The sequence below is a fragment of the Macaca nemestrina genome, chromosome 12, assembly GCF_043159975.1.
Source record: "Macaca nemestrina isolate mMacNem1 chromosome 12, mMacNem.hap1, whole genome shotgun sequence".
NCBI lineage: Eukaryota > Metazoa > Chordata > Mammalia > Primates > Cercopithecidae > Macaca > Macaca nemestrina.
The window spans coordinates 69330438-69388333 of NC_092136.1; the positions used below are offsets into that span (position 1 = coordinate 69330438).

Sequence of the window (57896 nt, forward strand, 5' to 3'; positions counted from 1 at the left end):
ACTATGGATTGTCTTATTACTATATTAATTATGTCTTTTTAAAAAATTTAAAATTTTATTTTAGATACAAAGGGTCCCATTTCTGATATTTTGGGGTTTTTTTTTTTTGGCAATAGATTTCAGGGGCATACCCATAAATTATTTGCCAAGATCACTGTTGAGAAGGGTATTTGCTAGATTTTTTTTTTTCTAGGATTTTTATAGTTTGGAATCTTTCATTCAAATCTTTAATCTATCTTGAGTTAATTATGGGTAAATGTAGACGGCCAGTTTCATTCTTTCACATACGGCTAACCAGTTATCCCAGCACTATTTATTAAATGGAGAGTTCTTTCCCTAGTACTTGTTTTCCTCAACTTTGTTAAAGATCAGATGATTGTGGGTCTGCAGCTTTATTTCTGAGTTCTCTATTCTTTGGTCCATGTGTCATTTTGATACACTAATAACATTCAAGGTAAGAGTCAAATCAAGAACACAATCTCATTGATAACAGCCACAAAAATTTTAATACATAGTAATACAACCAACGAAGGAGGTGAAAGACCACCGGTATTTCTGTCAAACCTGCAACGTCTCTATTCACAGAAAAAGAAAAAAAAAACTATTCTAAAATTAATATGGAACCAGGAAAAAGCTTGAAAAGCCAAAACATTCTAACTAAAAAAAAACAAAACAAAAAACACAAAGCCAGAGGCATCACATTATCCAACTTCAAACTATATTATTAGGCTATCGTAATTAAAATAATACAGTACCAGTACAAAACCAAACACAGAACAATTATGTTTTGATGGTCCAAAGTTCATATTTGAATATAGTTCAACATAGCATTTTTTTCTTTTATGATTAGTGTCTTTTGTGTCCCATGTGAGAACTATCTGTACACTATAAGTTTTCTTATGTTTTCCCATAAAAACTTTATTTTTTTATTTTACTTTCTATGTTTGCATTAGCACTGCATATGGAACCAATTTAGCATACATTGTGGCAGAAGAATTCTGACTTTTACACACACAGATTCAGCAGACTCAGAAGTATTTATTAAATCAATCATCTTTTTTCCACTACAAAGCCCTGACAATTTTGTCAAAATTACTGTTAGTTATAAATGTGTAAATATATAGGAAATTAGTGAAACTAATACGTATTCAGTACACTGTAATTTAAAACATTAGAAACATTGAGATTTAAAATATTTTATTTCTTTGTAAAAGCACACTACTGAGAGTAGTTTAAACAGTGCTTGTCTTAGATGTCTTAGAGCAAGCATCTTTTCTATACGTTGGCAAATTGTTGTACTGTTAAGTTTGGATGATGTTCAACATTTATTATTGGCACTTGAATGTCATGAAATATCCCCGCGAATTCCTGAATCACAAAGGATTATCATTCAGAGATAAGGAGGCAATACTTTTTGACGTGGCACTGTCTACATGTGAAGTGAAGAACAGATGTACAGTAAGCCATTATGAAGGACTTTGAAATAAATGATGTGATTTGTCATGGATCATGCACATCTGTTATTTACACAGTATTTTGTAGATTGAAGAAGTAGCATCAAAGACCATGTATAATAAAATTGCTCACAGTTCATACAGCTTTATTACTGAAACTGGAAATATGTTTCTAGGGGTTAGTTGCTATATAACTCAAGTATGATCATTGAAATTCCTATATACTAGAGTCACGGAGAGTAAATAAAATTGAACACAATATAAGAAGAAAATGTTTCAGACAATGGGCAATATATATACTTATGCATGTAAAATACTATCCTTCCACAAAGAGAAACCCATGAAGTGACATTTACATTCTCACCAGAATTCTATTTGTAGTTTCCTAACGTAAAAAGAAGCAGAATACACACTGAGACCTTCAGTTGTGTTGGGTGAGGAAGAAAGGATTACAGTATAATGTAACTGTGGTAGCTAGAATCTTCAGGGCAAGGTACTGGAGAGGAAGAAAGTTGCCAGAAAAGAGTTAAGAAATCTGCATATAAATTCCCATAATCTGTAAACTGCACTTGTGCAAAACAAAAGTCTGGGAGAGTAAAGCAACTGGGATGGTGTGAGATACTTAGGGAAGCGAGGAATTACTCAGTGCCAGGAGATGTTAGAGTACTGACCAACTAGAGTGAAGAGATCTCTCTGAACATTGCCTGCAGTCAGTTGGAACTGACTATCCTAATGGTTAATCCTTAATAATTAAACCACATTAGCAGTAGATTAATGGCAACTCTAGAATTATGGTACGGAAACCTAAAAGGAAACTTGGAAAGAATCAAGGCAATCTTCTAGTATAATTAATTCTCTAGCAGGACAAAATACGAGTTTACCCATATCACAGACTTGCACATGTATGCCCAAACTTAAAATAGAAGTTAATAAATCATTTAAAAATGCAAATATTTCAAGAAGAATTAAAAAATACAAACTTTCATTATTGTAGCACTCATAATGTTAAGCATGAAAAAAATGCTAAGTAGGTAAAGAAAGAGACAAATGACTAACAGCAGATAAATAAATAAATAAATAAATAAATAAATAAATACATGCTTGCAGATATTACAGATATTTAGATGCTAAAATTATAACATAAATACTGGAATTCCAGCTGCATCCATGTCCCTACAAAGGACACAAACTCATCCTTTTTGATGGCTGCATAGTATTCCATGGTGTATATGTGCCACATTTTCTTAATCCAATCTGTCACTGATGGACATTTGGGTTGATTCCAACATTCTTAGCATACTATCACAAGAACAGAAAACCAAACACCGCATGTTCTCACTCATAGGTGGGAACTGAACAATGAGATCACTTGGACTCAGGAAGGGGAACATCACACACCGGGGCCTATCATGGGGAGGGGGGAGGGGGGAGGGATTGCACTGGTAGTTATACCTGATGTAAATGACGAGTTGATGGGTGCAGCACACCAACATGGCACAAGTATACATATGTAACAAACCTGCACGTTATGCACATGTACCCTACAACTTAAAGTATAATAATAATAAATAAATTTAAAAAAAAAATACTGGAATTAGCAGATATACTTTTATGAATACATAAAACACTAAAGAAAAAACTGATTATAATAAGCAAATAAATGGAGAACTGCCACAGATAAATAAGTATAACAAAGTACAAAATAATAACTATAGAAATAAAAATACAAATATGAAATAAATACTTTGCTTGGACTTCACTGCATATTATTAGATACTAAAAAAGATTAGAAAAATTAGAGGTATTAAAATTTTAAAAATTCCACCAAAAGTGAATGAAATAAAATATTTTTTAATGAACAAAGCGTTAGGAATCTCTGCAACAATACCAAGCTGTCTACAAAATAATTGGACAACCAGTAAAAGGAGAATAAGATTAAGCAATTGCCTATTTCTTTTTAGTTTTAGCAAAAATACTGACCCAGGTTCAAGAAATTCAGTAAATTACAGTGAGGATAAACATACAAAAGTGCCACACTTCCATATATGACAGTGAGATAGGTAATTGCTAAATATAATGAGACAGTGAAATAGGTAATGGCTAAAAATAATCTTAATGTACTCAGGGAAAAAAGGCAAATAATATTCCTGAATTAGTAATAAGGATTACTGATTATTTCCTATTAGAAACATTTCAAATCAGTAAACATAGTAATATATTTTTAAATTTTTAATAAAAATTTATTCTATTAGTCTATATGTTTAAAAGAAAAATGCTTCATAAATTAAGGTGAGTGAGGAATGACTTCTGAAAAAGCACTTATATCTTGGTAAATCTACTAATTTATAAAATAATTTAAAAATCACCAGTAACAATATTAAAACCAATATTTTCAGAATCTTGGAACTTAAGCAAAAACTAGCAAAAATTTGAGGACCATTTATTCAAAAGAAAACTGCTAAGCTTTAATAATAAGAGAAGTACTTGCAACATTTTAATTTGTCTTACTTCAATTCCTCTAAGAAATACTGCAATATTCTTGAAAACCATCACTTTCAGAAATATAGTAACTGTAAAAACTTGTAGGCATATGGTCAACAAAAGGGGCAGAGCAGTATTGGAACTCCACAAAAATTCTCCTCATCTCAAGCATTATTACTATTGGACCTCTGTTAGCTCCTCAAACAAACAAAAAAACACTCAGGTGCATTGTCCTTTGATCTGATTCTCAGCTCACTGTGTGCAAGAAAGCCTATTACCAATGCATTTACTAAGAACAATCAGAGGCAATTGCTTAACATCACAGTTGCCCGATTGTTTTGCATCACATTTGTCTGATGTTGTCTGATATTGTAATACTAGTTGGGGCAAACAAGAGTCTGGCTGAAAACTTAAAAGGAAGACTTTAGAAATGAGATCTCCATAGAAAATTTTGAAAAGCTCTGACATATTCCTTGTAGTTTACAAGGCAATGGGCATGTTCAGGGCTGTGCATATAGCCAGGAAAGACCTGCAAGTGTCTCCACCTCTCATGTCTGGGTCATCTTGAGGACATGCACAAGGGGACATGAAGTCTAAGATGAAGTTGTAAGCTGCCAAAATGTTGAAGGAGTGCTATACCACCATACAGGGATTCCCTTGGCAAAGAGTAGAAAAATTATTGGATCAAGATATTTAAGGAGATCTCTGAATAATTACTAGTGAATCACTGAGGTAGCAAAGAGAGAACTGTGAGTCCACACACTATGAGAAATAAATACTTTATGTAATTAATAGAATTAATCTAAGAAGGTCAATAACAGCAACAACAACAAAAAGTAGCAACAACAAAACAACTGAAACATTACTGAGGATAGAAAGGAAGCCAATTTTTACAACTGACACATTATATTATATAAAAATTTTCAGTATTCAAAAAATATACAAGACACACAGGGAAAAGGATAGTATAGTTTATATACAGAGGGGGAAAATTTCAACAGCAGCTTTCCTGAGGGGTAACAGATGTTTGACTAAAGAAGGAAATAAGTAGAACTTAGTCATTTTAAATATCAAGCAATAAAGGAAATGATAGTTGAAGAACCTTTATAAAAGCATGGCAACAATAACTCAAGAAAGAATTAAGTTAGTAAAAATATTTAAAAACTAGAGTTGTAAAAAACAACTAAAGTTAAAAATGATTACATAGGGGTCAACAGCAGATCTGGATATCAGAAGAAAGAAGCAGTAAATTTCATCATAGGTCAATTGAAATTATGCTCTCCGAGGAACAGAAAGAGAAAAGAATGAGAAAAATAATGCTTTAGAAAAAGAGCTTGAAACGTTTTTCTCTTAAATTTCAGATAGCTTGTCTACATTAAATTAATTTTCATTTATCAGTTTTCTTTTTGATTTTGAAAGTAAACTACATATTTTATTGGTATCCCTGGCATCTTATTTGACTGGCCACCATGGGACAGTCTCTGGAGACTATGGTCTTTATAGGAGAAACACAGGAACACTAAGCACATAGAAGCTCCAAGGAGTTTACAGTGTTAACATGGCTGTGCCAGAGGGATATGGCTACTGCTTTGTGTTTAGACTTTTCCCAGTTCCCTTTTTCTTTGATATTAAATCTCCTAAAGAACCTATCAGCCCTCCAGACTGGAGGGGCATGTTGAGCACTCAAATAGCCTGTTATAAAGCAACCATAACTGCCAACTTGACACAGAGAGCTTCCTGATTCAATGGCAAACACTATCATATTTTTTGTTTGTTTGTTTGTTTGTTTTGTTTTGTTTTGTTTTGTTTTGTTTTGTTTTGAGACAGAGTCTCGCTCTGTCGACCAGTCGCTCTGTCGCCCAGGCTGGAGTGCAGTGGCGCGATCTCGGCTCACTCCAGGCTCTGCCTCCTGGGTTCAGGCCATTCTCCAGCCTCAGCCTCCCTAGCAGCTGGGACTACAGGCGCCCGCCACCGTGCCCGGTGAATTTCTTTTTGTATTTTTAGTAGAGATGGGGTTTCACCATGTTAGCCAGGATGGTCTGGATCTCCTGACCTCGTGATCCACCCACCTCAGCCTCCCAAAGTGCTGGGATTACAGGCGTGAGCCACCGCGCCTGGCCAACACTATCATATTTTTAACCATTTCCACATGTGCACATTTTCCTGAAGGCTACAGTGAAAAATGATCATTTGAGGATTTATAGAGAGCAGTTATTTTTACTATAATCTGCAATATATTATGAATTGTAAAATAGTATCCAACATAAAGTAAGTGGAAATAAAGGAGAAAGATATGTAAACATGTAAATGATATTAAACATTTCTAAGAGACATGTGGGTATTTGAATTATAATACGACTTGGCAGTGGAGAAGAGTAATCAAATAATCCTGGAGGATACATACACACACATTCACACACACACACGCACATGCACATATGTACACAAACGTATGTATTCAACAACCTACCTTTTATGGAATAACCTTGTGAACTTACATTAAAAGTTGGTTTCTGGTTTTATAACTTATGCTAGAAACAATTTTTAAAAAACATATTCTAGCCAGGGGCGGTGGCTCACGCCTGTAATCCCAGCACTTTGGGAGGCCGAGGTGGGCGGATCACAAGGTCAGGAGATCCAGACCATGCTGGCTAACACGGTGAAACCCCGTCTCTACTAAAAATACAAAAAATTAGCCGGGCGTGGTGGTGGGCGCCTGTAGTCCCAGCTACTCAGGAGGCTGAGGCAGGAGAGTGGCATGAACCCGATCACGCCACTGCACTCCAGCCTGGGCGACAGAGCGAGACTCTGTCTCAAAAAAAAAAAAAAAAAAAAAGCATATTCTAAGAAGACAAAGTTAATTAAAAGTAGACACAAATATAAATAAATTGAATCTCTAGAGGGTCAGAAGTTTCAGTAACAAGATTACATCTCTATGAAATTCTTAAGAGGCTGGAGAAAACGTACAGGAACATCGGATCTCCCCTGGAAATTTATTGGGGGTTTACAGAAATTCTGTACCTTCCTTTTGGTACTCACAGTCTGATGAAGGAGACTAACATGAAAATAAACAAATACAAAGAATATGGTAAGAGTTCTAACAGAAATAAGAGACTTGATGACTGCTTGACTACTAGAGTTAAATAAAAAAAGTAAGGATAATTGTGAGATTTCTTACTTTAATGGCTGGGTGGCTGTTGTTTTTACCAAATAAAATACAGTCAGCTAGAGGAGAATGAAAGAACTCACTGAATTTATTTTGGGGTATCTTTATGTGTTGTTACTATAATGCATTAACATAAAATATGTAGTATATTCAAAAAAGTGCATAGAAAATACCATGATATTCAAATAGAGTCATCTACTCTGAAGTGGCAGATTACAGACATGAGTCTTTGTGAACTGACCCAAAAACAAGCAAGCAATCAAAGCCCAGGCTTCAGAAGGAATTAGGTATTTATCTGGTTCAGAAACAGATAGAATAATAGTGCCAACAGGTAGTTACTGGACTTACTAACCGATGGGTTTATATGTTGCAGCTTTAATCATTTGCTAAAATTAGGTAGTTACAGAGGTTTGGGCATATATTCCTACTGCCTTGGCCTACTGTCTGCTGAAGATCATGTCAAGAATGGCCTCATTGAAATAAATGGTGTCTCCAGAGTTTCATTCAAACTAAGCCTTAGAGAAAACAGAGAAGGCTTTCTAGAAGGGAGGGGTGACTGCACAAGCAGATCACACTTTGGGGGTATTCTCCATAAATTTCTTAGTGTCTCACTTCTGGCGCCCTAACAGAAAGCTTCTCTTGGTTATTGGGATCTCACTTAAATTCTTTTTTTTAGTATAGATAAGACATGCTGCCATCTCATTAGTAAATTTATTGGAAACTAAATGATAATTGTTAAATGTTTACATGTATTTACCAAGCACAATTATGCTTGTTTGTAAACTTAAGCAATATTTCTTAGCTAAAAACCTATGTGTACATTTCCACGTGGGTTAAGTTGCTCTTATACCACAACTCTGCTTAACGTTATGCCCTGTAATTTTCCACTGGCCTCTTGTGTGTTCAGTTGTCTCATAAACAGATATATGAATGGAACTGGGCAAACCACATTTCCAAATGAAAAACAATCACTGGAGAGGAGTTGCAAAGAACAAAAGTTTAATAAATACTTTAAAATCTTTTATGTTTTGTAAGTTAAATATGTGTTGATTTTGTCTTAAGTTCTTATCTCTAGGGTACAGGCTTCATCTGTTCTATGTCTCTATATTCTAATAAGAGTTGAAGCTCTAAATGTTTCTAATGTATTTTACGACACGTTCACATTTTTCAATTCCTTACTATGAAACACCTCAGACACTCACTCACATAAGCCCAGTGTGGCATATCTTTAATAGAAGAATGCAGATGCCATAAACAAGAAAAAATTATCCCGCACAGATATTATTTGGACATCCATACAGGGAAGCATTGCCTTAGGAATATTCATCAATATTTATAACAATATATGATAAATAAATATTTACCTTAATTATATTAATTAAAGATCTTAGATAATATATTTAATATAACATCTGATAATATGTATGAATATACTACATATTAATATTTAATATAAATATTATATTAAATAAATATCTTAAACTTTTATATCAGTGGGATTGAGAACCAGAAATTGTCATAATGGAAGCAAGTATAAAGAAATCATGTTACGAAGAGTGGAATGAATATTCTACAAACAATGTGAAGTAGACACTGGATTCCAGGAAGAAGGATAGAGAGCTTTTATCAAAATGAAAAGTTCTTATGACTCTAATTTTAGGCTCGTAAGAAACTACTCTTGCTGCAAAAGTCAAAAAGGCTGAATTATGGACGGTTTGGTATTCACTATCATTATGCAGAGGCCGGGCTGATTCTACAGATAAAAGTAATGGCTTTTCAGAAAACAGGCTGGACTTATTAACTAATGGGTTTATATGTTGCAGCTTTAATCATTTGCTAAAATTAGTAAATAAAATCTCCCATTAATTTTACATGGTAATGTTACTGTGTCCATCTTCTGATCTTCTTAAGGAGTTATTCTAAAATACATATTAATTTACTTTTGATGGATGTTAAAGCTTTTATTGTGTTTAATTTTAACTTTGTCATTACCTTTTATAGTCTTTAGCTTTCAAGTTTTTTATGCTTTAGCATTAGGAAATCTTATTCTGAATTCTTGATAAAGTTATGTTGCATGAGGTTAACAGTATTGTTTTAAAAGTGATAGCATGTTGAAATATCTGTTAATTATTGTGTGTGTGTGAGTGTGTGCATGTGTCTCCATATTTGATGCAAATTTCCTAGAAAATACAACTTAGTTTTTGTTCTAAGACTGTTTGTATCACAGAACTTAACACTGGCCTTGCACAAATATCAGGTAATTTTATTACTAACCGTTCCTCTTAGAGGAAATAAAAATCATGTAGTGGAATTAAATGAACTTTCCAAACTCAGAAAAAATAAAAAATAAATACATGAAATCTTTTCATTTACAGAAGAATATGTGGGAGCTCAGAATGGTGAAATGATTTACCAGGAAATGTATATTTATTGAGGAGAAAAGTCAACTTCTCAGGTAGCCTATTGCACAGTATGCCTGGATTCTCCCACATGCAGAATTATGCAAGAATCACTTCATAATCCTGCTTTAGAAGCCTGGCTACTTTGGACAAAGCAGTCAACCTCTCAATTTTTAACATGGGAGACAAGCTACACATTACCACATCTCATCCTTCTTCCTGATTGGTATTCCTGGTTTGCAAGATTTTCACTGCTGGATTGGCATAACTGTCTTCCTCCTGTTTGTCCTGACCCTGCTGGGGAACAGTGTAATCATTGTTACTGTCAAGTTAGAGCCAGGCCTTCAGCAGCCTATGTATTTTTTCCTTTGCATGCTGGCAGTGAATGACATGGCCCTTGCCTCTTCCACAGCACCCAAAATGCTCGGCATCCTCTGGTTTGATGCTCACAGGATTGACTTTAATATCTGTCTCACACAACTGTATTTTATCTACACATTTTGCGTTATTGAGTCAGCCATCCTTGTTGCCATGGCTTTTGACCGCTGTGTAGCTATTTGCATCCCACTGTGTTATACAACCATCCTGTCAACACCAATGGTTGTAAAAATAGGTTTAGTTGATATAATCCGAGCTATCTTTATGGTTTTGCCACATCCTCTTTTCATTAGTAAGCTACAATATTACACCAAGTATGTCATCAATGATGCCTGTTGTGAGCACATGGCTGTGAGGTTGGCCCGCGCCAGCATCTTCATTTACAGAGTATATGGAATCTCTGTGGCCCTTTCAGTGATGATATTGGACCTAGGGCCCATAGCCACATCCTGTATCAAAATCCTTCAGGCAGAGAAGGATTTCTTTCCTTTCGTCTCTCTTCCCAGAGAACCATCTCTAAATCAATGGGCACCTGTGCTACTCATGTCTGCACTATTCTTGCTTGTTACATACCTGCACTTTTTAGCTTTCTAATTCACTGCATTGCCAAGAAGGAATCTCGAAGTATGCACATAATTTTTGCAACTTTGTACCTTCTAGTTCCCCCGACAGTCAATATCCTGGCATATGGTATCAAAACCAAGCATATTGGAAACCAAGTGGTGGGTCCCTTTTTCTCAAATAAGAAAACTTCTATATCAAATAAGAAAATTTCTCTCTCTCTCTCTCTCTCTATATATATATAGAAATTTTCTTATTATATGTTTTGAGAATAGCCTGGGCAAAGTGGTGAGACCTTGTCTCTAGAGCACATTTTGGTAGAATCTGTCTGGCTCATAAAGCCATAATGCATTAACAAAAGTCATAACCTTACTCTCAATAGGTTATTTTTTTTATTGAGCTATGCTTTTAAGCAGATATATTTTGCATGTTTTTCCTCTATTTTTTGAAGTTTTTATGGTCTTTTTTTCTTTATTTTAGAAATAAAGGAATGCCTTTTTGTGGAAAATTGTCAATAAATACTAGAAATAATTGTTATATATTGTGATTATTTCTTATTATATATTGTTATATTTTGTTATAGTCACAATTATAAAATGAGTAGGCAAATTATTGTAACTATTTAAAATTTCTTAATACTTTAGACTCTGGAATTTATAATAATATATATTTTTTTCCAATTCAAACTCCCTACACATCCTGATGGAAAGTTCTGGAGTAAAAATAATTATTTTCAAGATAATTTTTACCGATTATGAAGATAATGATAATGTATTATCATTCAAATAATGATTACTGTGTGGCTGGTTGTTTATCAAGCTTTATACATGTGTTCACTTCTTTAGTACAGAAAGCTATGCCATGAGAGTGGTGTTATATTTGTACATTGGCATTGTACAAATTAGAAAATCAAGGCACAGAAAAGTCGTGTAAGTTACACAAGGTAACTCATCTAAAGAGTAGCAATGCAGATTTTGAACTCAAGGCATCTGGGTTCAGAATACATGGCCTTAACTATTTCACAATATTGTTTATCACAACAGAAATCTTGAGCCTTTCATTCATTTTGTGAATCAGGAAGCTTATTCCTCTCAAAAGTTTAGGTTGTATTCATCTATATTTGCTCTTCTAATTCTAGATATTGGGGTAGATTTATTGAGTCTCCCTCACCTCCTGCACCTGAAACATTCTATCACAGTATTTTGACAAAGCCACAAAAAAGAATTGCTCCCATTTTACTAATGTTCAATCAATGCAGCCAGGAAACATGAAGACTGTGCTTTCAAAACTTAAGGAAAACTTGAAGAGTCGATAATTCTACTTGTCTGCATGCAATTTTCTTTACTTTAGCTTCAGTGAATAACAATTGTTTGGTCATGTTTTTTAAGTGCCTAAATTGAAGCAATTTACTTAGTTAAGAACATGATTATTATGCTTGCAGCATAGAAACTCTTTGAGTATCTCCCTCAAAGAAGCTCTGTTCAAAACGTCATTTTATTTTAAGACCATTTTCATAAGTGAGGGGTCTTTGAGTTGGAAATTATTGAATTTTAATAAGCATTGGAGTATATTTTTCAAATATCTAATGGACATATGTGTATTCTCACATGAATTAGCTTCTTACAATTTTAGCTTTTTATGTTTGTACCCTATAACCTTATTCTTATTTGTTGATTCATTGAATATGTATCATGTTAACTTTTGTATATAATTATATAGCAACTAGACGTGTTTTTTTTATACTAATGACATATTTCTCTACATTTATTCAATGAGTATATATTGAGTGGTTCTATCAGTCATTTAAGAGCTAGGTTCTGTGGAAAGAAAAGTCAAGTTCAAATCCTATTTTCGTTGTTAATAGCAAATTAATTTTATTTTTAACTTTGTACATCTTTGGTTCCATCACCTGTTAAATGAATAAAATAGTGTATGCACTTTATATGGTTAGGGTAATAATTAAATGTGACAGCGAATGGAGCACAATTATCACAATAGTTAACAAACTCTTATTCCCTAATACTAGTGTCAGTGCTATAGCAGCCACTAGAAATATGTTGATCTAGATGTCTAACTAGATATTGCCACTAGAAGGTCCTATTCCTTGAACTCAATGCCAAAATTGGACATTTTGCACTTCTCCCCCTACCCAGACCATCTTACTAAACTTCTTATCTCAGTGAGTAAAACATCAAGTAATCAAAATTAATAAGAATCAATTATTGTCATAAAGCATACATCAAGTAAAATATATGCTAAAGTGATATAAGAAACTAATAAAAGAATAAACAAATTAATTAAAACACCATCAATGAAAATCCAGCATCTATACCAGATTTTGTAGAAAAAAATAAATTCAATGTAATGTAATTTTCAATTGTGCAGATGATTATGCAATGCCAAAAATAACACTGAGCTGGTGAAAAATTTATAACTAAGGCATATGGAAGGAAATGCCAAGCAAGGCTGAGCTGAGTCTTGAAGAATGATGACGGTTTTACTAGGTACAAAAACAGAGCAAGGGTTTCCAAGTCGAGGTAACCTCACCATGAATGTGAAAAGAAATAGTAAGAAAAGTGAAAAGACATCCAGAAGTCAGTGATGTCATAAAAGTAAAAGGACAGTTTAAAGGAAATCATACACTTAGGAAAGCAGTGGAGCCATCTAATAAGGTTGAGGTCTGACTGTGTCACTATGAAATTTACTGGTCACCTTGAGAAATAAAGAACAATGCAGTCATAATGGTCACAGGCCTACACAATCTTGGCTCTACTCTAACTCCAAATTTCAATTTTTTATTAAATGGTAATACTGCATTTTGTACTCATAGAGAGTTAATTCTACACTTGATCAACAACACAGAATATGGGTATGTCAGGCCCATGTGACTAACATAGGCAAAATCCAGGTTCTGCGTCTTTCTGTAAATCAAGTTTTATTGCAGAAGTGCTATATCCATTAATTTTTATGTTGTCTAATGAAGCGTTTGCACTAATATTATAAAATCTAAGTCATGTGAATCACTGTTTAGCTGTCTATAGTGACCTACCTTTTAGTTTCAAAGATTCTATCAAAATTTCTGTAAAAACCGTGTTACACAATCTACAAAAATATTTACAGCTAAACACTTGAAGAAACGAAGGTCTACTTTATTATTCAATGTTTTCTACATACACACATTTATGTGTGTAATTTATTTTTAAGTTTAATTTTGGGAATACACATCGATTTCAATGATTAAATGAGCATATATCATACCAAAACACATGATTGCCCTTGAGAAATTAATAGATTTTCCCTTTAACTAATAGCTACGGTTATGACAATTTACCTTAAAATTTATTAATTTAATCAGATCTTAGCTCAAACTAAATATGTAAACCATGATATAAATGTATTTATTATTTTATCTCCTGTCCTAGTGAATTTCATGATTATGATTCAAATATACCTATATCTATGTTTGTATATCTATCTCCATACCTATTTATCTTCATCTATATCTATCTATAGATATATGTAGTAAGTTGTGTAAATATTTAGTGGAAAATTTGGGGTTAAAATGTATGCAAGAATTTTTATTTTAGTCCCAATGTATAAAGAGTTTGAAAATAACCAATTCCATCCTTACAGAAGAAAAAAATTTTGAAAAGAAAACCCTGAAAATCAATAAGTTTTCTTCAACTCATCAGATATATGAGGTTTAAAGGCCAGTTGCTATCCCCAAATCTGCAGCCAGGCCAATACAGAGAATCAGAGTCAATATCAGTTTACCTTAAAAGATGCCACTAGAAATTTAAACTGTCTCTCTCTGCAAATATGTTAAAAGACAATCTTCTGGGAGAAAGAAAAATGTATATATCAGAGAAATCTACAAAAAGAAAGAAAGATTTCTGGAAAATAATAAAGGTATATTAAAATATTTAATTTCACTCAGTTGATTTAATAGATAACCCATTTGTCAAAGCAATAGTAGTAACAAGACACAAGTTGATTATAAAATAAAGATAAATGAAATAAATAGAACAAATACTATAACGGATGGGAGGGAGAAATTGGAAAAACTTCACTGTAAGGTACTTTCACTACCTATGAAGCAGTACAGTATTATTTGAAAGTGAGTTTAGAGTAACTCTAAATGTGCACTGAAAACTCTAAGGCAACCACTGAACACTTTAAAAAAGTAAAATTGATATTCTAAGAAAGGAGAGAACCCAGAATCATGTAAAATGCTTAATTAAATCCACAGAAGAAAGACAGAAAAAAAGGGAAAATAAGAAAATAAAAAATAAAGAATAAAGGAAAGGAATAGAAAAGCATAACAAATGCTTGGCAGATATTAATCCAACTATATTGATAAATTCTTCAACTGTGAATTGTCAAAATGCATCAATTAAAATATAAAGATTTTCAGAAAGAAAAAAAAAACTAAGATAAACCTGCATATTATAAGAAACTCAAGTTAAATATAAAAACACATAAAGGTTTAAAGCAAACATATAAAAATATATACAGTGCTAACTAGCCAAAAGAAGTTGGAGCAAATATATTAATTTCAGACAAGGCAGAAATAAAGTGGGTATCACATTATGATAAAAGATGAACTTTCCAAAAAGACGTAACAATCATAAATGTGTATGAACTTAACGATAGAGAATAAAAATACGTGAGCAACATGGACATATCCACTATTGAAACTTGAACTCTCCTTTTTCAGTAATTGATCATACAGGCAGGGTATCAGTAAAGGTATAGGTAACTTTAAAAGCATAATCAGTCTATTTGATCTGTTTGACATTTATAGAATGCTTTGCTCAACAACACAATAAATATTCTTTCAAACTCACATGGAACATTCACAAAGATAAGACTGATTCTGGGCCATAAAAAAACGCCTTGACAAATGAAAAATAATAGAAACAATACAAAGTGAGTTCTCATGCCACAACTACATTAAACTACATAAAAACTACTTTTTAAGCAGAAAGTTAGAAAATTCTCAAATATTTGGAGATTAAACAATATACTTCTATGTAATAATAAGATTAAAAAGTCTCAAGTTAAATATTTTAAAAACTCTATATTTTGAGCTAAATATAAATGAAGATAAAACATCAAAATCTGTGAGATGCAGTGTTATAGGAAAATTTATATCCACAACTGCATGTATTATAAGAACATAAATATCTATAATTAATAATCTAAGCCTCTACATTAGGAGAATAAAGAACAATTTAAATCTAAAATAAAAAGAGGAAAAAAATTAAAAACTTTAAAATGTATCAAATATTTGAATACAGGAAAAAATTCAGAAATTAATAAAACTAAAATATGGTTTCTAGAACAATCAATAAAATTGATAAACCTGTAGCTGAGCAAATAAGAAAATGATAGTGAAAACAAATTACTAATACCAGAAATAAAAGAGGGGGTCATCATGACTCATATGTGGACTTAAAAAAAAATAAAGACATGCTCTAACCAATCCTATGCCTACAATTTTGACAACAAATTATATGAACAAATTCCATAAAAACATGAACTACCAAAATCTAGAAAGAATTAGTCCCATGAATTGGTTGACATCTATTAAAAATGAATGAAAAATAATAAATTTCTGGCCGGGCACGGTGGCTCATGCCTGTAATCCCAGCACTTTGGGAGGCTGAGGTGGGTGGATTACGAGGTCAGGAGATCACGCTAACACAGTGAAACTCCGTCTCTACTAAAAACACAAAAAATTAGCCAGGCGTGGTGGCGGTTACCTGTAGTCCCAACTACTCGGGAGGCTGAAGCAGGAGAACAGCGTGAACCTGGGAGGTGGTGCTTGCAGTGAGCCGAGATTGTGCCACTGCACTCCAGCCTGGACAACACAGCGGGACTCCGTCTCAAAAATAAATAAAATAAAATAAATTTCTAAAACAAAAAACAACAGATTTCACTGGCAAATTCTAGAAAACATTTAAAGAAATGATATCAGTTCCTCTAATCTCTTCCAGAAAATAGAAGCATAGGGAATATTTCTTTTTTCTTTTTCTTTTTTTTTTTTTTTTTTGAGACGGAGTCTCGCTCTGTCGCCCAAGCTGGAGTGCAGTGATGCGATCTCGGCTCACTGCAAGCTCTGCCTCCTGGGTTCACGCCATTCTCCTGCCTCAGCCTCCTGAGTAGCTGGGACTACAGGCGCCCGCCACTGCGCCCGGCTAATTTTTTTTTTTTTTTTTTTTTTTTGTATTTTTAGTAGAGACGGGGTTTCACCGTGGTCTCGATCTCCTGACCTTGTGATCCGCCCGCCTCGGCCTCCCAAGGGAATATTTCTTAATTCATTATATGAGGCCAGCATCATCCTAGTACCAAAGCCAAATGAAAAACATTAAGAGAATGAAAACTTAGACAAATGAGTCTCATGAATGTAGATGCATAAAGCCCCAACAAAATGTTAAGCAATCAAATCCTACAATTTATAAAAACAATATTGTATTATGTCCATGGAATTTATTCCAAGTGTTTAGGACAAGTTTAATATTTGAAAATCAATTAATGTCATTCATCACATCAATAGGTGCTCATATCAATTAATGGAGCAATAGAATTTGCAAAACCTAGCACCCATTTATGAAATAAACAAATAACCTTCCGAATTCTGAGCTCAGTATGTGGCGCCTACCCCGCGCGCTGTGTGTGCACGCTGCAAAGACCAGCAAGCTCCCCGGACCTTGGAGCAGGCCTGCCGCCTTCATGTCCACTCTCCTCATCAATCAACCCCAGTATGCGTGGCTGAAAGAGCTGGGGCTCCGCGAGGAAAACGAGGGCGTGTATAATGGAAGCTGGGGAGGCCGGGGAGAGGTTATTACGACCTATTGCCCTGCTAACAATGAGCCAATAGCAAGAGTCCGACAGGCCAGTGTGGCAGACTATGAAGAAACTGTAAAGAAAGCAAAAGAAGCATGGAAAATCTGGGCAGATATTCCTGCTCCAAAACGAGGAGAAATTGTAAGACAGATTGGCGATGCCTTGCGGGAGAAGATCCAAGTACTAGGAAGCTTGGTGTCTTTGGAGATGGGGAAAATCTTAGTGGAAGGTGTGGGTGAAGTTCAGGAGTATGTGGATATCTGTGACTATGCTGTTGGTTTATCACGGATGATTGGAGGACCTATCTTGCCTTCTGAAAGACCTGGCCATGCGCTGATTGAGCAGTGGAATCCTGTAGGCCTGGTTGGAATCATCACGGCATTCAATTTCCCTGTGGCAGTGTATGGCTGGAACAATGCCATTGCCATGATCTGTGGAAATGTCTGCCTCTGGAAAGGAGCTCCAACCACTTCCCTCATTAGTGTGGCTGTCACAAAGATAATAGCCAAGGTTCTGGAGGACAACAAGCTGCCTGGTGCGATTTGTTCCTTGACTTGTGGTGGAGCAGATATTGGCACAGCAATGGCCAAAGATGAACGAGTGAACCTGCTGTCCTTCACTGGGAGCACTCAGGTGGGAAAACAGGTGGCCCTGATGGTGCAGGAGAGGTTTGGGAGAAGTTTGTTGGAACTTGGAGGAAACAATGCCATTATTGCCTTTGAAGATGCAGACCTCAGCTTAGTTGTTCCATCAGCTCTCTTTGCTGCGGTGGGAACTGCTGGCCAGAGGTGTACCACTGCGAGGCGACTGTTTGTACATGAAAGTATCCATGATGAGGTTGTAAACAGACTTAAAAAGGCCTATGCACAGATCCGAGTTGGGAAGCCATGGGACTCTAATGTTCTCTATGGGCCACTCCACACCAAGCAGGCAGTGAGCATGTTTCTTGGAGCAGTGGAAGAAGCAAAGAAAGAAGGTGGTACAGTGGTCTATGGGGGCAAGGTTATGGATCTCCCTGGAAATTATGTAGAACCGACAATTGTGACAGGTCTTGCCCACGATGCGTCCATTGCACACACAGAGACTTTTGCCCCGATTCTCTATGTCTTTAAATTCAAGAATGAAGAAGAAGTCTTTGCATGGAATAATGAAGTAAAACAGGGACTTTCAAGTAGCATCTTTACCAAAGATCTGGGCAGAATCTTCCGCTGGCTTGGACCTAAAGGATCAGACTGTGGCATTGTAAATGTCAACATTCCAACAAGTGGGGCTGAGATTGGAGGTGCCTTTGGAGGAGAAAAGCACACTGGTGGTGGCAGTGAGTCTGGCAGTGATGCCTGGAAACACTACATGAGAAGGTCTACTTGTACTATCAACTACAGTAAAGACCTTCCTCTGGCCCAAGGAATCAAGTTTCAGTAAAGGTGTTTTAGATGAACATTCCTTAATTTGAAGTTTTCCGGCAGCTGTTTTTGAAGAAGACAAAGAATATTAAAGTTTTCCCTGAATAAAGGCATCACCATGACTGTGACAGTGACTAATCCCCCTATGACCCCAAGGCCCTGATTAAATCAAGAGACTCCTTTTTTTAAAATGAAAATAAAATTGTTACAACATTAAAAAAAAAAAAAAAGAAAAGAAATAAACAAATAAATCTTCCACTTTGTAAAAAAACCCTACAGAACAACCTGATAGTTAACATTACACTAAAGGATGAAACACTAAATGCTTTTCCCCTAAGATCTGAAACAAGGCAATATTTCTCCCTCTCACCACTCCTGATCAACATCGTACTGTGGTTCCTAGCTAGTGCAATAATAAAAGGAAAGGAAATAAAAGGTATACAGATTTGGAAGGAAGAAACACAACTATCTTTGTCCATACATCATGAAGTATACCATGTGATACTTACCATGGCATTATGCATTTGTAAAACACACACACACACAAAAGAACTTTACAGCATAGAGTTAACCTTATTATATGCAAATTAAAAATAATCAGAAGGTAGGGGAGTTATAGAAAGAATGCATATGGTAACAAAATAATCTAACTGTATAATAGATATATGAAACAATCTCACTGAGGGGGGTTGTGGGAAAACCTACTGACATAAGTAACTTGGGAAATGAGTGGTGTGTAAAAATAAGGGCCAAAGGAACAGTGTGTAAACACTGTACTTACTTGATAAAGTTATTTCCCACAAAGCAAACATCATCAATTCTGATACTGCTTTACGTATGTTCTAGAAATTACCAATGCAGTAAATGCATGACAGGTGGTTGAAGCCAGGCTTTCCACTATTAGAGTGAGAATTTATAGATAAGCAAGGAGAAGAGGCTAGAAAAATCTATGTAGGAATAAAACAAAGTTGCACACATTAGTAGGAATTCAAGATTAGCTTAATTTAGGTCCGAATGGTTACATAAAAGAATATTTAGAATATTTATACATATGTGTATATACCTGAGTTAGCATACCCATATACAATTCCTTGCTCTGCCTGCTGAGAGAACCTGAAAGACAGACATTTAAGTCGGAACAAACATACCTGGGACTCAAATACTGGTTCCTATTATGATTCACCAATAAATAAATAAAAGTTTTTGGAGAAACAATTCTCATACTGACACAGGAAATACCTAAGATGATCTTGGAGCATCTTTTAGTTCCATATAAGAGGTGCTAAAACACTCACATACATACATATATATTATAAATACACATATACACACACATATATGTGTATATACATATACACACATATATATACATATATATGTGTATTCACACACATACACACACACACAAACATACACACCTGCACACACAATGAGTAGGCTAAAGAGGAACAGAAGCCAAATGTAAAATATACCAATGACCAAACTGAAATAACTTGATAATAAGTAACAAAACAACTTTGGATTATAATCCAAAGTATAGTATAAGTATCCCTAAATCCATTCTAATATAAATAAATAATTGAATAAATTAATCAAAAGAAGATAAAATCTCCCATGTAGAAGAATTCTAAGTTATTTATTAAATTATGTAGCTATTCCCATCTTTATAAATAAGAAATATATAACTACACTCCTTAAATGTGGATTGCATATAGTTACTTTAAAGAGTACAGTATGGGAATGTTTTAAAATAAGTTTAAAATGGAGAAACCTCGAAGCATTATTTCAGCCAAGTAATCAAGGTCAACACACACCGTGATAAATTATGTTGATGATAGATACCATTGATATAATGTGATCCAAATGGCACTTTAACTCTTACTTCCAAAATCACATAAGCAAACTCTAATTCTAAGAATGACATCAGATAAATTCCAATAGGAGGGCATAATACAAAATACCTGAATAATATCAAGGCCATCAGAATTAAGGAAAGTCTCAAAAATTTTCACAGCCAAAAGGAGCCTGAGCAGACGTGACAACTAAATGTAATGAGGCATCCTGAATAAAACCTTGGGGAAAAGGGAAATTAGATAAAAATTAAGAATATATGAAAAACACTGTAGACTTTAGTTAATTATAACATATGAATATTAGTTTATTAATTGTAAAAAATATGCCATCCTAATGTACAATGCTAACAATAGAACAAACTAGGTGTAGAGTCAGTGGGAATAATTTGTACTATATATGTACTCAGATTTCTGGAAATCACAATCAGTCCTAAATATAAAGTCAGTAATAATGCATTCCAATGCATATTTAAACATTTGGTACCTTCTAGTGTGCACATTATCATAAGACACAAAATAGACTCGAGTGGTAATGATGATGATAATGACAATCAAAATTCTAAGAGAAGAGTTGGTTCATTGTTATTAGAATTATCAGCTTTGACACTATGTATATTCTGGTGTTAAAGAACTTCATGCACTTAATATTTTTAACTTCGTGTACTTAATAGTTTAAGAGAATAACACTTAAATTTGGGGTGTTTTTTAAGATTCATTGAGGTATTATTAAGATAATTTAAGCTTATTTTAAGATTCATTGAGATATTTTAAAGACAATTTTTACACTGAATAATTGAAGAAATATGTTGAGTAATTGGACTACAAACAATCTTCATGATTTCTGTTTTTTTATGACGTCTATTGACTACTGAATCCATTTAACTAAAAATCCGAGGCTTACTGTCTTAAATGCAAACCTGCAACTTTATACATCAGCATATTAATATAGTGATTAGTATAGATTAGTGTGATCATAAAAATAGTACAAATGATTTAGTTCATATTTATTAGAATTATAATAATTAGACTAAATTTTCTATGCAGTGGTGACAATGTAATAAATTTTTTAAACAGAGATTAAAATATTAACATTTAGTGTTGCTTTTTAAAAATATCTGTTATTGAGAGTTAATTAAATTATAAAAAGATCTTTATAATTTGTGCCTTCGTGTCATCTATTGATTAAATGTTATTAGCTCTGTGTGCTTCAATCAATTTTGTAACCAAAACAAGTGAAATTGTTTAAGTAGGAGTCAAAGTCTTACTGTTTCAAATGCAAAAGTAAAGCTATTTCAGCACACAATGAACTTAAGAAAGCACAGATTCTCATCAAGATAGAGGCTGCTTCAAAGTGACTTTTTGTTATTTAAAATGAGATAAATGAGAAATCAGGAAGGATTTTTAGAGTAGAAGATCTTGGACACTCCATCTCGAATTTGTTTGGTCTTTACTCCATAAACAATAGGATTGAGCAAAGGTGGGACAAGTAGGTAAATGTTGGACAGAAGAATATGAATATAGGATGGAATATGGAACCCAAACCTGTGTGTAAAGAAGGAAAAGAAACCCAGGAGATGAAACACAAGGAAGACACAAATGTGGACAATACAGGTGTTAAAGGCCTTGAACCTCGCTTCCTTTTGAGGCAGACTGAAAACAGTTATAAATATTCAAATGTAGGAGAGTGTGATGAAGATTACATCAAGTCCAAGTATACTGAAAGCCACAAACAGGCCATCCATCTTATTGATTCAAACATCATCTGCTGCCAGCTTCACGATGGCCATGTGCTCACAATATGAATGTAAGACCACAGTGGTCCTGTAGAATTTCAGCCGACACTTAAGGAGAATGACACATGGAGCTGCAAACAGGGCTGCTCTGAGTGTCACCCCAACCCCGATCTGAGTGAGAAATTGGTGGGTAAAAATGACTGCATGTCTCAGAGGATCACAGATTGCCACATAACAGTCAATGCACTGAAATGAGTGGATGAACCACATCTGCAAGAGACAGGCATCAAAGTATATTTGTGGCGGATGAAACCAGAATATTCCTAGCATTTTGGGTAGGATGCAGGTACTGAGAGCAATGTCTGTTGCTCCAAGCATTGCCAGGAAGACATACATGGGCTCATGAAGGCTGCGCTCAGCTTTGATGATGACCAAGAGCAGGGAATTCCCAAATACAGCAATGATGTACATGGCGCAGAAAGGAATTCCAATCCAGAACTGCACAGACTCCAAGCCAGGGATCTCAATCAGCATCAGCACTGAAGGCATGAAGACTGTGCCATTGAGCTTGAGCATGTTGACTTACAGCTGCTTTAGAAAGCCTTCTGGTTTAGTTAGCTTTTTTGTTTTCTCTCTTCTGCTATCTGTTCTCGCCTAGATTTATAGAAATGTATATATTCAGAAATTAAATATGGCTTTAAGGGCATTTTGTCAAGCATACTCCTGTACTGGTTAAATAGATCCAGGAATACCTCCTAAGAGCCTCTCTCTCTTAATCTTTCTCTGTCCCATTTTGTCTCTATTTCAACACAAAAGCATACAATACACACACTATTCAATAGACAAAGATCTCCTCATAATAATGTTGTGTCTGTATTTCTGTGCATTTATCAGTTGAAAAATATCAGTTTGGTTTTGCAATAGGTTTAGAGATAAACAAATACAAAATAAAATTGATTATATGTCAAATGGTAAACAAGTCAGATGGAAATGACTGAAACTTGATATATGAATAAAATCTTATCAAAGTTTAGACCTGAAAATGTTGTACTGACAAAATTGTACTCGATAGAACAATAGCCTAAAAGAGAATAATAGCTTAAATCGTAATACATTTTATTTATCTTGAAACATTTTGTCATATTAATATATCAATAAATAATAGCTTAAATCATAATACATTTTATTTATCTTGAAACATTTTGTCATATTAATATATCAATAAGTAATCTTTTAAAAATATATAAGGTGATTACAAATTCTTTAGTAAAATAAATCTGAAAGCATCAAACAAACAAACACAATATTTCAAATGTTCTAGAAAACATTGTAAAGATAAATGTATTTGTTCAATGGAATTTAATTCATGATGTTATTTGTTAAAAAGAATAAACAATTTTTATATATTTCCTTTTTATATATAGAACATCCATTGATCTTTATTTGATCTGACAAAATGTGCACTATTAAAACAGGTAACAAAACTTGAGCTTATATTGAATTTGACAAATTGGGTTCTATAATATCTAGAATACCATATAAGAAATGTCAACTGAGGGAAAAGAGAAGTACCACATGCAGATGCTCCTGGCAAGGAGGGAAACGTATCTGCAGGTGACGACCAGAGTATGCATTAAAAAAATCCTAGAGAAAATGGCATTAACTTACTTGGGTGAAATGTTTTTCTTTTGAGGGGGAAGAAGATGTAGTAAAGAGGGGCAGGAATTCAAAGGCTTGTGCAGAATGGCTTCTCTATTTCAAAATGGTATTAAAAATATTTAAATCATTGCACTAGGGCGCCTTTGAGGAGAAGAACATCTTAACCAGAGTAGGCTCATTGCATAATTCTTTAGCAACATGTACAATTTTCAAGTAATAAAGCAGACTTAAAGGATAATTTCATTTTAACAGCAGCTATCTATTTTTCTTCTCGTCTTCTGAAGTTTGATCTGTTTTAGCATCACAGGCATACTTTTCCATACATTTTCTAGGGAACCATCCCCTTATCCTTGAAACACCTTCTTGTCATCAAGAATTTTGTCTCCATATAACTAATATTGTAAACCTCTTGTGGCTAAAATGAACTTCCTTTTTCGTAGCTCTATTTGAGGCTCTTCAGTGCAGGGCTTGTGAAGAAGGTTTTGGTTCATTTATTCAATGGACAGCAGGCATCACTATAATCTATTAGCTCTGACTCTCTTATCTGCTTTTTGTTTCAACTGTTCTATTGTTAAGCTGTACTGGTGACAGCCTTCTCTTACTGGCCACTCAAGTCCATCTCCTTCAGGGACCCCTGACCACATAAATACCTGTTTAAAGAACCTCCATCTACTTCCTATATCATAAGGAAAAACAAAGGCTTCTTCTAGTTGATAATATTGAATTCAATCTTTAGCCTTCTCCTCAATCCATGATTCAAAAGAAGTTTTGTTTCTGAGAATTATTTTCATCTGGATAAAAAAACAACATCCCACCAGCTATATTTTTTCCTAAAGTTAATCCCAAGGCAAACAAGATGGCAGCAAATGCAGCTAATCCAAATGGATCAGTTGGAAGAGGATCTCTCCAGGCTGCACTCATGTCAGTCTTCACTGTGTTCCACCCAAAGGAGAGCCCATTGATTATAAAGCTTTGTGTACACAGTCATCACAAAAATGAAAGCAGCATGGATATTTATTTCTTATTGCAATACTTGTATGTCTTATATAAAGTCTAATTGTTCTTTGGTTTAATGGGTAGGGTAAAATGTATTTATGACAAGATGGGCATCTAACCTTGCGGAAGAAGAGAGTGAAGTTGCTCTGAACTGGGTACAAAATTTGAATAGAAAATTTAGTTTTTTCTGATATTATTCTCTTTTTTGATTCCCTTTTGAAAAGACATGAGTTATGCATTTATGCACATTACATTGTTTCCTCCAATAATATCTCTGTATTAGAAAATTAATTCAATTAATTAAACTCCTGCCCCTTCTAATGCCTTAAGCTTGTGTTTAGGTGATTGCCGGGTAATCTAGGACTGAGATGATTATATAATCGTTGGTAAATAGCTTTCCTATCAGTTTAGCTCTCTGATATTCCCGAGTGCATGAATGGAAACCACTTCTGAACTTTTTGGACTGATCTAATTATTCTTTGCCTGGCTCTTTATGTTCTTCCTAAACAATCTTACCTCCCTAAATACAACTATCCCATTAGCATCCCATCACACACACGCACTCACACACACACACACAGAGCGAGAGAGAGAGAGAGAAACAACTTTTGACAAATTTTTCCCATCAAATCTATTTTAATTAAAGGCAAGACAATATGTATAGGTATACATAGATACTTTTCTTTTTCCAGTGTGAGATGAAACAGCTTTGTTCTCCAGGAAAACTGTCATTTGCATCATCTCCAGTTTTTCATACTTGCTGATCACTATCTGTGATATTTTCCATTAGCTGTGGTAGAGCCCCAGTGTGGCTTGTGACCACGTTGTGCAAAATACAGAGCCACATGAAGGAGCTTTTTTTCAAAGTTTGCTTGATAACTAAGAGAAAGCTGATGTCGACTTTGATGGGCATTTCTTCCGTCCTAATGTCAAAGAATCTCTTACATGGAAAAGATTCAAACACTAGAAATGCTTTATATGTTTCACTATAGGAACCTTCAATCTAACCTCTTAGCTACCTTGTGTGCTATTAATTCCACCAAGAGGTAAACATCTGTGGATCCAATTTATATTTATACAAAGTATTTTAGAGAGAGTTCTATTAAAGGACCATTTTTCCAAAAAGACAGGAGAGCTCTAAATTACCCAGGGTGAAGATTTATTTTTACTCATATTGGGTGACAATAGATTTTTTTCCTTCACTAGGCTGTACCAAATTTTTTTCAGAGGCATCATGGAGTCAGAATTATAAGTGAGCCCAAAATGCCATCTAACTCCCTTAGTCTCTTAAGAAACATAAAGACAAAGGTTTTTTTTGTCTGTTTGTTTTGATTTGCTTTTTAATTTCAACACTTATCCTTGCTTACTAAGGAATATGCCAATCTTTCTAACCATGTATCTATCTGTCATTAATTCTCACGATCAACTCTCCATACCCTTATGAAGGTCCTTGATGTGAAGCCATTATTTTGTTACTTTTTCATTGTTGCTTATTCAATCAGGCAAAATCTCCTCTGCATAATACCATCCAGATAAGTTACCTTCTGCTGATCAATGCCTAAAAACAGCCTATTCTATATTTCTCCCAGAGAAACCCACTGCTCAATGTAGTTTCTAAACCATTGTTTTTCTATACATTTCATTTATTTTAATATTTTTGTCCCCTTGTATCTGTGTTGATATGTCACCTAACAAATTCCTTAGAATTTTTTTTTTTTCTGACAGTGTGTAGAATTTAACTTGAGGAATGAGATCCCTGGTTTTAAAATTACATACATCTAAATTTTCATAATTAAAAAAGTAAAGAAATAAAAAAGCACATCACATTTTATAATTAGGGTACAAAAAGGTAAGAGAGACAAATATTTTTGTGTCTGGATCTTATTTTTATGTCTTGGTGGATACACTAATATACCAACTTTTCTTTATGCGTTAATATGAGGACAATAGCCATGTCTCCCTCCATGAACAAAAGCTTTCATTCATGTTTCACATTAGCTTCACAGAACTGCAACATAAACTTGCACTTTACCTTGGAAAATTATGTATTAGACATTACTCATATATACATGTTACCTACAATTTCATATCCTGACAAATCTCTCATTTTTCTATCCAGCATATTGTCATGTCTTTTTCTTTCTTTCTTTCTTTCTTTTATTCAGAGCCAGTACTTCATCTTAATGATTCACATTCTTTTACTTTTTGTTCATGGTAAAACACATTAGTTACTCCTTTGATACCTGACACAATAACCATGCTCCCTCTGTGCCTGAAAAATCTTACATTTCAATCAGTACATTCAGCTTTTCTGACAGAGAAGCTCAATGATAAAGAGAAAACTACAATTCTGAAAAGGTTGCCACTACAATTTATGCAGCTCTGAATTCTCTGGCTAAGTTCCAGAATTTCTAGTCTTTTTTTTTTTGAGACAGAGTCTTGCTCTGTCGCCCAGGCTGGAGTACAGTAGCCCAATCTTGGCTCACTGCAAGCTCTGCCTCCCAGGTTCATGCCATTCTCCTGCCTCAGCCTCCTGAGTAGCTGGGGCTGCAGGTGCCCACCACCACACCTGGCTAATTTTTTTTTTTGTATTTTTAGTACAGACGGGGTTTCACTGTGTTAGCCAGGATGGTCTCGATCTCCTGACCTCGTGATCCGCCCTCGCTGGGCTTCCAAAGTGCTGGGATTACAGGCGTGAGCCACTACACCCGGCCTAGAATTTCTACTCTTAAACTTCACCTCTCTCTTCAAATTGTCTATTATAACTCCTCTCTTCATCATAAAATGTTAGTTACAATTATACAAACTCTCAACTCCTCTTCCTCATTCCCTATGCCATCAGGAAGGACAGCTCTCCTCCTGGGACAGATCTATGTTCTCTATGTGCTTGATTATTGTCTTTTCATTAAAGCCTTGTAATAATATAAGCATTTAAAATATATTTGTTTTTACACTACTAACAAAATATTCATGCTTAAACACATTATGTTATACTATAAGCGGTAATCTCCTCCTAATATTCTCTGTTTTACATTTTATTTACAGCTAGGAATTTCAAACGTGGATGAAAAATACGTATCTCAGATTTAAAGTTCCTTTGAATTAAACTCACTCTTCACATTGCTGTTGGCAGAGAGTTTCTCCCTTTTATCCCCAGTTCCTTCTGATCCATAAAGTAAGAAATGCTTCCGCTGAAAAATTTGGGAAGGTAAACTACTCTTAATTCCACTTAATCACTCATTCTTCCAAGAAGGTGAAGATGAATAGTGACTTATATGGTTGTTGAGATTGGGGAAAATGTTCATTTTATGAGAGTCACTTTATTACTTCTGGTGGTCTAGGTCTAAGTTCTCTTTCTTTCTCTCCTTTTCATGCTCTCTCTCTCTCTCTCTCATATCTCCATCTGTACCCATTTCTATCTACCATCTTTATCTATCTCTACCTCTATCTCTACCTTTCCAATACACTCAAGACCAGCTTGTCTTTCTGCTTCTGCTGTCACAGAGTAGATAACTTCATTTTGGAATGACTGTAGCTGGTTGGGGAACTCACTGTAGTTCAGGGAGTAGTAAAATAGCTGATTTGGACACGATCTTCAAGTATTTTGATTTAATGTGGCTTCATTAATCATGTAGACAACATAGCTCAGTAGATTGAGGATTCCTATAAAGAGATATTTGTGCAATTGCACGTGGAAAAAAAAATCGTATTTCTCTGGAATAAAACTGGATAGCTACTATTCATTTAAACCCAGTCTACATTCAGTGACTAAATGCTTAGCATATAATTGTTTTTACTTTATCTTAACATTGCTAAAATACTTATTTTCACTCTTGACAAAATTGTATCTTAGAATTTTAAAGACTATTTTTGAGTTGTACACTTTTCTTAGACTTTGTAATATTTTCTTTAGATTTTCATGTCCTTACCACCTGACAAATACCAATTTATCATTCAACTTTCAGCTCAAGAATCACCTCCTCTATGAAACATTCCTAACGTTTTTAACAGAGCTGAAAATTCTTCCTTTGGATCTTAAATGTAAGAAAATTACTATTCAGTGCATCCTAGTAGGAATTAATTTAATCTGTTATGTTTACTGGATCTACTTTACATAAAAATGCATAAAATGTAATATGGTTGCAAATTCATTTATTCTATTGCCTGGAGTGTATCAGAATGGAGAAGGGATTATGGGGAATTAGAAAATGTGAGGAACCAATCTAAGAAACATGCTAAATATCTTGATATTTAAGCTTTCTTTGTTTCCATTTTGGCATTATCTTTATATGTTTTCCTGAGTCAGGGTCAAACCATATACCTGCTTTAGTCAAAAATCTGAAAAGATACACCAAAAACAAGAAAAGGAAAAAAAAAAAAAGCTGAAAATGCTTACTAGGCCAAGAGAAACTGGTATCCTAAGTCAAATCCTGACAATTGGGTTATTATTTTTCTTTAAGAATTTCTGCTCAGAATAACTCCTTATGCAGAATTAAATATTCAGTTACCATATTCTCCTTAGATTCCATCTAACCATTTCTCTATCTGCATCTCAGAGGAACCTAGAAGAACACATACTCATGAGTTTAATTTTCCAATCTTCTCATGTGCATGCACCTACTCATGCTGGTATAGCGATACATGCAGTTATAAATAAACCATTTTTAATGAGACAAATATAGCATCAGCAGTTGGGCAACAGTATGAGCCAATTCTCTCGAGGAATGAAAGATTGATAAATTTTATTCCCTATCGTGAACCCTATTTAATCCATCTGCCTTTAAAAAAATGTCGGCATGAAAATAAGATGTATAAAAATAAATCTAAAACTTCTTGGTCTCTACTCCCTGAATATTAATGATTCTTATTACTTGTTACATAGAATTTTCACAGAAGAAATTTCAGTCTTCTGTTTTCCTTCAAGCTTGAGTTAATAACAAACAGGTCAAGGGATGCTCTCCTATAGTATCACACACACATGTGTGTGTGTGTGTGTGTGTGTGTGAGCAAGAGAAAGAGAGAGAGAAAGAGAGAGAGAGAATTGAATCCATTCATGGTGGGAAGAAGTCAGAATCAATTCTAGGAAAGCATTTCCATTATATTCAGAGATTTATAATTCAATTTCAAGTAACATGAAAACAAGTAAAACTAGTCCTTCCAAGAGCTAATCTGAACAACACTGGTAGCATTTATTTGGAACCCGTGATTATTTTCTTTTACATATAACTGCCCTTTAATTCTCAAAACTACCTGCTCCCATGTTTAATATTCAGCTCTCAGATCAAGCATGATGTCCACGAAACAACTCCAGATGTTCCTTTTTCAGCTTTTATTTTAATTACCAGGGTACGTGGGCATAGCTGAACAAAAGGCAGCAGAAACTTCTGCAGACTTAAACGTCCCTCTCTGACAGCTCTGAAGAGAGCAGTGGTTCTCCTAGCACAGTGATTGAGCTCTGAGAACAGACAGACTGCCTTCTTAAGTGGGTCCCTGACCCCAGTGAAGCCTAACTTGGAGACACCTCCCAGTAGGGCCAACTGACACCTCATACAGCCAGGTGCCCTGCTGAGATGAAGTTTCCAGAAGAAGGATCAGGCAGCAATATTTGCTGTTTTCCAATATTTGCTGTTCTGCAATATTTTCTGTTCTACAATATTTGCTGGTGATACCCAGGCAAACAGGGTCTGGAGTGGACCTCCAGCAAACCCCAATACCTGCAGCTGAGGGACCTGACTGTTAGAAGGAAAGCTAACAAATAGAAAGGAATAGCATCATCAACGACAAAAAGGACATCCACACCAAAACCCCATCTGTAGGTCACCATCATCAAAAATCAAAGATAGATAAAACAACAAAGATTGGGGAGAAACCAGAGCAGAAAAGCTGAAAATCCTAAAAACCAGAGCTCACCTTCTCCTCCAAAGTATACCTGCTCCTCGTCAGCAATGGAACAAAGCTGGAAGGAGAATGACTTTGATGAGTTGACAGAAGTAGGCCTCAGAAAGTCAGTAATAAAAAACTTCTCTTAGCAAAGGGAGGATGTTCGAATCCATTGCAAGGAAGCTAAAAACATTGAAAAAAGATTAAATAAATGGCTAACTAGAACAAACAGTGTAGAGAAGACCTTAAATAACCTGATGGAGCTGAAAACCATGGCATGAGAACTACATGATGCATGCACAAGCTTCAGTAGCCGATTTGATCAAGTGGAAGAAAGAGTATCAGTGATTGAAGATCAAATCAATGAAATGAAGTGAGAAGAGAAACTTAGAGAAATAAGAGTAAAAAGAAATGAACAAAGCCTCCAAGAAATATGGGACTATGTGAAAAGACCAAATCTACATCTGATTGGTGTACCTGAAAGTGACGGGGAGGATGGAACCAAGTTGGAAAACACTCTTCAGGATATTATTCAGGAGAACTTCCCCAACCTATCCAGGCAGGCCAACATTCCAATTCAGGAAATACAGAGAACACCACAAAGATACTCCTTAAGAAGAGCAACCCCGAGACATATAATTGTCATATTCACCGAAGTTGAAATGAAGGAAAAAATGTTAAGGGCAGCCAGAGAGAAAGGTCGGGTTACTTGCAAAGAGAAGCCCATCAGACTAAGAGCTGATGTCTTGGAAGAAACTCCACAAGCCAGAAGAGAGTGGGGACCAATATTCATCATCCTTAAAGGAAAGAATTTTCAACCCAGAAATTCACATCCAGCCAAACTAAGCTTCACAAGTGAAGGAGAAATAAAATTCTTTACAGACAAGCAAATGCTGAGAGATTTTATCATCACCAGGCCTGCCTTACAAGAGTTCCTGAAGGAAGCACTAAACATAGAAAGGAACAACTGGTTCCAGCCATTGCAAAAACATGCCAAATTGTAAAGACTACTGATGCTAGGAAGAAGCTGCATCAACTAACAAGCAAAATAATCAGCTAAAATCATAATGACAGGATCAAATTCACACATAACAATATTAACCTTAAATATAAATGGACTAAATGCCCCAATTAAAAGACACAGACTGGCAAATTGGGTAAAGAGTCATGACCTATCGGTGTGCTGTATTCAGGAGACCCATTTCACATACAGAGATACACATAGACTTAAAAAAAAGGGATGGAGGAAGATCTACCAAGCAAATGGAAAGCAAAAAAAAAAAAAAAAAAAGAAAGAAAAAAAGAAAGCAGGGGTTACAATCCTAGTCTCTGATAAAACAGACTTTAAACCAACAAAGATCAAAAGAGACAAGGCCATTACATAATAGTAAAGGGATCAATCCAACAAGAACAGCTAACTATCCTAAATATATATGTACCCAATACAGGAGCACCTAGATTCATAAAGCAAGTCCTTAGAGACCTACAAAGAGATTTAGACTCTCTCACAATAATAATGGGAGACTTTAACACCCCACTGCCAATATTAGAAAGATCAATGAGACAGAAGGTCAACAAGGATATCTAGGACTTCAACTCAGCTCTGCACCAAGCAGACCTAATAGACATCTACAGAACTCCCACCCCAAATCAACAGAATATACATTCTTCTCAGCACCATATCACACTTATTCCAAAATTGACCACATAGTTGGAAGGAAAGCACTCAGCAAGTGTAAAGGAACAGAAATTATAACATACTGTCTCTCAGACCACAGTGCAATCAAACTAGAACTCAGGATTAAGAAACTCACTCAAAACTGTTCAAGTACATGGAAACTGAACAACCTGCTCCTGAATGATTACGGGGTACATAACGAAATGAAGGCAGAAATAAAGATGTTCTTTGAAACCAATGAGAACAAAGATGCAACATACCAGAATCTCTGAGACACATTCAAAGCAGTGTGTAGAGGGAAATTTATAGCACTAAATGACCACAAGAGAAAGCAGGAAAGATCTATTGATACCCTAACATCACAATTAAAAGAACTGGACAAGCAAGAGCAAACACTGTCAAAAGAAGACATTTATGCAGCCAACAGTCACAAGAAAAAATGCTCATCATCACTGGTCATCAGAGAAATGCAAATCAAAACCAAAATGAGGTACCATCTCACAACAGCTAGAATGGCGATCATTAGAAAGTCAGGAAGCAACAGGTGCTGGAGAGGATGTGGAGAAATAGGAATGCTTTTCCACTGATGTTTTGAGTGTAAACTATTTCAACCATTGTTGAAGACAGTGTGGTGATTCCTCAGGGATCTAGAACCAGAAATACCATTTGACCCAGCAATCCCATTACTGGGTATATACCCAAAGGATTATAAATCATGCTGCTATGAAGACAGATGCACACATATTTTTATTGCAACACCATTCACAATAGCAAAGACTTGGAACCAACCCAAATAACCATCAATGATAGATTGGATTAAGAAAATGTGGCACATATACACCATGGAATACTATGCAGCCATAAAAAATGATGAGTTCATGTCCTTTGTAGGGACATGGATGAAGCTGGAAACCATCATTCTGAGCAAACTATCACAAGGACAGAAAATCTTTCTACTGTAAAGACACATGCACATGTACGTTTATTGCAGCACTATTCACAATAGCAAAGACTTGGAACCAATCCAAATGTCCATCAATGGTAGACTGGATAAACTAAATGTGGCACATATACACCATGGAATACTATGCAGCCATAGAAAAGAATGAGTTCATGTCCTTTGCAGGGACATGGATGAAGCTGGAAACCATCATTCTCAGCAAACTAATACAGGAACAGAAAACCAAACACCACATGTTCTCACTCATAAGTAGGAGATTAACAATGAGAACATGTGGGCACAGGGAGGGGAACATCACACACTGGGGCCTTTCGAGTGGGTGGGAGGCATTGGGAGGAATAGCATTAGGAGAAATAATTATTGTAGATGACAAGTTGATAGGTGCAGCAAACCAGCATGGCACATGTATACCTACGTAACAAACGTGAACGTTCCGCACATATATCCCCGAACTTAAAGCATAAATATATACATATATATATACACACACTAAAAATTTCAGCAAACATAACCCAGTTATTTTTAACATTCAAATGTCAGTCAATGTAGCATACCATACACAGAGATTAAAATATATGTGTGTGTATATATATGTATATACATGTATATGTGTGTGAATATATGTATATAAATATATGTATACACAAATATACATACACATAGGTATATGTGTGTGTACATATGCTTATATATATACATGTATACATATATATACACACACACAAACACATATACACACACACATATACTATAGTAGTCTTTTAGTTGCTGGAGAAAAATATACCTGACTGAATTCAACACCCAAGCCCAAAATCATGCATATTGTTTCCCATGTTTTCTATCTTAATGATTTGTATTTAGATCTGTGATTTACTTTGGAAATAGTATGTAGTCTGTATCTAGATTAACATTTTTTTTTGCATACGAATGTCCAATTGTTTCAGCAGTATTTTTAGCTTTATTGAGGCTTGGCAATTAAAACAATTGTTTCTATCTAAGACATACAAAGTGGTATTTTGTCACAAGTATACTGTGCATAATGATTTCAACAATTGTGCTAATTAACACATCCTTCATCCCATGTAGTAGTTTGTGTGTGTATGTGTGTGTGTATGTGTAGTGTGAGAATTTTTAGGTCTACTCATTTAGCAAATTTCCAGTATATAATGTGTAATTATTAACTATACTTACCTCACTGTACCTTAAATATCTAGAATGTATTCATCTTATAATTGAAAATCTTCAACTTTGACCAATATCTCCCATTTCCTTCACCCCTCAAGCCCTGGCAACTACCACTCTACCCTCTGTTTCTCTAAGTTTGGTATTTTAGATTTTACATAAGTGATAGCATACAACATTTGTCTTTCTTTGTCTGACCTTTTTAACTTAGCATAATGTCTTGCAGTTTTATTCGTGTTGTGACAAATGGCAAGATTTCTTTCTTTTTAAGGTGAATAATAATCCATTGTATAAAGATACTATAATTTCTTCATCTACTCATCTGTTAATGGACACTTAGATTGTTTGTTTATATCTCAGCTATTGGGAATAATGCTGCAACGAACATGAGAATGCAAACATCTCTTTCAAATTCATATTTCATTATGCTAGATATAAATCCAGCTGTAGAATTGCTGGGTCGTACGGTACTTCCATTTTCAATATTTTGAGCAACCTCCATTCTTGATTCCAGAGACATATGGAGAGTCTCAATTATTCTACAATGGAAGTGATGTGCAGTGATTTACACATTAATAAAGACTTCTAAACCAGAATGTGCTCCATAACTTTAAAAAACAGTATTATTGAAGGGGCCATAGAATTTACTATAAATAATTTATGTGTGTGTTCAATAAACAGATATGAAGGATCTACTTACATCAGGTACTGTATTTAGATGCATAAAAACATAAAATATCTTTCAACCACAAAGTGTTTACAATATAGTGGAGAGACACACATTGAAAAATAGTTGTACCCCTACATAATTAATCTTTTAGGAGGATAAAAGTAAAGTGTCTTGGGAGGAAAGGATTTACTGTGTCCTTGGAGGCTGGGGAAGGCTTCACAAATACCACATGTTCTCATTCATATGTAGAATCTATAAAAATGATCTCTTAGATGCAAAAAATATAGCAGATGATACTAGAGGCTGGGACTAATAGAGTAAAGGGGAAAGAAGGAGAGATTTTTTTTAAGAAGTACAAAATTACAGCCGGATAGAAGGATATCCAGCTGGATATTACAGCTGGATAGAAGGAATAAGTTCTATTATTCTACACCACTTATGTTCCAGGCACCACCATAAATGCTTTATTTATAATTCTTCAGTAAAAAATCAGTGGTCACATAGATAAAATGACTTCCTTAAGGTTTTGTAATAAGAAGAAGTGGAGCAGAGATTTGATTATTGGCAGTCTGAGTCCACAGATTGCCCCGTTAGTCATAGACTATATTTTGTGCTAATGTTTAATGCCAAATGTGTTTCCTGATTAATTATATTATATTGCACTCAATAAAATTATTTGAAATCCCACATTTTTCCATTTTAAGTTCTATTATGTTTCTACAAATTCTTGTCATTATTTTGTTTTGTAATCTCCAACAATAATTACTCCTTTTTTGATTCTTCAATAATAGCCTATTTTCTGCATTTCCATAATTTCCTTCTGATATGTCTGATGCACATTCTAAAGTTCATTTTAAGTAACATTATATCCAGATATCTAGAACAATTCATTGAATGTTGTATTGAGACTCCTAAGCAAGGAAAGGAGATGATTCTGAGTCATCTAGGTCTCTAAATTACCCTTACATAGTCCCAGGATACATTGACTGACCTTGTGCCTTGGAGAATTCCAGTTTTTTTCTGAATCCTTGCCAACCTTTCTCAGGCTGATATTTGATCTTGGAATGATAAACCTGATAGATTCACTTTGGTGGTACCTGACTGATTCTGTCCTTCAATCATTGACTCTCACATCTCTCCCTGTGTCTATGATTGTGAAGTCATTTTGCCCTTTACTATGCCAAATCCATCATTTTAATGGCATGCAGTCAGACTTTGTACCATCTTTCTTGAGAATTATTGCTTTAATAGCTAGCAGTCTATTTCTTTAAACTGAGCATCTCATTTTAACTAAAGTACCCTTACATCCTTGTTTTGATGTATTATCTTACCTATGATTTTTTTTTTTTTTTTTTTTTTTTTTGAGACAGCATCTCACTGTCGCCAGGCTGGAGTTCAGTGGCGCGATCTTGGCTCACTGCAATCTCTGTCTCCCAGGTTCAAGTGATTCTCCTGCCTCAGTCTCCCGAGTAGCTGGGACTACAGGCACCCACCACCACGCCTGGCTAATTTTTGTACTTTTAGTGGAGACGGGTTTTCACCATGTTGGCCAGGATGGCCTTGACCTCTTGACCTCGTGACCCACCCGCCTCTGCCTCCCAAAGTGCTGGGATTACAGGCGTGTGCCACCATGCCCGGCCTGAATCATCTTTTTTTAAAGGTTTCTTTAGCCCCTCTACAAACCTAGAAGATCACTGAAGAGTCACTTTTGGATTTTATAGATTTGGAGATAACATCCAGAGGGTTCATACTGTGCCAGATAAACAGGATCTTTGACTGTGATCCATGCTTTATCTATTTAACTTGATCTTCAAGAATAATGTCCATGAGATTCTGGGTCTGGGCATTAAGATGCCAAGATAATTGGAGATCCTAAATCTGCTGACACAGTATCTTGATGTAAAGGGAAGTTCCTGTAACTTTTCTCCTGCCCTGTAAGTCAATGTTGTAGTGCCCATCCAAAGCTATAACTTAAGCTGCTCTGTGGCTGCAGAGGGCCTGTGCTTGTGAAATGCTTTTGTTTTCAATGTGTGTGGCTGACCACCTGGCGAGAAGTTAAATCTCTGACCTAATGTATGAGTGGGTGATCAGAGCTCATGGAATGCCTTCCCCACAGGAAGACATCTCCAAGAATTTCAAACATGGGAAATTTCCACAATGGTAATCAGCAAACGGGAAACTCAGTATTATTTGGAAAATAAAAATAAATTGCATCTGTAGAGACTTCAGTTATTAAAAAGTAATCTGGAGATGATTTAAAGTTTACAAGAGTAAGTGCATAGGCTATATGCAAACACCAGGCCATGTTATATCAGGGACTTGAGTACCCATGGATTTTGGTGTGTGTGTAAGATCCTGGTACCCATTCCGTGCAGACACCAAGGGGCAACTCTATAGTGTTTACCTTTTGAGGGTGATGGAAAAGGTGGAGGAAGACAATAAACAATAAAATTTATAAAATAATTACACATTTTGACCAGTTCTCTAGAGGAAACAAATAGTGCATTAGGATAGAACAAGAGATATAAATAGTTGGGATCAGAGAAGATCGGTTTTCAAAACACTATGAATTCCAAATGATTGGCAGGATTATGTGACCTTAGTGTTCAGATTATAACAGGTACACTTTAATTAATTCTGCCATTTAAAGTATTAGTTAATATTTTTTGAAAAATACATACCTAGAATTTTGAAAAACCAGATCATGAACAAATAGTTCTATGCCATATAAGTGTTTTCATTGCTCATGTTTGACAATGAGCTAATAATAAACATTTTCAGGCTGAGGCGGGTGGATCACAAGGTCAGGAGTTAGAGAACATCCTGGCTAACACGGTGAAACCCCGCCTCTACTAAAAAAAACACAAAAAATTAGCCAGCCACGGTGGTGGCGGGCGCCTGCAGTCCCAGCTACAGGAGACTGGCTACAGGAGGCTGAGACAGGAGAATGGCGTGAACCCGGGAGGCAGAGCTTGTGGTGAACAGAGATTGCGTCACTGCACTACAGCCTGGGCGACAAAGCGAGACTCCGTCTCAAAAAAAAAAAAAAAAAAAAAAATTTCAAGCAGGCATAATATTGTTCTCTGGCAACCCTCTCACAAAAATGCCCTGAAAATATCCTTCATCTGATAATGAAAAATTAGAATAAAAACTTACAAAATAATTTCAGGGGTCAGTGAAAGCCTGAATAATTACTTAATTAGTTATTATGCAAGATTTTACATATTATAATAACTTGGATGTAAGATTATATGTTATATAAAGAAAACAACAGAATTATCCATAAGAGAAGTAGAATAAGATTAAAAATAATAATATACATCTCATTTTGAAAAGGAAAGAAATGATAGATATGTTTTCATATTATTAAATTTATTTTTAATTAAAATGTTATATTTAAACATTTACACAATATTGCAGATTTTTAAATATTCTTTCCTAATTTCTATGCTAATATGTATATGTGGGTCTATATATGAATAACTATACACCTATATAATTGAGATAACATAATATGTATCATTCTGCAACCTCTAATTTATTTTCAAAATACTTTTATCTCCATATAAGCACTTAATTGTAACTTATTCTGTAAAAATTGCACTACTTTATTTTTTGGATGTATTTTAATATACTCAACCTGGGCATTTATGATGCTTTAGTACTTCGCTGTCATCAATGTTATGAGCATCTAAACATGCATTTGTGAGTTTGTGTGCATACTTGTACAAGTAAACATGCAAAATACTTTTATTACTTAATTATTAATTATTGTTTTATTATGTTCTCTGGCATCTCATTGTGGCTTTGATTTCCTGATGAATACCTTTTACTATTGCCAAAAACAGTAATAATTATTGTTTCTATGGTATAAAAAATGCAATTCATTGTGCTATCATACAATGACCAAGAATATAATTGCTACTTTTACATTTATTAAGGGATCATGTATGAATTTATCATCCATTTCAACAGCTTTAATTAACATGTCTGCTAACAATATTGAACTCTATCTCTGATGAAATCTTTCTTCTGGCTCCCCACTAAGAAACTAAATTGGTTTCGTGTCCCAAGATTACCTAAAATCATTATATTCCATAACATTATAAATAGGAAGGAAGAAATAAAGAGCCCTCTCTCTTTCTCTCTCCTGCTGGTCCAGTGTTTGTGAGATGCAGCCTGGTTATATAATTGCTAATAATGACAATAAGCAGCATTATTTGATTTTCATTTTATGTTAAGCTCTGTTTTAGGAACTTTGCATTGATCATCTTACTTAATCTTTTTAACAACTTTGTAAGGTAGATAATATTTCATGACCATTACAAGTATAAATATACAAAAGCTAGGAAAGAATAAATATTCTTGACAAATTTAGACATCTGGAATTCAAAACTTGAAGTCAGAGCGCAAATGTTCAATTGTTAGATTATGATACTAAATATATGAGTATATTTTCTGTGAATTATAGATGTAATATTATAGGAAAATAAGCTTAAATTCTGTTAGGTTAATTTGGGATTTTTTTTGCTGATTTTTCTAATGTGCGAGAATGGGCTGTATCTTTAGGTAGCCTTTTTTTCTGTGTCAATAAAAAATTGAAATTAGCTGTTGAATTATTATACTTTAAGCCTGTTGTAACAAGGCTGAATATCACACAGCAAATAAGGTGTCCTTCCTCTAATATTGTCATGAACAAAAGCAACATAAACAGTAAGACTGTAATGTTGACTCATTCACTCAAAAACATTCTGTTATTGTCATTAGGTTCTCTTGAGTTGTAGAGTTACATTAAAAAATTTTAAAAATGAAGGACTAAGCTCTTTAGTCTATATCAGTAAAATGTCTTGTTCAAGGAAGAGACCTGGATAACTCTCTCTCTTGAATTTGTTTGGACTTAACTCCATAAATGATGGAGTTGAGAGTGGGTGTTACCACCACATAAAGATTAGCAAGAAGGATATGTATATGGAGTGGTATACTGTGGCCCCCAAACTGGTCGGCAAAGAAGGAAAAGAAAGCTGGTGCATAGAAGGATGACACACACATGGGAGCCACAAGTACCCAGAACCTTGAGATGAGCACCTTGGGAAGGAATTCTAAACACAGAACAAAGTATAAGGACATAGGAGATGATGATAAGCACCACATCCAGGCATGTGAAAAACAAGGCCACAATCACTCCCTGGTAGATGCTGATTTTGATGCTATCACAGGCCAGATGAAGAAACTCCTAGTCACAGATGTGATACCCATTTTTCCACTGACTGTGGTAGTCAGAAGGGCAGTATATCTTAGTGGATAACAGATAGCCATATAATGGTCAAATCCCATGGCCGGCAATATGGCAGACTCTGCCATAAAAATGAAGTGTAGGAAAAGCATCTGAGACACACAACCACTGAAAGAAATACCCTCCGCATTGAACTAGAAGATTGCTAGCACCTTTGGTGTGGTGACTATGGAGAGAAGGATATCTGCTAGGGCCAACGTGGAGAGAAAAAGGTACACGGGTTCATAAAGACTTCCCCTCAGTAAAGATGAATAATAATAAGAAGGTATTGCCAACAACAGCTGCTATGTACAGGGGATAAACAGATGGGATGGAGATTCATGCGTGTGCATCTTTCATTCCTGAGATACCAAGCATGGTGTACCAGATGTCTCCAGGGTTGCTCTGCTTTGAAGAGGTCATCTTTTACTCTGTGCTCCAATACTAGACCTTGGAATGGAATAAAGAAAGGAAAGAGAGAGAGAGAGAGAGAGAGAGAGAGAGAGAGAGAGAGAGAGAGAGAGAGAAAATGAAGAACTACAGTTATTTTATCAGGGTAAGTGTGAACTTTGGCATTGTAGGAAAGTAATTGCTTTACAAAAGAATTGGTGATCACTCTTGATTCACCAATAAGCCAGAGAGACTTAATTGACATGAAAGTTATCATGGTTTTGTAGGGCTATTGCCACTGGTTATTATGGTGATGGTAACAACAATAATTATAAAGTTTAATGGATTTCAAATATGGTCTAGGTATAATGTTCAATTATTGATTTGACATCAAGCATGAAGTCTCTAGTAGGCTCTTGCACATCAGAGAGTTTTCCTTTTCTGATTCATTATATCTGATTCATTATAGTAATTTATCACATTATCATTCCTGGAGCTCCAGAAATACAGATGTGGAATATTGTTGTGGCCTTTTTAGGAGATTAACACCACTGAATCAGTGATAATGATTATCCTTATACTTTAAAATGAAGTCTTCACAAAGGAGTGCCTTTTTTCTTTCTTCAATAGTATACTTGGAGATAAATACAGTTAAAGTGCAGGTAGTCTTTGCTTTTCACAGTGCTGTATTAACTGAATATTGCATATATTAGAACCATGATTTCACTTTACAGGTTACAATAGGCATGTATTTCAGTTAAACAGGCAATGTGCGAAGTGAGCACTCATATTGCTTTATTCTAACTTAGGAGATAGTATCCACTCATTGTTCACACACATGAACTATAGCTCCCACTATTCCCTCCCACCTACCCTAACATTTGCTCATATTTTTTCTTCTATCATGTATTTTCATATTAGCTCATTTCTTTCCTCCTCCTTCATTTCCTTTTCGACTCAAACTTCCATAATATTCCTGGAGAAAGGAAAAAGGTAGGTAACAGATAAAGCAACAAAAGAAATGAATTGTCAATGTATACAGTAATTAAATAAATTAATGAAAATGTATTAAAGGTCACTCTGTGTATAGTACTATGCTAAAGAAAGATTCAAATATAAAACATAAATATTCTCTACTTCAAGAATGTCTTATCCATGTGAAGACACCAAAACATGGACAAAATAACCACCCCTCAAAGCAGATCAGAACAGGAATGATGGAGATATTCAAGCATACATGTATAGCAACACAGAATAGATATTATGTTTATCAAGGAACTTGGGACAAAGACTCATGGAGAGGATGTTTTTGCAATCAATATAAATAAATATTTTCATTAGAGAAGTTAACTAGAAAAATATGAGGTGTATTGAAGTACAGTTTTATATCTATTGTAAACTCTTTATACAGAAGGCCTAACTTTGAAAATATTATAAATTTGATTAACAAAGACGAAATGAAAGCTTATGCTTTGCTCAAGACAATATAGAAAAAATATATTAATTTTGAGGATTTTGTAATTTTAAAAATCAACCTCACAGATAATTGGGCAGAAAAATTAAACATATTGAATTTAATGTGAACGCAGCTGACTCTTCACCTCTCTATTCTGCATTTGTTTCTCTTCAGTCTACCTACCCCTTTAGTTTTCCTTTCCATTCTGAATTATTTAGTCCTAAAACAAACAGTTGAAGTGCGGCAATGTAGACATCTATACTGGCGTGTATGGCGTTGGTAGTGGGCATCACCAGAGAAGGGTGTGAGAACCTGATCATATGAGGAGAACATCCCTGCAAGTTGTTTCCTGGCAAGTGATGCACAGACAAGACAACATAAAAATGATTACATGGGAACATGGCAGGGGGTGTCAGCTTGGCAGGGAGGATTCTAAATGTACTATAAATAGGAAGGATGGTGAGGACAGCCAAAGCCTGAGTAGTACCTTTCTTGTGCATCTGTCTCTTCTCCAGTGCCATGAACTCTAGATACTTTGTCTCCTGGAATTCTCAGCAATAATTTTTTAACTCAGGTAGTTCACAGACTCTATCTGGGTTTCCTCTGCATTTACCACGGTCTACAAATTATCTCAAAGCCATCAGCTGCAGCAGTTATAGGACCTAGTTTATTTATTATTTTTTTGTCTCTAAGAGATCATGGTCCTTCATTGCTAGATACTAAATATCTTGGAAATCGTTGCTGCATATATTTTGTCTAATTATTTTCATTGTTTTAGATGGAAAGGTAAATTCTAATCCTCTTACTGCATCTTGTCAGACAGCAGAAGTCCCTGTCCATTCATTCTACATTGATCAAGTATAGGTTGAATGCCTTCTCTATACCAGTCATTGTATTAGGCATTTGGATGCCTGCAATATTTTACCATTGAAACATTCAAAAGAGAAGAAGAAAGATACAGTAAAATTTTGAAAAGAGTGGGCAAAAGTTATAGGCAACAGCTTTACAGGAAGAAAAGAGGAGAAAATCTGAAAAAAAAAAACTTTACTGAGGCCACACTAACTCAGACTGTCATATATGGCAGTACACCTCTCAAAAAATCTACAACATCGCAATGTTCTGAAACAATATCATAATAATGGGAATCTATTACAATGGTAATGAAGGAGATGGTTTCCAACACTCAACTTCTCAGAGAAAAGTAGAGAATCATATTTCAAAAGGATTCACCTAAAAAAAAAAAAAAAAAAAAAAAAACCCAAACCAAGTATCAGGAACAATCACATATAAAGAAAATCTCATCAAGTGTTTGTGTTGAACAGTAAGGATTCAGCTGCTCTCAGGCATGAATGTGTGACTAATTAAAAGGACTTTAGGGTATTAAGAAAAGCAAATTTGCCATGGTTTTAGTTCCAAGTTATTTCTTTTTGTGACACTGTGTGTAAATAGTATTTAAATTAATATCTCATGGGACTATTTTGATAATCTTCCTCTAGCCACCTTCCATCCACAATTCTCTATTTATTGCAATAAATAACTCTGCTGTGATGCAGGTGCCTCTATAAGAAGTTTCTGACATCTTATAAGAGTCTATCCACTCCCTGCCAATGCCAAGGAGGGTGAGACTGAAAGAGCAGAACTGTGCTGCTGAATTCTCTTGTTAGTTTTTTTTAGATGGTGCTGGTTTCATGGAGAGAAGATTGTGGAGTGGAGTAACTCTACTTTATTTTCACTAAAATAATAGGGATGAGGCATTGTTTTTAGGAGATACTCAATTGAGGGCTCTGGGGCAGAAAGGAGAAATTATACATCTTAAAGTGATTAGGGGTGAATTTGGAAGTGGGACATGCTAACTGAAACAGTTAAATGTCTTTGTGATATACAGGAATAATCTGTAGGATATATTTCTTAATGGAATGGGTAACCCACAACAAGATAAAAGTAAATTAGGATGAGAATACCTGGAAATTGAGCCAGTTGACAAATACTAGAATTAATATTTACATAGGATGATACACTTTTCTTCCCCAACTTTCAAGATAATAGCACCTACTCTTGAATTCTAAGTGAGCCCTACTGGGTAATAACGACCCCCAAAACTTTCTACACCTATAAGTTTAAAATGAATCCTGGATTACTAGTAAGTTTTATGCCTTTGCTGGAGATTACCAACTATAGGCTGTGGTAGGAATCTCTAAACTATTAATTTATTTGTTTAAACAAAATTTGCCATGTGCCTTCTTTTCCAAACAGAGGTGAACTATCCTTATGCAGATACGTGAAGGGTGAAATCTCAACATGAAAGGTACTTAAAGTCAAATTTAGTAAGGGAAAACAGTTGGAAGATAATATGAAATTATATGTGTCATTATTCATAAAGAGGAATTAAGCAATACATTCAGTGGGGATTTGATGGCTGGAAAAATTCTGGGGATTTAAAATAGGCATTGGATCATTTTTATAGATTGTTGAATACAAAGTGTCTTTTAAGTGTGGTTTTAAATTACTATTCGCTACGATGAAGCATGACCACAGTTGAGAATATATTAAAAGGTATATACACATCTTTATGTGAGAATGAGTAATATATCTAGTAATACATCTAGTGTAATAAAACAACCAATCTTACTAGAGAGTGAGTAAAAAATTAAATTAATTGAAAAAAGACATTCTTATTGAAAAGGAACAAAAATATAGGCACAAAGCATATTTAAAAATGAAGCACACAACAATATGGACTAAGTACACGTTTGACTTTTACATTAGTTGTTGCAGTATTCTTGATGGTGGTCTTGATGCTGATAGTGGTTGCAGCAATTGCAACAGTGATTAAAAAAAGTAAAAGAAGGGAAAGATGGATACAAAGAAGTGAATTCCAAAGAGTGAATTCCAAGATATTCTGGAAGAAAGTTGAAGCCAAGGGAGAGCTGGTTATGTGTGCATATATGAATCTGTAGCATATTCTATGTTTCTGCTTAAAAGACATACATGATATATTATGGTGAAAAAGACGTTTATGTTTAGAAGAGAGTTTTCTTAGTTTTGCAAAAAGCAACGTGTTCAGTGACTGCGTGGGCAGTGTTTATGGTGGGATTGGATGTTCTACTGTATTATTCACAATAACTTTCTTGTTTTTCTGTTTTTTAAAAAACATGAATGACTCTGATACTCCACATGTACAGCTGAAAAATTCTTTCAATTAGTATCCTAACTCCCTAAGAAGTTGACCTCCTTATTAAGGGCTATACATGTTCATTGTGACTCTTCCTCCTCTAAAAGGACATGTTTTGTAAAATTCTCCTTACTAGTCATATAATGAAAGAATGTAGTAGGTTGTAGTAAACATTCAGTGCCAGTAATGTATGAATGGAAGACTAAACAAGCATAGGTCTACACATCAATAGATGGAAATATACAAATTATGAGTCCTCTGGGGTCTGTGTTGTAAAGATATATTAACATTTATGGAAAGATTATTTCGTTTCATTTAATATTTACATGGTTTTAAAACAATACAGAAGTTCTAATTTTGGCTGAGAGTAAAAAAAAAAAAAAAAAAAGAATAATCTCTTGTTCCAGTCCTCCCTGCTGTTAGCTCTTTTTCTGAGAAAGAGTCCTGCATTAATTTCTGTTCAAATTTTCTTCTGGTGTTTTTATTTTGGTGTATATTTTTAAAGTATATGATTTTACAAAAGATATTTGCTTGGATTTCATGCTCTTCTAGGTAAGAGTTTAACTCAGTTTTATTACCTTTGTTCCTACTCCATCCTTGTTTCCAAATGTAGCCGAATCAGTATTTCCTGTTTTTGCATGACATTTTGTAATTTTAAACAGAATACGTAAATTTTAATGTATTCAGCCAGTCACAGGTGTCCTCCTACCTTCTTTGTAGGATAAAGATATGACTTAACACCATTTTCTCTAATCATGAGATTTTTAAGACAGTTACCAAGGTATTTAATGTTAACTAAGATATATTTTGAAATGGATATATTTCAAATTTTTTCATGAAATTATTTGTTGATTTTTTTTTGCATAATCTGTCCCTTAATTTTCTTTTTCTCTCTTTTTTTTTATTACACTTTAAGTTCTAGAGTACATGTGCACAATGTGCGGGTTTGTTGCATATGTATACATGTGCCATGTTGGTGTGCTGCACCCATTAACTCATCATTTACATTAGGTATATCTGCTATTACTATACCTCCCACGTTCCCCCACCACACGACAGGCCCCAGTGTGTGATGTTCCCCACCCTGTGTCCAAGTGTTCTTATTGTTCAATTCCCACCTATGAGTGAGAACATGCAGTGTTTGGTTTTCTGTCCTTGCGATAGTTTGTTCAGAATGATGGTTTCCAGCTGCATCCATGTCCCTACAAAGGACATGAACTCATCCTTTTTTATGGCTGCATAGTATATGGTGTATATGTGCTATATTGTATACATGCTCATATATATTGCACATATATATGTATATGTGCTCCATGGTGTATATGTGCTATATTTCCTTAATCAAGTCTATCATTGATGAACATTTGGGTTGATTCCAAGTCTTTGCTATTGTGAATAGTACCGCAATAAACATACGTGTGCATGTATCTTTATAGCAGCATGATTTATAATCTTTGGGTATATACCCAGTAATGGGTTGGCTGGGTCAAATGGTATTTCTAGTTCTAGATCCTTGAGGAATCGCCACACCATCTTCCACAATGGTTGAACTAGTTTATAGTCCCACCAACAGTGTGAAAGTGTTCCTATTTCTCCACATCCTGTCCAGCACCTGTTGTTTCTGGACTTTTAAATGATTGCCAGATCACCATTCTAACTGGTATGAGATGGTATTTCATTGTGATTTTGATTTGCATTTCTCTGATGGCCAGTGATGATGAATACTATTTTAGATCCAGTGGAAAAGTAATATCAACACCCACTTCAGTGATTTATCACTCTGTTATATTTTGATGAGCAGCTTCCTTTGAAAATATCAGCACATTATTTAAAAACAAAGCATTAACTAAACTAGAAATTTATTTTAAAAATGATTAGTATCCCATGAAGTTGGAAAGTACGACTTGAGTTTTATATGAGTTGTTGAAATATTTCACACTTTATTTCCACAGTTAGAAATACCAAGAAAAATACTCATGCTTCCAGATCCTTAAATACGATGTTGATGCCAAAGAAAGTGCTGGAAAGTCTTTTGAAAGTTCACCAAAGATGAAAGTAAATGCAGATAAGAATGTAATCTGAATAAGTTATCAAGACAGAAAATATGTTCTGAGAATAATTTTTTTTCTGAGAACTTGGATAAGAGAGAAAATTATGTACTTAATTTTCCTTTTCACTAGATTAATGATTGAGTGTTCTTGGCCAATGTAATTCCACTAGCTCTTACATTTTACCAGCAGTTATCTATTGACCAAACACTAGATAGTTATTCCAATAGTGTTGGAACTTTTTAAGGATAAATTCCTTGATGTAAATTGCCTAGGGTAAATGCTGCCCCAGGAGAGTTAGACGTATTAGCTATCACTATCTTAAAAGTTAGATTTTATTTGTACAAATAGAAACATTTGGAAGCTTACCTGGGTTACATTTCAAGACATTTGCATATGGGACCTATAAACAATAGCTGGTTTCAGCCACACATTCTTCTTCTAACAGACATCCGTGGACTGGAGTCTGTACAAATATGGATCTCTACGCCCCTGTGTGTCATGTACCTCATTGCCATCCTAGGAAACTGCACCATCCTCTTTGTCATCAAAACTACCTCCAGTCTTCATGAGCCTCAGTACCTCTTCCTGTCCATGCTGGCAACTACAGATTTGGGTCTGTCTTTGTCAACTCTACCTACAGTACTCAATGTCTTCCTCCTGCATCACAGGGAGATTGAGTCAGCCATCCTGCTGGCCATGGCTTTTGATCGGTTTGGAGCTATTCGCCACCCTCTGCACTACACCATGATTTTAACTCCTGCCAGGATTATTCAGATGGGGCTGACAGCTGTGATTAGGACTGTGATGGTGATGGTACTTGCCAATCCTGCTCAAGCGACTGCCCTTCTGCAAAGATGTCATTCTATCCCACTGCTACTGCTATCACCCTGATGTAATGAAGCTGGCCTGTGGTCCTGTCAGAGTCAACATGATCTATGGGTTGTCCCTTGTCATCTGCTCCTTTGCAATTGATTCTATCTTCATTTTCATTTCATACACCTTGATTTTGAAAAGAGTGCTGGGTATTGCCTGCAAAAGTGGTCAGCTCAAGGCACTTATTACTTGTGTTTTCCACGTCTTCACTCTCTTCCTTTTCTATGTGTCACTCATTGTGCTGGCCCTAATTCATAGGTTTGGTAAATTCACATCTCCTCTTCTCCATGTCACCATGGCCGATCTCTTCCTCTTCTTGACTCCGGTCCTTAATTCGTTGGTTTATAGCCTGAAAACCAAACAAATAAGGTCAGCAGTGCATAAGGTATTCAACAGGAGAAATTTGCTCAAGTAGTAAAGTATCGCCTTACTGAAAAAGACGCTCTGTCTCCCTCTTCCCCTTTCATCTGTCTGCTTCTCTCTGGGGAATATGTCATCACATCAAGGCATAGTCTTATCAGAATTGAGATATTTTATTCTTGTCTGCCAAGAAGATGATAATATACTTAGTTGTTGTCTAAGAAGTAAATTTCCAAATATGACACTTTACCACATTGTGAAGTGAGAATATGTATATGTGGAAATCGGTGAGGGATGTATGTATTTTTCTTTTCTTGTTTAAAGAAACACACAGAATATGTAAATTGAAATATTGTGGAAACAAGGCAGTTAACAATTGTTTTCTGGAAAACAACAATGAAACCAGAATATACCAACAGACGGGAAATAAGTTTCTTGTACTTTTGTAACCCAAACTTCAGCATCATGCAGTATACCAAAATAAAAAAGCTGTATGCATACCCACTGCATCTAAAAGTTCAAATTTAAAACAATAAAACAAACAAACAAAACTCAAATTATTTTTTTCAAGGAATCATCCACTAACACAAAGGAAACATCTATAAATTAGGGAAGGTGTTCAGGATTATTTTAGTGTTCATTAAACATTAGAAATTAAAAGTTGATTATTCTATAAAATTTGGTCATTTCATTGAATGTTGATCCATCATACAATATATGAATGAAAAAACAAATGTGTCAGCCAGAAAATGGAATGAAGTACTGATGTGCTACAACATAGATAATCTTCAAAAACATTATGCTAAGTGAAAGAATCGAGATAGTACATAATCAATTTATGTGAAATAATTAGCATAAGTAAATCTATAGAGACAGAAAGTTGATTGGTAGTTTCTAGATGCTGGGTGGAGACAGGAATGGTGAATAGCTGCTTAAAGAGCATGAGGTTTTATTTTGAAGTCATAAATATATTCTGTAACTAGATACAAGTGGTAGCTTATAAAATACTGTGAAGGTATTAAATTCCATGAATTAATCATCTTAAAGTCATTAATTTTACAGTATATGAATTTTACCTCAATTAAAAAGGTGGTGAAATGCACCACATTAAATAAGATTAAGATTAAGAAAAATGACAACAAATTAAATGTCTGATCCTAGAATGAATCCTGACTGGAGGTAAAAAGCTCTTAAAGAATGTTATTGGTACATTGACAAAATGAAAATACACATGGGAAATTAGATTTAAACATTTTCTAGTTATGTAAGGAGGTATCTTTATTCTTAGAAAAAAAACTACACAGAATGGTTTAGAAGTAAATGTCATGATGTATGCAACCTGCACTCACAGGGCTAAGAAAAAATTTGTGTGTGAAGGGGTGGCCTGCCCTCCACACCTGTGGGCGTTTCTCGTTAGGTGGAACCAGAGACTTGAGAAAAGAAACGAGACACAGAGACAAAGTATAGAGAAAGAAAAAGTGGGCCCAGTGTACCAGCGCTCAGCATACAGAGGACTCGTGGTCTCTGAGTTCCCTCAGTATTTATTGATCATTATCTTTACCATCTTAGAAAAAGGGAAGTGGCAGGATAATAGGATCCACTAAGACATATGAATAAAGATCTCTGTGATATAAGTTTAAGGAAAAGTGCTGTGTCTGTATATGTAAACATCTCCATAAACCTTTTTGGTGCATAAAGAGCAGCATTGCACTAGCAAGTCCCACCTTTCGCCCTAAGGTGGTTTTCTCCTTTGTCAGTAAACAGAATATACAATCGGGTTTTACACCCAGATGTTCCATTGCCCGGGGACAGGCAGGAGACAGATAATTTTTTCTATCTCAACTGTCAAGAGGCCTTCTTTCCTCTTATATTAATCATCCTCAGCACAGACCCTTCATGGGTGTCAGGCTGGGGGACGATCAGGTGTTTCTCTTCCCACCAGGCCATATTTCAGACTATCATATGGGGAGAAACCTTGGACAATACCTAGCTTTCCTGCGACCTTTGGCAGTGTTATGTGTCCCTGGGTACTTGAGATTAAGAGAATGGTGATGACTTTTCACAAGCATACTGCTTTCAGGCACTTGTTTGACAAAGCACCCCCTGCACAGCCCAAAATCCGTTAAACCTTGAGTCACCACAGCACATGTCTCTTGCATGGACAAGGTTGGGGGTAGGGTCACAGATTAACAGCATCTCAAATACAGAACAAAATGGAGTCTCTTACGTCTACCTCTTTCTATACAGACACAGTAGCAGTCTGATCTCTTTCTTTTCCCCACAGTGTGTTGAGGGGAGAGTGGGCAGATAGAGCAAGAAATAACTCACAAGAGAGAGTACTCTAGTGCATGAGTTCAAATGTTAAGGCAATTGGAATGAAATTTTAACAATAGATAAATTACAGTAAAGGCAATATGGGCGCTCTATGTGCTATTCTTATCCTTGTAACTTTTCTATAAGTTTTAAATCATTTCCAAAGACATCCTAAAGAAAATCCATATATTCATGGTCCATCTTTAAAGTACAGCATCATAGAGTTGAAACACCTTCCACATACCTACTCCTCCCAGAGAAAACACCATTATGAATTTGGTGTTTATTACCCCCAAACATATCTTTATACTTTGACTACATATTTAGATATGCCTAAGTACTATATCTGCATAAATAACTCTCTAAATACGTTGAGTGAAGATCGAAGGGTACACAATAATTACATAGTATTGCATTTATACAATATTTTAAACTATGCAAAACATTAGCGTCCAAGTGCCTCTCCCAGGACAACATATCTATAATTCCTTGCCACGGCTGGACCAGATCTTCTTCATTTGGGAATACATTGTAAAGCAGAGATCTGTTTTACTGTTTTAAGAGGGAGCAATTATGTCTAGTGGATGTTCAGCCTGAGCATACACTCAGAGGAGACGTAATAGATCTTGCTCATGTATAGAGAGGGCGAAAGTGAACATGTGAAAAGAAAGGTCTTCATATTCATGTTAGAAAATTACCGGCCGGGTGCGGTGGCTCACGCCTGTAATCCCAGCACTTCGGGAAGCTGAGGCAGGCGGATCACGAGATCTGGAGATCGAGACCATCCTGTCTAACACGGCAAAACTCCGTCTCTACTAAAAGTACAAAAAATTAGCCAGGCGTGGTGGCGGGCACCTGCACTCCCAGCTACTCGGGAGGTTGAGGCGGAAGAATGGTGTGAATCCAGGAGGAGGAGCTTGCAGTGAGCCCAGATCGCGCCACTACACTCCAGCCTGGACAACTAAGCGAGACTCCGTCTCAATAAATAAATAAATAAATAAATAAATAAATAAATAATAAAATTACAGAGACAGTAATCCTGATTGAGCCAACAGTTCCACAACGTGGTTTATCTTGATTTTTCTCTCTTTCCTTCCTTTACTACAATGTAAATTCCACAATAGTAGGAATATTTTTTCTCCTGGTCATACATTTATTTCTGGTACTTGGCATATAAAGGGTGGAAATAAATACGTATTCCCTGATTTTAACAAGTTCCATTATGCCTGCCAAACTACTAGTCTTTTTCCCTTCCTTTTTTATATCTTCTTTATTTTTATAATTTCTTAGAGGCCCACTGATATATTTCATATTTGCTAGAATCTAGAACTCTAAAAATAATCCAACAAATTACTTTGGATTTTAAAAGTGTCTACTTAGGGAGGTAGAAAAGCAAATGGTTGATATACAGTGTATATCATGATAGAGGTAAGGTCTGAGTCCTATGGAACTCTTAACTTCTAAAGTCTGTTTTAGTTGTCTATTTTTATACATTTTATACATTAGGATTTAAGAGTTAAGAAAAGTTGACTGGAGGTACTGAGATGAGAAAATGAGTGAAAAATGAGATAAGAAAATGAGTAAAAATCACAACAAATAGCAGTCAGAGGAAAGTGGATTGGGTATATCAAGTAAAGTTAGCAGCATGTACTAAGACGTGGGACAGAAACAGGATAAAGAAAGTGCAAGTAATGGAACATAACAATCGAAGACATTCTAGAGGAAGGCCGAGGAAAGGCAATGGCAAGGAGTGGATATCAGAGCTTTAATCAAGGTTTTACATTTAATTAATTTGTATATTTATTCTATTTGTTAAGATTAATCTTCTTCAGCCAATTTTATATTTCTCAGGACATTGAAATGCTCCTCTTGGAGAAGGCTGATGCCCACCACCATAATACTACTCACAATAACCAGGGTCACTCTGAAGATCTGCTGGGAAATCATTTCACATACATTTTTAAAAATTATTCAGCAGTCTGCTATTATTAGAGTTTTTATTTGTGAATCCCCTTAAATGAAGAGTATTTTATTTTGCTGTTTTCTCTTTATATTTTATAAATCTCTCTTCCTATTTTTCTCTTTATGTCACACATGTGCATGCACACACAAACACAGACACACACCCCCCACACTAAAGTGGGGGGGACGGGAAACAAAGTGATTTTTCCAGTTCTCACATAGTCACTCAACACAGAACGGAACACTCTGACACCAGATATCTAAGGGTTTTTCTTAACACAACTAGCAATTCTGTAGCGGACATCAACTGGATGTCCTCTAATTCCATTCAATTCTGACACTATCCACATGGAGATAGCATAAAGTCCTACTGGGTAAGGGTTCAGTCCCATAAGATTGCCACCACTTAGGGGTCATAAGACCAACAAAGAAGTTATAATCATTGAGACTGTGATTAAAATTTTACATGGTACAAAAGGTTTATCTCTACTAATCTAGTTCTTAAAAGATAGTCAAGAATTTTCTCAGAGAACGATGAAAAGTGCATAACAGGTATAGGGAGCAGCAAGTACAAAAAGTGTCTGACCTAACATGCATTGTTCAGAGAACTGACGGTTGTTTAGTAAAACTGGAGTGTGGAAGAAATGATAGACAGGTCAGATCATGGACCTCATATAACAAATATGTTAGGACAAATTTATCATATCAAATGAGGATTCTATTGCAAATATTCCAAAAAAGATTCAATGTGGGCCAGGCACAGTGGCTTACACCTGTAATCTCAGCACTTTGGAAACCCAAGATGGGAGGATCACTTGAGCCCAGGAGTTCATAACGATGGAAGAAATAAGAGGCAACAAATAAATTAACAGTGGTGTAATAGATAGGAAACAGGAGTAATGTCTTTTTGTGTAGAATAGGAGTTTCATATATTGTTGGGGGATGGAAAGTGTTTTGGTTGATATGACTCAACTCTTGAAAAAACAAAAAGCAAAAAATAATGTATTAATTTATGACTGTGAACCAAGCACTCTTCAATTTGGTGTAGTTAAAATAGTATAAAATATACTTTTCTCATAGAGATGCCAGTGCAGAACAGAAGAGAGATAATTTAAAAATAAAATATAAGACAGGGGAAAGAAAACTAAAAAGGTAGAAGGTTAAGAGAATGGAGATGGGTGATTTTCTGAAATGTCTGGACTCTACTAAGTTGCCAACTTACAAACTGCCTTTAGAAATGTGGAAGCACTTCAGGACCTTTCTTATGACAAGGGGTTAACATGAATATACTCCAGCCAAGCACTCCTTATTTGTACAAATTTTGTTTTCAAAATATCTCAAACCACATGTAAAGAATTTGGGGAAAAAAGAAAATATTATGAATATAAAATATATGTCTTTATTTATACAAACCATAATTTTCAACATTTTATTCTAAATACTAGTGTAGATCCACATCTGAGATCTAAAATTAAGTGAAGGTCAACTATTTTTAACAACTACAATTTACATTCTCCAAATTTCAGAGTTCTATTTTTTCCCAACCTAAACCACCATTAACTTCTCCAGTTCTTCAATTTCTCTTTATCTTGAAAGATTTCCTCAGAGCAATACAGATCTGCTTGGTCTTCAGGCTGTACACAATTGGGTTTAGCATCGGGGGCAGGAGGAGGTAGATATTTCCCAGGACTGCAGGTGGTAATGGAGAACTTCTGTGGCTGACTCGATACATCACAGTTATTGCCAGATGAGGTCCATAGTAAATCAGAACAATAAAGATGTGAGGCAAACAGGTGTTGAATGCCTTCATCTGGCCTTCTCTGGAAACAATGCCCAGGACTACTTGGAATATCAGAGCATAAGAAATAACTGTTAGCAGAAGTAAGCTGCAAAAGAAAAGATAACCAAAACCAGCCCATAGAAAATACTGATTTTGACTTGGCCACAGGCTAACTTCATGACATTTGGATGGAAACAGTAGGAATAGGAGAGTGTGTGACCCTGTAGAAAGGAAGCCTCTTGAGCAGGACAGGCAATGGAGTCATGAGTGCTGCACCCCTCAGCAAGGCTTCCAGCCCTACTCAGGTAACACATGAGTTGGTAAATGTGGTGGTATATTGTGGGGAGTGACTGATGGCCACAAAGTGCTCAAAGGTCATGGCTGACAGGATTCCTGAGCCCATAGAAAAGAATGTATGGATGAAAAAGGGTTGATCGAGGCAACTATCAAATGTAATTTTACAGAGGTCATGGATAAAGACCTTGAGCACGGAGAGAAGTATGGAGACAGGACAATATCATCTCCAGCCAGCATGGACAAGAAGTGGTACCAGGGCTTCTTTAGATAATATGCTCATTCTTCACCAAGTATATGACTATACAGTTCCCTGCCATTGGTGTCAGATACATCAGACTCAAGAGTGGTTCCAGCCACGGGTGGACTCACCCTAGCCCTTGGAGAGCAGTGAAGATTAAGAGAAAGGGCTGAAATGTTGTGGTATTGGGTTCTGACAGAAAAAACTGTGGAGAAGCCCTGCTCAAAACAGTCTTCCTGACATGGATGCTAAGGAGAAAGAAAATAAAATGTCACATTCAGGGGATTCCACTGACTTAGCACAATGCTGCCAATGAGTGAGAAAGACTAAGAATGAGGGACTTAGCCAGAAGAAAATGCTCTGAGTAACTTTTATGCTTGGGATGAAAAGTTCACTTTTTATTCTGAGATAGTTGTGGGATCAGACAATCCTTTTATTAAGAATATCCATAAATGGTCCCGACGCAGTTGCTCATGCCTGTAATCCCAGCACTTTGGGAGGCCAAGGTGGGCAGATCACTTGAGGTCAAGAGTTCTATACCAGCCTGGGTAACAAGGTGAAACCCCATCTCTACTAAAAATACAAAAATTAGATGGGCATGGTGGTGTGCACCTGTAATCCCAGCTACTCAGGAAGTTGAGGTAGGAGAATTGCTTGAACCTGGGAGGCAAAGGTTGCAGTGAGCCAAGGTTCTGCCACAGTACTCCAGCATGGGTGACAGAGCAAAACTCCATCTCAAACAAACAAACAACAACAACAGCAACAACAAACCACCATCATCACCACCACCACCACCACAACAACAAACAACAAAAAAGAATACCCATAAATGGCGTGGCAATTTGTATACCCAGAGGAAAAAAGTTTGAGTTGAAGATTAGTGTACTTTGTGTCAAGTTCATTTTTAAAGCAGTCAGATTCAGGATCTTAAGATGAGAATTGTTCAATGGTAAAAACAAGTAGCTGGTTAAAAATACAGTCCACTTAAGATTCTGGTAAGGGAAGACACTGAAGATCTTGGATAGCCAATATTGGATAACTGATCTTGGATAGCAGGCTAACCAATATTTTGGAATTGGTGGACACTGTAAGAGAAACATTCTGAGCTGAAACAGATATTGAGTATCATTTCTGCACCACCGCCCCCGCCCATCGTCCCACTGTGTGTGTGTGTGTGTGTGTGTGTGTGTGTGTGTCCTGAGATGAATACTTGTAAAAATCTTTCCAGAGGGAAATCTTTCGATTTCCAAACCAAGATATCTAACTGCCATTGCACACAAATAAGATAGGAGATACCTGTTGTCTAAAGTAATCTCTTTCCCAGTTTGGCATAGAATATTCAACATATTCCAATACTGAAATATTACTTTACTTATCATTTAACCTTTATCCTGTAAGTGTAATCTCTGTGTCTACTTCGTTTCTTACATCTGTAATATAAAAACTCAAATTATATACATGTTAAAAAATAGACATAACGATTCTCCTTTGACCTGAATTCTCATTCTAATTGCATCCTGATACTCCTCATATTTGGTGTTACTAATATGTGTATATGGATATATATATATATATATAAAACAAACACACTGTATTATTTGTATACTTATTTATATACATATATACATTATTGTATGTACAAATGAAATATATATATATATATACACACACACAAAATCATTACCCATGTGTCTCTTCTTTATAATCTGAGAGTTTTTTTTCTTTCAGAGAGATTGAGTCTCAATACATTGCACAGGTTGGGCTAGAACTTCTGGCTCAAGTGATAACATGATTTATTTTGCAAATGGTCACATTTTTAACTAAAAGGGAGCCCTAATATTTATTATTACATAATAAGAGGCTAAACTCTTAACTGGGCAACACACAGTTGTACAGATTAGATTGTTTGCTCATTTTGATGAAATATTCATGTGACTCAGTGGTACACACAATGTCTTTGAGCTTTGGGCAGTATTTGACCATCTCAATTGTTTTGTTCAAGGAAAATTATCTTTCTTCACTTGTATAGAATTGCATTACTTTGATTTTTCTCTTAGTTTAATGAACACTCCTTAGACATTCTTAAAAGTTTTCTCATTTTCTGTGTATCAATAAATATGAGTCTGTTCTCTATTTCTAAGTTCCTTATTGTTGATTTTTTTTATTTTACTTGCTTTTAAGTATATGTATTTTTTATTATATTTTCTCACTCTAGTTCCATATACTTCAAACTTAACATTTCCAAAACTAAAGTTACTTTCCATCCCATGTCTTAAATGTCTCTGTTATAGAGCCATCCAATATTCTCTACATACTATCCCAATAGGACGTCATCAGACCTATCCTAGGTTAATGGATTCTGCCACTAAAGGGTCCCATTCACTTAGTCTAATGAATATTTAAATAGCCATAATTTTAAAAAAATGCCA

General features: G+C 35.3%; 2 protein-coding genes and 4 pseudogenes across 2 annotated transcripts; 3 read left to right on the forward strand and 3 right to left on the reverse strand.

Moving 5' to 3' along the window:
• Positions 1–1314: 1314 nt before the first annotated feature.
• On the forward strand, positions 1315–13401 carry LOC139357688 (olfactory receptor 52K1-like). The gene is given in 5 exon segments (XM_071076084.1): positions 1315–1458; positions 8762–8819; positions 9691–10349; positions 10352–10600; positions 13270–13401. Coding segments are annotated over 5 exon segments (1242 nt in total).
• Positions 13402–17074: 3673 nt separating this feature from the next.
• Positions 17075–18804, forward strand: LOC105468632 (alpha-aminoadipic semialdehyde dehydrogenase). Its single transcript, XM_011718827.2, has one exon. It carries the CDS (start codon positions 17091–17093, stop codon positions 18708–18710), a length of 1620 nt encoding a protein of 539 aa, XP_011717129.2. The 5' UTR covers positions 17075–17090; the 3' UTR covers positions 18711–18804.
• Positions 18805–21932: 3128 nt separating this feature from the next.
• On the reverse strand, positions 21933–22853 carry LOC105468912 (olfactory receptor 52A5-like; annotated as a pseudogene).
• Positions 22854–24191: 1338 nt separating this feature from the next.
• LOC105468633 (palmitoyltransferase ZDHHC6 pseudogene) lies at positions 24192–24733 on the reverse strand (annotated as a pseudogene).
• A 15404-nt stretch (positions 24734–40137) lies between these two features.
• Positions 40138–40998, reverse strand: LOC139357689 (olfactory receptor 52Z1P-like; annotated as a pseudogene).
• A 7039-nt stretch (positions 40999–48037) lies between these two features.
• LOC105468634 (olfactory receptor 51G2-like) lies at positions 48038–48932 on the forward strand (annotated as a pseudogene).
• Positions 48933–57896: the final 8964 nt, after the last annotated feature.

Bases quoted from the DNA above. Each gene is read 5' to 3' on its own strand.
- LOC105468632 (XM_011718827.2), top strand. From the start codon at position 17,091: ATGTGGCGCCTACCCCGCGCGCTGTGTGTGCACGCTGCAAAGACCAGC.